General features: G+C 43.5%; 5 protein-coding genes across 6 annotated transcripts; 1 reads left to right on the forward strand and 4 right to left on the reverse strand.

Annotated features, from left to right (window-relative positions):
* Positions 1–16327: 16327 nt before the first annotated feature.
* Positions 16328–16867, reverse strand: LOC127317743 (uncharacterized). Its single transcript, XM_051348343.2, has one exon. It carries the CDS (start codon positions 16772–16774, stop codon positions 16484–16486), a length of 291 nt encoding a protein of 96 aa, XP_051204303.1. The 5' UTR covers positions 16775–16867; the 3' UTR covers positions 16328–16483.
* On the forward strand, positions 16792–25785 carry LOC127316101 (protein FAR1-RELATED SEQUENCE 5-like). The gene is made up of 2 exons (XM_051346519.2): positions 16792–16857; positions 23320–25785. Exons 1-2 carry the CDS (start codon positions 16792–16794, stop codon positions 25783–25785), a joined length of 2532 nt encoding a protein of 843 aa, XP_051202479.2.
* A 7143-nt stretch (positions 25786–32928) lies between these two features.
* On the reverse strand, positions 32929–33560 carry LOC127317742 (uncharacterized). The gene has a single exon (XM_051348342.2). It carries the CDS (start codon positions 33467–33469, stop codon positions 33179–33181), a length of 291 nt encoding a protein of 96 aa, XP_051204302.1. The 5' UTR covers positions 33470–33560; the 3' UTR covers positions 32929–33178.
* A 2676-nt stretch (positions 33561–36236) lies between these two features.
* Positions 36237–41504, reverse strand: LOC127317741 (uncharacterized). 2 transcript variants are annotated; one of them, XM_051348341.2, is made up of 7 exons: positions 41153–41504; positions 39854–39911; positions 38859–38939; positions 38696–38731; positions 37828–38067; positions 37606–37744; positions 36237–37044 (listed from the first exon to the last, which is right to left on the reverse strand). In XM_051348341.2, the coding sequence occupies exons 1-7, from the start codon at positions 41329–41331 to the stop codon at positions 36563–36565; spliced, it is 1215 nt and encodes a 404-aa protein (XP_051204301.1). In that variant the 5' UTR covers positions 41332–41504; the 3' UTR covers positions 36237–36562. The 2 variants fall into 2 exon arrangements, with proteins under 2 accessions (XP_051204301.1, XP_071680781.1); XM_071824680.1 differs by lacking the exons at positions 39854–39911; positions 41153–41504 and adding an exon at positions 39207–39227.
* Positions 41505–65353: 23849 nt separating this feature from the next.
* LOC127317740 (cyclin-dependent kinase inhibitor 1-like) lies at positions 65354–67012 on the reverse strand. Its single transcript, XM_051348340.2, has 4 exons — positions 66539–67012; positions 66361–66443; positions 65986–66228; positions 65354–65863 (listed from the first exon to the last, which is right to left on the reverse strand). The coding sequence occupies exons 1-4, from the start codon at positions 66932–66934 to the stop codon at positions 65788–65790; spliced, it is 798 nt and encodes a 265-aa protein (XP_051204300.1). The 5' UTR covers positions 66935–67012; the 3' UTR covers positions 65354–65787.
* Positions 67013–71632: the final 4620 nt, after the last annotated feature.

A 71632-nucleotide genomic window follows, 5' to 3' on the forward strand; every position in this document is an offset into this window, starting at 1 on the left:
GCAATTTGAGTAAGTTTGAGTTCTGTGAGCACTGCATTTTGGTAAGCATAAAAGAGTTAAATTCAATGCTTCCGTTCATACCACTAAAGGGATTCTAGATTATGTGCATGCTGATGTGTGGGGACATTCCCGCAAGACTTCTCTTGGTGGTGCAAATTACATGCTTACTATCTTAGATGATTACTCCAGAAAAGTGTGACATTTCTTTCTGAAACATAAATCTGATGTGTTTGATGCTTTTAGAAAGTGGAAAGTTATGGTAGAGAAGTAAACAGAAAAGAAAGTTAAATTGCTTTGTACTGACAATGGCATGGAGTTTTGTTCTACTATTTTCAATGATTATTGTAGCGACGAAGGCATTGTCAGGCGCCACAACATCCCATATACTCCTCAGCAGAATGGTGTGGCTGAGAGGATGAAAAGGACCATCATCTCCAAGGCTCGCTGCATGTTGTCCAATGCTGGTATGCATATACGTTTTTGGGCTGGGTAGCCTCCACCGCTTGTTACTTGATAAACAGGTAACCTTGCATTCCGCTTGATAAGAAAACTCCTATTGAGGTTATGGTCTGGTTCATCTGCTGATTATTCACAGTTGAGAGTTTTCGGTTGCACTGCTTATGCTCATGTTGATAATGGAAATCTAGAGCATAGGGTTGTTAAGTGTGTGTTTCTTGGTTATGGTTCAGGAGTTAAGACATACAAGTTATGGAATCCTGAAACTAAGAAAGTTTTGCATAGCATGAATGTAGTCTTTAATGAGGCTGTCATGTTTCATAAGATTTCATCTACATATGTTACTGATGCTGTTAATTTTTATGATAATTATGATGATGAACAAAAGAGGATTAGCATGCTGGTGGAGCACGTGGAGGAGAAAGAAAATGATGTTGCTGAAAATGATAACACTGTTGTTCAGCACTCACTACCTGTTTTGCAGCAAACAAATAGTTCCATTGCTACTGATAGACCAAGGCGTAACAAAGGTCCACGTCCTCATTTAATTGAAGAATGTAATCTTGTTCATCATGCTTTGAGTTGTGCTGAACAGGTGGAACATGATATTGAACCTGCTAAATATACTGAGGTCATTGCATCTGTTGACCGCGTGAAGTGGATTTCTGCTATGCACGAGGAGATGTAATCGCTTGACAAGAATGGCACATGGGATGTTGTGCCCTTGCCTAAATAAAAGAAGGTTGTCCGCTGTAAGTGGATATTTAAAAGAAAGAAAGGTTTGTCTCCTAATGAGTCTTCAAGGTTTAAGGCAAGGTTAGTAGCAAAAGGTTTCAGCCAAATTCCAGGTATTGATTATAATGATGTATTCTGTCCGGTTGTGAAGCATAGTTCTATTTGTGCATTCTTTGGTATTGTGGCTATGCATGATCTTGAACTTGAGCAGCTAGATGTAAAGACTGCTTTTCTGCATGGTGACCTTGATGAGGAGATATCTCTGTTTAAAATAGCCGACTAAAGCTGGGCTATAGCCTTTCGCGAGACATGCGGCTATAGCTAGAGGCTTTAGAGGCTAAAACAGAAATAGCCGCTAATATCCTGGCTAAGGCTATTTAGCCTTAATTTAGCCGCATAGCCGCTAACTTCCCGCTCAATGGCCCAAAATTTTGGACCAAAAATTTCAGTCGACCGGTCCATTTGCTTGGCGAAATAGCCACCAAGCCGAGCAGCAAGCATAACTATATCCTAAACTACGTAATGATCTTGTAATATTTGGATAAAACTATGTATTTAACTATGTGTGAACTATTATGTGTATCTCGTACGTGAAGATGTTATTATGTTATTAATTTGTGAATTATTGATATATATATATATGACTATATGCTGCCCAATTGTTTTCATTATTTAGCAAATCGGCTAGATGGTTATAGCTCGCAATAGCCCAGCTATAGCCTTTCATAGCTTCAAAAAGATTCGCGGCTATCGGCTATAGCTAGCCGGCTATTTTAACCAGAGGGAGATATACATGGACCAACCAGAAGGTTTTGTTGTGCCTGGTAAGGAGGATCTTGTTTGCAAGCTAAAGAGGTCTCTTTATGGTTTAAAACAGTCTCCAAGACAGTGGTATAAAAGGTTTGATTCGTTTATGATTGCAGATAAGTTTAAGAGATCTTAGTATGATAGTTGTATTTATATCAAGTTTGTTAATGGATCACCAATATACTTGATGTTATATGTTGATGATATGTTGATTGCTGCCAAGAGAAAGAAAAAGATCACTACTTTAAAGTCACAATTAAGTAGTGAGTTTGAGATGAAGGATCTTGGTGCTGCTAAGAAAATACTAGGTATGGAAATTACAAGAGACAGAAAATCTAGTGTGTTATTTCTTAGTCAGCAAAATTACATTCAGAAAGTTCTTCATCGTTTTAATATGCATGATGCAAAGTCTGTTAGTATACCTATTGCTCCTCACTTTAAATTGTCAGCATTGCAATGTCCTAGTACTGATGGAGATATTGAGTACATGTCACGAGTTCCATATTCTAGTGCTGTTGGTTCCTTGATGTATGCCATGGTCTGTTCTCGCCCTGATTTGTCATATGCTATGAGTTTGGTCAGTCGATACATGGCTAATCCTGGTAAAGAACATTGGAAAGTTGTTCAATGGATTTTCAGGTACCTTCGTAGCATATCCAAAGCTTGCTTGAAGTTTGGCAAGACCGGTGAGGGACTCGTAGGTTATGTGGATTCAGATTTTGTTGCCGATTTGGATAAGAGAAGATCCCTCACATGTTATGTGTTCACTATTGGTGGATGTGCTGTGAGTTGGAAGGCAACATTACAACCTTTTGTTGCCCAATCTACGACCGAAGCAGAATATATAGCAATTAATGAAGCTTGCAAAGAGTCTGTTTGGTTGAAAGGTTTGTATGCTGAGCTTTGTGGAGATGATTCTTGCATTAACTTGTTTTCTGACAGTCAAAGTGCAATATACCTTACTAAATATCAAATGTTCCATGAGAGGACAAAACACATTGATATAAAGTACCATTATGTGCGCGACATTGTTGCTCAAGGTGAACTGAAGGTATGCAAGATAAGTACTCATGATAATCCTGCTGATATGATGACAAAGTTAGTTCCTGTTTCCAAGTTTGAGCTTTGCTCGAGCTTGGTTGGTATAACTATTTAGCTCAAGTGACTGTTGGCATCAGCAAGTGTTTTTCTTTGTTGTTCAGGAGATTATTGAAGCTCATGCTACAAGATGGAATTTGTCTCAAGGTGGAGTTTGTTATATTGTGATCCAAATTCATATACTAAAGGGAGGCTAACTTCTGACGAGCGGAGCGAGACTTGCCGCCGGTACGGTACGGATCGTTGGCACTGCCTATATATACATCTTGTAAGCGGCCGGCTAGGGTTGATCAGATTATTAGATAACCCACTACATTTGTAAACACTCCCCGATACAGTGAAGTTTTGCTGGCTAGCGCCCGTGGTTTTTTCCCCTTCTGTGTTGGAAGGGGTTTTCCACGTTAAATCTTGTGTCTCCACTGCGTTTACATTTATCATTCTTCGTTATTTGCTTGTGGCTTTTATAACAATTTGTGTGACTATGTTTTATTTTTAAAAAAATAAAACAGTGTCTAGGAGGAACTACAACATTATTGATATTGTAGAAGAGGAACTTGGCGTGAAATTTCCAATAATTCGTCCCTGACATAGTGACATGGACCGAACTCTAATCGCTAGGGTGCACCACTGCGACTCCAACCACTAGGCTAAGCCCACATCATCCTATGTTTTATTTAAGGTTTAATTGTTTTCTATCACGTGCGGTCGGATTTTTTTTGGCTATCAAAGAGCTTTACATTACTCCAATTATTCTGAAGACCGTGTGCTTTATAATTTACCCACATGCATATTCTTCTTTTGGAAGTAGCCCTACTAGCACACCGATGAGCTGCTACATTAGCATCTCTAGCTATGTAACTAATGCTAAAACTAGTGAAGAAAACACTAAGCTCTTTTACTTTTTGAGTTATACTGGCAATTTCAAATCTTCTAATCCTAGGTTCCTTCATTAGCTTAACCACCTCTTGAGCATTAGATTGAACTTCAACTATGTGCTAAAGCCTCTCCACCGCCAATTAGATGGCATCACGGATAGCCAAAGATTCCATTACCATCGGAATGAGGATACCAAAGAGCTTGTGCCACAATTAGCTCCCCTCGGTCCATCTCCACCTCTCTAAAGCTCGCATCAACGTTGAGCTTAAGGACATTCTGACCATGCTTCTTCCAATGTGCTTTCACACGAGGAGGTTTAGGCACCTTACTCTTGCCCGTACGACCAAGATTTATTGTGGTATCCAAGGTCCATTTAACCGATTCAGTAACCGGTCTTCCTCCATCACCATGGCACACCTCCTCACGTTCGGTCCAAATCGCCCAACACCCACATAAAAAGGTGGGATTGGAAATGCATTTTATATGATAGCTTTCACAAAGACAAAGGTATCATCGTGCCATCTTTCCAGTACATCATAATTAGTCTCTACGGATAGGAAATTATGCACTTCTACATAAAAAATAATTCAGGTATTCTCTCAACGTGCAGTTGGGTGCCTGGGTTGGTTCGAGAGGCTCAAGACATCCATTAAAACACTACACAAAGATACATACCATCTCTCTTGCCTCCTGTGTTGCTCTCCTTAGGGAGACACCGAAGGCCCCCAAACCTAGCCCACCGCCGGCCTGTCCATCCACCATCCCCATCTCTCGCCACTAGAGACAGCCGCCCGGAAATCCCATCAAGTCGTCGGGGACAGTGGCGGAGGCGACATCGGCTCGGCGGCGATCGGTGCTTGCCGCTGGGGGATGGCGTCATGGCAGTGCGGGCGGCGCGGAGCTGGCGGGTGTGGGTCATGGTCTTGTAGTCCTCGTGGCCACCGGGATCAGATTTTTAATGCTAGCCCCTACCACTCCCAGATGCGTCCCACACCTTCAGATCTACGGCTGGTGCTTCCTGTTTTCGATGGCCTGGGTTTTGGTGATGGGATCGACAACCGGGAGAAATCCTAGACCGGCTGGACGATCTTGACGGTAGCGATGCCTTTGCGCGTCGTCTACCTCATTGGGGGCGCAATCGTAGTTTGTCCTCTCTCACTCCCTTCGCTCTACATCCACGCGTGAAAGCCCAGATCTCTTGATTTGGCCGCGTCGGCGCTAGTGGTGGTGTCGTTGTCCTTGTTGAAGGCGCGGCCTTAGGCAAGAAGGGGGTATGTGGGCGCTTGTGGTGATTGTGGTGGTTGTGGTCATGTGCAGATGGTCGGTGGGCAGTGATGCGAGCAGCGGATGGCACTGCCCCTACTTCTTCCCTGGCTTCACGTGCAGTTTCTTCTATGAGCTGAGCGATCTCTAGATAATGGTGCGGCTCTCTTCAAGATGTGTGCTAGCAGTGAATGGATGTGCACGGTGGTCCTCCTTGGGTTTCGGCATCAATTTGCATCCATGCTTAGGGTGAGTGCTAACATCGGCCAACGGTACGTCGTCCTTCCAGCAAGAACGAGGAGGCAAGGAGCCATCTTCGACGATGGACATGATGAGGCTGTGGTTTCCGTTACTCAGGTGCAATTCAAAACGTTAGTTTTGTTGGATCCTTCTTCAGTTGGCTTCTTTAGGCCACATTATGTTGTTTGCAGATGGGAGCTTCGACTTCCTCAAGCTGTTCTTGTTGTTGTATATGTTGCTTTGCTTGTTTGTTTGATGCTTTGTAAGTTGTTCTTCCGCACTATTGTGCTCACCACCGTAAAAGGCTTTATTAATTTAAAGCTATGTGCATGTGCCTTCTGTTAAAAAAAATTTACAACACTACACTACAAGAGACCCGTGACACGTTCACCAGTGTATACTTCCTCCATTCTTGTTTAGATTTAGGGCAGATTTAGATCGCCTGAGGATGGCCGTAAATCGTACTAGCACGAGTGTTTAGGCTGTAAGAGCTCCTTTTCGTTTTATGGGTACATTTGTGCCACATTTTATCATGTAACCGGGATTCCCGCCATCTAATAATGCAAAAGCAGTGCGCCTACTATTCATCATAAAAAATAAGAATTTTTCAAAAAATCAAGCCAAGTAAAGTTTAATAAAACTTTTATAAAAATTACAAATGTAATGTTTTATTGGTATCATACGAAACTATATTTTATGATGTATCTAACGATATTGAGTTTGTATTTTTCATGTTAATGATTTTTTTGCATCAACTTGATCACATTTCAAATGGTTTACCTTTTTAAAAGTAATATAAACCTTATTTATGGGAATGCTAGTGCTTAATTCTTACCAGTTAGATACTGAGCAGCTGTAATACAAACATGGCATAGAGTAAAGCTCTCTTCGTTGGGAAGTTTCAAGTTCGAAGTCAATGACAGTGGTGGCAGCGCCCGACAGTGCAGGCGGCGGGTGTGGTGTTGGAATTGTTGGTTGAAACGATAGCCCCTGTTGAGGGGATCGGTTGCATGTTATATGGAAAAGCCCCATCAGTAGCATTACAAGGAAAGTATTAACCTGTGGTTTATAGTATACCATAACCGGCTAATACAGAAAAGAAAGGTACACCTGTATTGTCTAACACATAAAAGGAAGTTACAACGGTATCGTCTAACACCCCCCCCCCCCCTTAATGTAAGCCTTGGAAGAAATGGAAAGATTGAGATTACGCTTGAATTATGCAATGTCGTTGATTGGTAATGCCTTAGTGAAGCCGTCAACGATTTGATCTTTGGTAGAGATGTGCCGAATGGCAAGTAGCTTCTTGGCAACCCGTTGGCGAACAAAATAAAAGTCAATTTCGATATGTTTTGTGCAAGGGTGAAACACCGGGTTGGCCGATAGGTAAGTGGCACCAAGGTTATCACACCACAAACATGGCTATTCTCTGAGAATAATACCAAGTTCTTTTATCAGTGCTTCGAGCCATATAAGTTCGGCTGTAGCATTGGCAAGAGCTTTGTATTCTGCTTCGGTGCTTGAGCGGGACACGGTGGTATGTTTGTGAGCACTCCAGGATATTAAATTTGGGCCAAAGAAGATGGCGAAACCTCCGGTAGAGCGCCTATCATCAAGACAACCGGCCCAGTCTGGATCTCAAAAGGCACTAAGAAGAGTGGAGTGAGATTTTTGAAAAGTAAGACCAAAATGAATGGTACCTTGCATGTATCGCAGAATTCGCTTTGCGGCTTTCCAGTGGGCCGTGGTAGGAGCATGAAGATATTGACAAATTTTGTTGACGGAGAAAGATAAGTCGGGACGTGTCAGAGTGAGATATTGCAGACCTCCTACAATGCTCATGTACCGAGAGCTATCGGCAGTGCCAAGAGGAGTGCCATCGGTTGAGGACAGTTTTTCCGAACTGGAGAGCGGAGTAGGACAAGATGTGCAATTCATTCCTACACGTTCAAGCAAGTCTTTGGCATACTTCTCTTGAGTCAATAGGAATCCATTTTGTGTCTTCTTGACTTCGATGCTCAAGAAAAAATTCAAGTCACCAAGATCCTTGAGGGTAAAAGTCGTGCCAAAATCATGGAGAAGAGCCAAAATAGCTTCATCTGAAGAGCTAGTCACAATAATATCATCGACACAAATCAACATAAATATGGTAATACCTGATTTGTGATATATGAAGAGAGAAGTGTCATCTTTGGAGGGGGTGAAACCCAGGGAGACGAGTTTGGAGGTTAATTTTGAGTACCATACACGTGGAGCTTGTTTGAGACCGTAGAGAGCTTCACCTAATTTGCAAAGATGATGCGGAGCATGAGGGATTTCAAACCCAGGTGGTTTTTCATATAGACTTCTTCTTCCAGAACGCCATGTAAGAATGTGTTCTTGACATCGAGTTGGTGGAGACTCCAACCAGGAGAGGCAGAAATAGCCAAGACGAGCCGAATGGTGGTGGCTTTAACAACCGGGCTGAAAGTGTCTTCATAATCAATGTCATAACGTTGTTTGAAACCTTTTGCAACTAATCTTGCCTTGTACATGTCAATAGTTCCATCAGAATTTTTTTATATGAAATACCCACTTACAGTCAATGACGTTCTTGGTGGATGTGGGGGGAACGAGATGCCAAGTTTTGTTTTGAATGAGGGCATTGTACTCTTCTTGCATAGCTCCTATCCTCTTCTCATCACCCAATGCTTCGGATAATTTGCTTGGTTCACCTATAGATGTCAACATGCCATAGCGAATAGTGTCGTCGGAGTAAATTTTTGGATAGCGTATACCTTTTTGGAGTCGTGTCCGGCCTTCGGGTGGAGGTGGTGGTGCAGGTAGTGAAGCGGATGGCACAAGTGCAGAAGATCTGGAGGATTCAGATTCATGTGCATGCGGATCCGGCGCAGCAGATCCTGTTGCTGATGGTGTGGCAGAATCAGCGGTAGTTGTGGCAGCAGGGGGCGTAGAACATCCGGAGGAGTGGTCCCCGGCTATCCCTATAGAGGATGATGTGGCTCCGCGGGATTGGGGCAACACTGGGTGGTCGACAGGGAACAGATGGCGCGGCGCGGGATGCGAGGCTGGTGGCAATGCAGTCGTGGACGTGGAGATGCGCGGTTGGCGCGGAGGTGTGGCCCGGCCCGGCACCAACTGGTGCGAGGCAGGACTTGCGGCAGGTGGTGAAGAGGGGGACCAGGTTGGTGGCGCAGATCCCGGAGAGGATTGGTCAGCGTGATCCGAAGCCGATCCGGTTGGCAGGGCGGGAGAATCAGCCCCAAAAGTTGTGCCGCTGTTGTCGTTTTCGGCAGGATCCATATGGAGACCGTTTGAGGTGATTTCTACTGCATCATTTTGGCTGATTTCTTCAGCGTCAAATTACTGGCTCGTGCTAGGGTCTGCTCCAGTGTTTGCTGGTACCTGAGTATGGTTAGTGGCAGGTACAAAATGCATGTGATCATGATTATACATACCCCCAATATAAGATGTGGTAGGAGAAGGTTTTTGAGGAAGGATAAGAATTTCCTGACGTAGGCAAGATCCAGCATTAGGATTTAATGAGGCAAAGGAAAAAAAAACATTTTCATCGAAAACGACATCACGAGAAATATAGACTCTCCCGGTGGTGACATCAAGGCACTTGACCCCTTTGTGTATGGGAATGTATCCGATGAAAACACATTGTTTAGATCGAAAAGGTAGTTTTCGCTTGTTGTATGGGCGGAGATTTGGCCAACACGCGCAGCCAAAAATACGTAGAGACTCATAATTGGGTGTGATGTTGAGGAGTTTCTCCGTAGGGGTCTGAAATTTGAGAGATTTGCTTGGTAGCATGTTAATGAGATAGGTAGCAGTTAAGAAGGCTTCATCCCAAAATTTGAGAGGCATAGATGCATTTGCAAGAAGGGAGAGGCCTACTTCAACTATATGATGATGTTTTCTTTCGGCAGAGTCATTTTTTTGATGAGTGTGTGGGCATGACACATGGTGTGTTATACCAGCTTTTTGGAAGAAAGAGTGTAGTTTCTCATATTCACCGCCCCAATCTGTTTGCATGGTGATTATTTTGCGACCAAATTTTCGCTCAACAAATTGTTGGAAATTTAGAAAGGCTTGATAAACATCGGAACGTTTCTGAAGCAAGGTGATCCAAGATAATTTGCTATAATCATCGGTGAAACTTACATAATATGATTGCTTTCCAACAGAAAGAGGGGCAGGGCCTCAAGCATCCAAAAAAATTTGTTCTAGGGGTACAGTAGAAACACTAGTGGAAATAGGATAAGGCAATTGTTTGCTTTTTGCTTGTTGACATGGATCACACACATAAGATTTATTTCACTTGAATGACATTATTTTTGCGAAGAAATTTTGTACGATGAAGGAGGATGGATGTCCTAGACGATGATGCCATGTTTTCCACATAAGGATTTATTTCACTTGAATGAGAAAGATTATTTTTGCGAAGAACTTGCTGTACGATGAAGGAGGATGGATGTCCTAGACGACGATGCCATGTGGATGATGAGGGCGTGAGGCTGCTGAAGGCGTGCTTGGTGGAGTCCGTGGATGTGGGCACAAGAGGATATAGACCACCATGACAGGGACCTCTAAACATGATTTCATTCATGGTTCGATCCTTAATCAAAAAGAAAAAAAGGATTAATTTCAATGAAGGCATTATTATCTGGACCAATTTTTTGAGCGGATAATAAACTTTTGGAGGCATTAGGGATATGAAGAATATTTTTAAGATGAATGGAATTATGGGGGGTATGTATAATCGAATGACCAATATTTTTAATTTCCATACCTTAACCACTCGTAGTGTGGATTTGATCATGTCCCTTGTATTGCTCATGGGTGGATAGCTTGCTCAATTCGCTCGTGAGATGATTGGTAGCACCTGAATCATTATACCAGTTTGTGTCCACTCCATAGGAAGCGATATGAGCATTCTTTTCTTCATGATGAGAGTCATCATCATGGTCATCATCACCGTACCACCACCAGCACTCATTGGATGGATGCCCATGTATGGTGCAGATTTGGCACGTGAAATCTTGGTGAGGAGAGGGAACACGGTTTCCGCGTCCACGCCCACGACCTCCTTTGGCGGGGGAGCGCCGGTTTGTGTCATGATGGGGTGGACGGCCTTGGTGTTGTTGATGATGGTAGCGACGACCACCACCTCCACCGCCACCATAACCTCCACGGCCTCCTCCTTGGTGTGGACGATAGCCACCACCCCCACCATGGGTGGGACGGTAGCCACCACCCCCACCGTGGGCAAGGCGGTAGCCACCGCCAACACCGCCATGGCGAGCAGCAACATTGGCCGAGGAGGAGAAGGGGCAGCCGTTTCTTCAGATTCTTTCAGCATTGCTTGACGATGATCATAGGCCAGCAGCTGGTTGCATACATCTGCGGAGGTTCTACCAAACCATTGTACTCACCAGATAGTCCAGCGAGGAGATATCCTTGAGTTCTTCATCGAGAACAGGTCGCCCCACAAAAGTTAATTCTGAGGCAAACCCTTTCTTCTTGTTGATGTAGTCGGTGGCAGAGAGATCGCTTTTTTTGGTGTTGATGAGGGCAGCAGTGAGCGTGCCGACCCGAACCTTGACCTGGGCCACGAATTTTGCAGCAATGGCAGCCAAGATGTCGGCAACATGCTCCAGGCCAAGGACCTCGCAAAACAGATCAAGCGAGAGGACTTGACGAGGTAGCTGACGAGTTGTTGATCCCGCACATTCCAGGCCCCGTAGGCCGGATTGGGGATCATGATCTTCTTCTTCTCCGATTCCTCAGCCTCCAGGGTTTTCTCGAGCGCGGGGTTGGTGCCATCCAGCAGCCCCATGGCTTGTGCGCCGCGCACGGCCAGCAGAACCTAAGCCTTCCACTACAGGTAATTGGCCATTGTGAGTTTGTCTGGGGAAGGGGCACCAAGGGCAACTTCCATGGAGGTTGTCATCGTGGTAGGAAGGAGGGAGAAAACGATCAAATGACCGGTTTTGTTTTTCTGGTTTTCGACGTCAGGGAAGAGAATGGTCTGATACCATGTTGGTTGAAACGATAGCCCCTGTTGAGGGGATTGGTTGCATGTTATAAGGGATGAAAAAGCCCCATCAGTGGCATTGCAAGGAAAGTATTAACCGGTGGTTTATAGTATACCACAACGGCTAATACAAAAATAAAAGGAAGGTACAACGGTATTGTCTAACACATAAAAAAAGTTACAACGGTATTGTCTAACATGAATGACTGCGCCCAGCGGCGGAGTGTAGCGAAGCGATGGGACTCGTGGAAGGAGAAGGTGGTGTGGTGGTGGTGCCTCCTACAAGCAGCGGTGCGGCTGGCCATGGTGTGGCGTGGAGGAGCTCGACTAGGAGAAGTTTTGCATGGTGTGTAGGCGGCAGCAAGCAACACTTCCATCTCCCTCCAGCGCCAATGCATCTGTTGGAGGTGGTGGCACGGGACGGATGGGCTCGATCTGGGTCTCAGGGCCACCCCATGGTTTCCTACCTGGAGATGGCCTAGCGGCTACGGAAAATTTGAATTTTATTAAATTTTGAAGCTTTTTTATAAGAACTTTCTTTCAATCTGAAAAAACTTTGATAGAAAAAACATTTTTCACAATCTGCATATTTTTAAAATCTAAACATTTCTAAAATCTGAACACTTTCTAAAAATTTGTACATTTTTAAAATTTTGGACCAAATATTAACTTTTCAACCCTGAAACATGTTAAAAAATCTGAATCTTTTTCAAATATGAAAATTTTCAGAGACAAATTGAATAAAAGAGTAAAGTGCAAGAAACGAAAAAAAAACTAGAAAAAAGTGAAAAGTAGGAAAAGGAAAACTGAAAACCGATCATACACAGAACCAACCAAACCCAAAAAAAATAATAAGAAACTAGGGCGACGGGAATAGGCCGGGCCCAACTTACGATAGGTGGTGTGCGGCGCAAGGAAATCACGCAACACTAGGCGGGAGGTGCTATACACCACCCTAGTCCGTGTGGACCAGGTGCCCAACACCCGAGGATGGGTGTTGGGTGATACGTCCAAAACGTATCTACTTTCCCGAACACTTTTGTTATTGTTTTGCCTCTAATTGCCCTAGTGTCTTATTTTTGTGCAGAAAATCAACTTTCAGGAAAATTCCCGGAAATAATTGCAATGGGCCTATTTTCACAGAAGATTGACGAAGCTAGAAGACGAGACGGAGGGGGCCACGAGGCGCCCACACCACCAGGCGGCGCGGTGGGCCCCTGGGCCGCGCCGCCCTATGGTGGCGACGCCTCGGCCAGCCCCCGACGCTCCCCTCTGGACTACTTAAAGCCTCTGACCTAAAAACGCACGGGAGTTCGACCAATTTGCCAGAAGACATCCAGAACTCCGCCGCCATCGCGAAACTCCGTCTCGGGACCAGAAACTCCGTTCTGGCACCCTGCCGGGACGGGGAATTGGAGGAGATCATCGCCATCATCACCACCGACGCCTCTCCATCGACCATCCATGTTTCCCCCATCCATGTGTGAGTAATTCCCCCGCTGTAGGCTGAAGGGATGGTAGGGATTGGATGAGATTGTTCATGTAATGGCATAAGATTGTTAGGGCATAGTGCCTAGTATCCGTAGTTGGTACTTTTATGATATTGTTGCAACTTGTTATGCTTAATGCTTGTCACTAGGGCCCGAGTGCCATGATTTCAGATCTGAACATGTTATTGATTGATGATGATATTCATTGTTTTATGATCTTACCTGCAAGTTGTATACACATATTGCTGTCCGGAACCCGAGGCCCCAAAGTGACAGAAATTGGGACAACCGGAGGGGAAGGCTGTGATATGAGGATCACATGTGTTCACGGAGTGTTAATGCTTTGCTCCGGTACTCTATTAAAAGGAGTACCTTAATTACCAGTAGTTTCCCTAGAGGCCGGGCTGCCACCGGCTGGTAGGACAATAGATGTTGTGCAAGTTTCTCATTGCGAGCACGTACGACTATATACGGAACACATGCCTATGGTTATTTAGTACCTGGATACTATTTTATTACTATCTGCAAATGTCCTGCCTTGATTGTTACATGAGTTCTCTTATCCATGCAGCGCCCGTTCATCCATTCCTGTGCCTACAGTATTTTAATCCTGTTGTTTACTATAATCACTACTGCTGTCTTTATTACACTGCTGCTTATATTTCACTACTGCTACTGCTATAAAACTGTTGCTACTGATAAACTATTGCGAGCAAGTCTGTTTCCAGGTGCAGCTGAATTGACAACTCCACTGTTAAGGCTTACAAATATTCTTTGGCTCCCCTTGTGTCGAATCAATAAATTGGGTTTTACTTCCCTCGAAGACTGTTGCGATCCACTATACTTGTGGGTCATCATTGGGCCGGCTCGGTGACGTTTTTTCTTTAGTTTTTCTCCTATCTTGTTGTTTCTTTTCTTCTTTTTTGCGTCTTAAAAAAATTCAAAAAAATAATCTAAATGTTTTCCGAAAAACTTAACTTTTCAAAATGTGAAATTTTTAAAAAATTTGAAGATTTTCCAAATAAGAGCATATTATAAATTTTTATATTTTCCAAAATTTGAAAAAAATATTTTTAGGGAAGTTTATATATGAACATTTTCTGAATTTCTCGAATTGGAATAATTTCTAAATTTTAACATTTTTCAAATTTTAACATTTTCAAAATTTAAACCATTTTTAAATGTGAACAATTTTCAAATTTGAAAGAAAAGGAAAAGGAAACAAAAAATATAACAAAATAAAAAACGAAAAAACAAACAAAAAACAAACAAAAAGAAAGAAAGAAAAAACAAAAACAGAAACAGAAAACAAAAACGAAAGCGAAAACGAAAACGAAAACGAAAAACGAAAAAAAGCAAAAATGGGCCAGACCCAATACCCGACCAATGCCTACCAGGCACCAACCTGATCGGTGTATCAGACTGGCCAGGCTAGGTGGAGTATAGGATTGCGCGTTCTCAGTCGTGGAGGTTTGGGGAAAACCGTTTGTGTGTTCTTGCCCATGCGGATCTCTGGTAGGCCAGATGTGCTCAATCTGGGTTGAAATACTGCTACATGGTCGTCAGCCTAGAGTTGGCCTGACACTCCTGAGTGCGCTCACGGGGACCCTTGGTTGGGCATGGAGGAAGGTCTGGGAGTTCTCACTCGTGGAGGTGGGGGGAGACGAGTTGTGTGCTCTTGCCGACGACTGATGGCAACGTGATGCGGGGGCAGCGGAGTAGACAACCTCGACGATGTGGTTACAGTCCAGACAGCATATATGGAGGTGTGCGGCGATATGAACGGCGATCTGCCCTCCTTCTGTAGGTGTTCGTGGCGCAAAACATGTGGGTGTCGGTTTCCTCCTTGGAGGTATCGTTGGGCAGTGTTGGCATATCTCTCGCCCGCACTTTGGATTGGAAGTTTACTCCGAGCAAAAGCCTAGGTTATTGGTCGGAGTTGAATCGTGTGTGATGGTGGCGTCCTTGTTGTTGTTCCTGTATTAGGAGCACCTTTTTTGGAGACACGGCTTGGAGTGTCCAGGTTGCACCCCTTTTAGTGCTCACTTGTTATCCAAGGTTGATCTTCAGAGGTGCAATGTACACCGTAGCTAGTGAGTCCAATCCAAAGACTTTCTCGGGACCGGCCATATTGCTCAATTCAGAGCATGCTCTTTTGCTTTGTGGTTGTGCTGTTTGTGGTGGATATCTTCGAACTAGCCTTGGTCTGAAATCCATGCCACTTGTTGCTCGCTCTGGGTTCATTGTATACTTAATTTTTTATTTTTAATAAAAATATTGCACATCTTAGCGTGCTTTTAGAAAAAAATTGAATATAAAACTAGGACGAGAGCCTTTTCTCAAAAAGAATCTTCATAGTGTCACCGGTGCTGAAATTATTACTCACTCCTCCGTGAAACATGTTTGTATATATCCAAACTTACATAAAAATTTAGAAAACTTAAACATGCTTGGTCGGACGGGGAGTAGTAAAAAACCTTAGGTCTTCCGCGTCTCCCAGGCGGCAGCGGCGAAAAAGCTTTTCCTGCTCCAATCTCCGGCGTCTGTGACGGGCCCCTCTCCTTCCGCTTGCCGCTCTGGCGGTAGGAGGGAGGGGGCCCCGTTTTTTGCATGGTACTTAGGGCTAGGAGTTCTCTGGCATGGCGCGTCGTTGGGGTGGTGGGAGCGGCGCCCGGGCAAATAAATCTGCCTCAACTTTTCTCCCACACCAGCGCTGTCCTTCATGGCGGCGTCTCGGAATTGGTGGCACTATGTGCTTGCCGATCTTTCAAATCGGTGGCTTTAGGGTTCATGGATGGTGTCAGAGAGGTGGCGGCGATGACTCCATCAGATGGGTTTTTCCTCCTGCTATGTCCCCGTTGCTGCGGCGTTGTCTCCGGCGCCAAGGTGGAGCAGAGAGGATTCGTCCAGGAGTACGTGCACACGGTGGTCTGCACTGGTGACAGCTGGAAAATGGTGCTCCTTGTGGTGGGTTCGTGGTTGAAGGCTGATGGTTCTGGTTCCCTACTCCGACATCGTCGTGCGTGGGTGCCAGTGCTGAAGTTCGATGGCGTGTCCAGGGACATGCTGCCCTGCTCTGATTCTTTCAACGGTAATGGTTTGTCCTATGGCAAACTACATTGGAGGTCCGAAAAGCTGATGATCAGCGATGGAGCCGCGTCGAGCTCAGGTGAAGAGGTGATCTGTCCATTTTTTTCTTGCTGACAGCTACGGTGGTGCCGAAGAAGATGGATATGCGTTGGTTTTTCGCATAGATTTATCCTATCTTTCCAGATCTGTAAGATCGGTGTATACGTAATCAATGAGAATCGTATTACCATGCAAAAAAAAAACCTCCGCAAAGGTTTACCAAAAGGGATTTCAAAAGTACAAACGTTCATCTCATACTCCACACTTCCACATTCTGGGACCGATCTCAATACACCTACTCGACCATAGGTACAGCGGCAAATCAACTCACGTCGAGCTGATCAAATCAGTAGGAGCCGAGCTGGGTGATCTTGATCCCGAGCTGCCTCTGCGCGAAGGTGAAGAGCCGGCCGACCTCCGCCCCGCCGACGGCGCCGTCGCAGTCGGCGTCGGCGGCGCGCAGCCCTTCCCGCGCCTTCCAGGACGCGAACCACAGGTTCAGGCTCTGCAGCGCCCGCTGAAGCTCCTCACGGCTGATCCTCCCGTCGTGGTCCGCGTCGAACTGCCCCAGCCACGCCCAGAACTCCTCCGCGGTAAGCTCCCCCTGCGGCAGACCACGGTACCGCATGAACGCCATCGATCCTCCTCCCGGCGATGGAGAACGAGCTCTGCTTTGGTCGATTAGCTCTGACTCTGGGTAAGTCTAGTGAGCGTCAGCTGGTAAGTCTAGTACTCCTGGATGGCTGGATTTTGAGCAGAGACGCACGGCCTTATATACGGTGGAGCAAGAGGGTTTACGGCGCTGCACAGTAACCACACGTTTTTCACGACTCTACGTACGGACGTGTGTTGTGCTCTTCAGCGTTAGGTTTTCCGGTGTGTTTCACTTGGGCGATTTCAGGTTAAAGAATAGGTGGATCACTAGTGGGGATTTAGCTAGGGAATAATCAGCGGTGTAGCTTGAAAGTGCATTCTTTGGGAAAAGGTTAGGCGAGTGGCACATAATCAAATCTAGAAATGTAGGGAGCAAAGAGGTTGTATGATCAAATGTGGAGAATCATCATAACACTTGCCAAAAATATAGCTAGTACACTTGGAGATTGGCTATACACTTTTGCAATTCCTAATCGACGGGTACAACCGTACAAACATCTTCCAAACAAAAGAGTTAAGTAAATATATTTGTTTGTCTATGTGCTTACGTGTAAGAAATTACAATGCAGGTAAAAAATCTGTCCGGAGACCTGGAGGGCTATTTTTTTCGCCCAAGGATGCATCCATCTTTTTGTGATCCCCAATGGATGGAAATTTTGACACATAAGGCTACCTGTTCCAGTGAAATGCTAGAAAGGATCACCTCTCGGTCAAATGCCAAAATTAACGCGGCGGCACGTTAGCCAAGCAACACGTGGCGCATGCCGCCACCGGCTATGGAGGCGGGCTCTTGCCACCACCGGGAACGGCGGCACATTTGGTAGGTGGGCTGCCGTTAGACGCTCCGTCGGTGGGTAGGCCCTGCCACCACTTCCGGCGGAGGCACGTCGACGTGGCAACGTGCCACCATGGGCTGTGGCACTGACTCCGATTGAGTGAGGTGATGGGTCTGACAACTCTAATTGATTCCCAAACTGACTCCTCTTATTTCCATGCTCTCGGTACTTGCTAATTTGGTAGTGTTTTTTGCACTTTCAGCTTCGGTAGACATTGTGTTTGTACGAAAATTGATTGCATGATTCCCAGACATTAAACGATGTCCGCCGCTGATAGAGGAACGTAACCACCGAAAGTGTGCACCTTTGCATGCTTTAAAAGCAGCAACTCCTTGCTGCATTGTTCCCATTCACGTGCAGCTACTCTCCTCCTCTCGCTTCTCTCATATGAGTAGACAGAAAATTAGCATAGATAGTGATTAAGTGCATGAAGCAGTAGAAGGAAAAATATATCAAGCTGAGATATGTTAGATCTTTGATTTTATTCATATATGGACAATCCGTGTTGCCATTTGTTGTTTAGTGTAGTGTATCTCACTTTACTAATTAGACATGTAACATTTGATTAGCGTAGAATGTAGAGCATAATGAGATTTTATGAAGGGCGTAATTAGAGTTTAGAATGCAACAAGGCGTAGTCTAATGTAGTATTATTGTATGTATGAGTGAAATTTTAACATATGAGCAAATGGACTAATTTATTTAACAAGTGACTGCATAAGTTAGATGGATTTTATAAGTCATGACCTTGTAGGTTTCGTGAATTATCGTAATGAAATTTTAACTATATTTTTTAATGTATATTTTAGGTGGATTTGAGCATACAGCTACTCTCTGATTGTTGGTATAGAAGTTTCTCCATTTGCACGACTTTTTTCAGCACGCTCCTCCTCAAAGAAGTTTCTCCATGCAGTGATGCCTTTCCTCAATATCAGGACGCGTCCAATCTGACTGCTCCGTGTCAATCCAATGGTACCACTTGCACATCGTTGGGGGAGACTGTGACGCAAATAAGACAATAAATAAAAGAATAATTATTAAGTAAAAACATGTCTAATCATAATGCTTTCATAACATACCGGAGGCCTCGTGGAAGACAAACTAGCATTTCGGGGTGGATCATGATCATAGTTGGCACACATGAAAAATTTCATGCCAAACTTCTCTGAAAAATCCTCCACCTGCTTCACCTTCGCAAGGCGCCCACACAAACACCGCTCCGGTCTCACCCTGAGCGGCAAGCTTGCATCCTTCATCTTCGCCGGCCTGAATCTTTTATCCAAGCAAGGCACACTCATAGTCACTAAGTTTTTTGAAAAGGGAGGAAATAAGCGGACAAGGCAAACTTCGCATTGGTGTTCTTAATTCCAGCCGGATAAGTACCCCCTTATGTAGCCTTCCAAAAAGTACCAATAAATAATTGCAGGAACATTAGCATGGAGTGTCGGTTGTCTATTTATTGTATCAGCACAAAAATTCTATACGAAATGTTGGTTTTGGTGGTTTGTTTACAGCACTCAACACTCACGTCACATCCCCTCGAAATCAGTGCAATCAGTGGCAGCAGCAGTCAGCCTTAGAGTCAGTGCAGTCAGTAGAAGGCAAGGTAGGCATCGCAACATGCCGTCACAGCTGGTGCTGGCACCCTGCCACATCAGCTTGTCGCCACCGGCTACGGCTGTTGGGCCCACCACCCGACGTCACGGGCTGTCCAACATGCCACCACGGCTGACGATGGCAAGGCCTGCCACCACGGGCTATGGTGGCAACCTTCACGCGTCGCCTGGCCAGCGTGCCGCCACGGTACCTTTGCTATTTGCACTAAGAGGTGATCTTTTTTAGCATTTCACTGGGCTGGGGCTGGTGGTCTGATCTGATCTGTCAAAATTTTCAGTGGATCAACAAGGTGAAAACTGTACAAGCCTCTAGCATCTTAGACATCTCTAGCCAATCTCTTAAAAGTCGATAGAGGAGTAGAATTTTCTTTTTAAGGGCCTAACCCACACCTAGCCAATCTCTTGGCCGTGGCCCCTCCAGAGAAAAACTTCGACCTTCCACCTGGTACCGACAGTCTCATCCGCCCGCAACGCATCATCGCCGGCGTAAGGTTTTCCCGTGTGTTTCACTTGGGCGATTTTAGTGTAAGGAATGGGAGGGATTTAGCTAGGGAATAATCTATGGTGTAGCTCAAAAGTGCATTGTTTGGGGAACGATTAAGGGAGTGGAACATAAATTAATTTAGAATTGTAGGGAGAAAAGAGAGGTTCTGTGATCAAATGTGAAGAATCAACATAACAGTTGCCAAAATTATAGCAGGTACACTTGGAGATTGGTTTTACACGCTTTTTGTCCACTCGACGAGGTGCAACGGTACAAACATCTTCAAATTAAAGAGTAAAGCAATTATATTAGTTTGTCAAAGTGTTTGTGTGCAAAGAAATTGTAATGATGGAGCGATGAAGTTTTTTTTAAGAAACATGTCAGGGAGACTAGGAGGGCTAACTGGGCAAGGGTGCATACATATTTTTGTGATGCCCAATTGATCAAAAAGGCAAAAAACTTCCAAGCCTCTAGCATCTTGGGCAATCCACTGATCAGTGAAATTAGTATTGTTGATTGGGTATCACTGGCCTAATTTGCTGACAGTACGTGGTTGGATGAAATTTCTTGTATTTAAACCACTTACAATTTCAGAAAATAAAAAATCTCTTTATTTTCTTATAGGCCATCTGATTCTAGTCTAAAAGTAATCTGTGGTCCATAGTTTTCCAACAGGTTGCCCCTGGGAACAATGTTACATGCCCATCATGATCTACACTTTGTTCTCCTATGAATCTATATATGCCTTTCCTTTAAGCCACCATATAAAGTCTAGTTGGTTGTAGCCTTGTAGGTCAATATCTTACTGTATTAAGGAAAATGATGAGACTAGTTTAAGAAAAGCGATCGTTCTAGTCCAACAGACGTCTCAAAACTGCAAGATTCTCGGTTTAAAAGAGGCAGATAATTCATTGATTAATGAAGAATCGTATTCTTTTGGGTAGGCTTTATAAGGCATTCGTGGATCAGCGATGGAGGTGAAAAGTGTCAGTTGTATATGCTGGTAGGTTGTGATTGGTGTCTAGCTAGACTGTACCACCAGAATGATAAACACGTTCAGTAATTTACATATTCGTCGCTGTGAAGATAGGGATTTGTCTATGTTCCTAGCTAACGCACAATGGTAAACACTTAAACATAGATTTTTACTTAGATTTGACCACTTCCTTATCTACTAGGATTCATATATGTTATTCGTCAAACGACGAAACGAAATGGACCAAATGGCATGCTTTCGCAACGTATAAAACTTCATTAAACAACACAACAGGCAGCTTACTGAAGTACGTAAATGAAGTACCAGGAGTCAGTGAGTTGCATGGCATGAAAGAAACTCTACTTAAGGAAGTATGTGCTACATGAAATTGAGTACCGAGCACCGATGTGCTGCCATCGCTAAGTTCATATTCAATCTGGAATGTTTTGGAACAGGTATAGAGGTCAAATGTCTGTTTCAGTCTTTCCATCAAGAAACATGAAACAAGAATGCTCGATGTGGCTGAGCAAAAAAGGCTCGGCCCCAACTCTGCAAAGCCTAATCTCCATGCTGAATGTTACTGGAGAATTTGTTAAAGTAGATATTTCCTAGCATGCTCTACGCCACTACTGGGAATTTGTTTGAAAGAGCTGTTTTACGGTGCAATTTAGTGAATTTACTAGTCATTGTATTCTAGGAAACTAATAATTTTGGTATTTTTGTTTTATTCCCCAAATTCTGGAAGAGATTTTATTACAACTATGGTAATCACAAGCTAGCTCGCAGACCTACTATCTTATAGTCCATCGAATGGAAGTTAAAATCGTGACAAAGGGTGAATATTCCCGTGCAAAAAAAAATTGCGAATAAGACACTGGCATTAAAAGAAACATTGAACGGTACAAAGTAGTCAAAACTTATCAAGTTTAATCAAATAAAAAATTATATAACATGATACAAGTATACTATAAAAATATATTAACGGTTAATGTACTACGAGTAATATTAATTTGGTATCGTATTTTTGTCTACACCATTATTCACATTACGAGGAAGTTGAATTTTGGACTAAATTTATAGGTCTTGTTCATTTTGTAGGGAGTTTTTTATAGGTCTTATCCATTTTAATGGAGAGAGTACTGATGTATCTACATATTGACATCTATTGACAAAATCAACGATACAATGATCTAGCTAACCGATATGAAGGAATATTAATTTGTAGGTATAATAAGTCTACTAGAGATGTGTTGATACTTGATCCGCTAGGTTCTGACTTGAAAAATATAATTACCTAAAAAAATTCCACACTTTCCACCTAGATAATGCAAACCATAGATGTTTTTTCTTTTCCCTACGAATTTGTATGGCCGTTGAACAGATTTCCTGGCTATGCATGCACCCATTTATTTTTGTAACGTGTAAGGAAAGTTGCAAAAGGGAAATTTATTATGAGAAAAATTAAAGAAACTAGTATATGGAAGGTCCATATATTAGGGAAGCTAGCAAATCCGGTTGGCCGGATTTTGTTGTCAATGTGCCGACTTTGACCTTTTGTGAGAAAATACTACTGCTTTGATCAATAAGTATTAGTAAATCTGAACCGTTCGATCAGTTTGTTTGGACGGTCTGTATGTATCCGTCCCTACCGTAAAAAGGCTCGTTTGAAAATACGGTATAAAAAAAGGGGCTGACTACACAGTGGTCAACCACTATTGGGCCTACCCCGGTGGTCAGTTCAGACAGCCCATTAGGGGCAAAACGCGTTTTTCCTTCTTTCCCCAAAAGGAAAGTGACGGGACCACACAGCCCACGTAAAAAGACAACGAAGAAAGCAACACAGGTTACTTTTGCCTCGACGGGAAGCATCTACAGAAACGCAGAAAAAAGGATCCTACCTAACCAGATCTGGGTTCTTCTTCCTCCCCTGTTTCTCCACAGCCGCCAGCAGCAAGAGGAGGCAGCAGGAAGGGGAGGCAAACCCTAGAACCTCCATGAATTGATCCCCAGATCTTCAGGAAGTAACACAACAGGAGCTGCTCATCTGGACGACGCCCAGAGAAGTAAGAAAGGTAAACAAAGACAAAAACATGATTCAAATTCATCCAAGTTCCATCTAGTACTACCAGTATTCATCTACCAGTTCCATCCAGTTGTAGCAGTTCCATCCAGATCCACCACAACCAAAAAAGTTACATACTGGATGGAACTCACATGTTACTCACATGTTACTCACAGTTCCTGCTGAGTTGTCTGTACCAAAGTCAGTAGAAGTAATCTAGCCTTCAGGAAGTAATCTAGATGATGACCTTTGAATTCTGTAGAAGCCATCAGGGAGTTGCAAGCTGAGAACCTGGTTGTGTTGATCTTGTAGACAGCAGGAAGTATTCAACCAGTAAAACAAACATGGCGCTCTTGGAACACTGATGTAGGCATGAATGATATCTGCATGAAAAAAGAAAGAAAAACAGGGTGTAAGAACCATAAAACAGTACTTGTAGCTGATGCTTGTTAATCAAACAATGTGAAGAAGTAATTTGCCCTTTGCTGTTTTGATTTGATGCCAAACATGGGTGAAGTAACAAAAAAATGTTTTAACTTGTTTCTTCTTTGCAGGCAATGGATTGGTTTAACCTGCACGGTATTGACCTGAACCATCCGCCTAGCTATGATGACTTCATCGAACCAGATGGAACTGAAGCACCAGTCCAAGGCGCATCAGTAGATGGTACTGGTGCTAATTCTGGATTCATGTCAGTAGATGATACTACTGATGGTGCTCCGACTGGTCAAACGCTGTCTAGTGAAGAAAGTGGCAGTGATGGCGAGGTGCAGTCAACGCCAGAAGGATTTGCACCACGTAAACCATACCTAGGGATGAAATTTGATACGTGGGAGGCTGCTAAAGTGCACTACAACAGGTATGCCGAACATGTTGGTTTCTCTATGAAGATGAGTTCTTCCAGAAATTCAGTATTGGACAAGCAGAAGGACAAGTACTTGTTTGTGTGCAACAAGTCTGGAACTAATTCAGAGAAGGAAGAGACTGAGGCAGTGAAGTTGAGGAACAGAGCAATCACGATACGGACTAACTGTCAAGCAAAAATGCGTGTAAAAAGGAAGGGTTCAATATGGGAAGTAACACAGTTCATTGAAGAGCACACTCATGAAACTATCAAGAAGCTTGGTTTGAAGAAGTATTTACGATCACACAAGAAGATACCAAAAGAAGAAAAGAAGTTCATTGATCTGTTAGACAGTGTGAACCTCTCAGCAGGAAGAATAATGGACATCATGTCTGAGCTTTATGGAACAGGAAAAGCAGTTCCTTATGACACGAAGACAATAAGCAACTACATGGCAAGTATAGATGAGAAGCAAAATGTGAAAGACATACCAGAGCTTCTTAGTTACTTTGAGGAACTGAAGAAAGAAGATCCAAATTTCTTCTACAAATACAAACTTGATAGTGAGGACAGGATTGAAAATATATTTTGGGTCGATGGACCCACTAGAGAAGTTTACAAGAATTACAATGACTGCATATCCTTTGACACTACATACATGACAAACGCTTATAAGATGCCGTGTGCACCCATTATTGGAATTAACAGATATGGGCAGACAATCCAGTTGGGATGTGGCTTCTTGAGGAATGAGAAGATAAGTAACTTTGTCTGGTTGTTTGAGCAGTTCCTGGATGCTATGGATGGTTTACACCCTCTGAATATCATCACTGACCAGGATGCTGCTATTACTACTGCCATCCAGGAAATGTTTCCTAACTCGTGCCATAGGAACTGTCGGTGGCATATAATGCAAAATGCACAAGGATCCCCTCTCGGCCCTTTCATGGCGAAGCATGAGGAACTACGAAGGGAGTTCAATGAAATTGTTGACTATAGCCTGACACCTGTCGAGTTTGAGAACCGATGGGGAGAGATGATTGAGAGGCATGGTGTATCGGACAACACAGACCTTGCTTACCTATATGAAATTAGAGCTAAATTTGTCCCAGCTTACTTTATGGATAGGTTCTTCCCTTTCCTACAAACTACTGCTCGCAGTGAAGGATTCAATGCAGTTCTGAAGAGATATGTTGACCCAAATGCAAGCCTGCTACGTTTCTTCAAACAATACATGAAGTTACAAGAGAGGATAGATATTACTGAAGATTCACATGAATTTATGGGTGAGGACAAAACTCTAAAAACTTGGTGTGACTTTCCAATGGAGGAGCAAGTACTATCCATATACACACTACCCATATTCAGGCGATTTCAACTTGAGTTGAAGAAATTTACATCCTACAACATACAGCAAATTAATCCTTCATTGTTTGAGGTTTCTCCAATCAGAAATGCAGTGTTTGGTTATGGAGCAAGGAATTACAGGATCACTGCAAATCTGGAGCAAGATGAATACAGTTGTGAATGCTGCAAATTTACTAGAGATGGGTTGATTTGTTGCCATATAATAAAGGTTATGTCTGCTGTTGGTAAAGTAGAAGTAATGCCACAACGTTACATTCTACCTAGGTGGTCAATTCCCCCTCCCGACATACATATTCCTCAGACTGAACCCCAGCAAATGCCAGCGGGCAAATTGTCTAGGAAGGAAATGAGGTTACTTCGCTATGGTAACCTCACTAAAGATTTCGCGAAACTAGCAGTTAATGCATGTGCTTCAGAAAAAACAGATGAAGTGGCTAGGAAACATATGCGTGCAATGGAAGCTGAATTTGCAGCAATGAAGAAACAAGCGGCAGATGCATTGAAGAGAAAAAAGAAGCAGAAGGAAACAGTTCCTCCATGTGCAGAACATGCTGAAACTACAGAAAATCCTAGCAGCTCAACTGTTGGTGCTGAACATAATATGCATGTAAACAAGAAAGCTAGGGATCCACCTTTGACAGTAACAAAAGGGAGGCCAGAGGAGAAGAGGAAGAAGAGTGGACTACATCTTAAACCTGCAAAACCAACAAAATGTACAATTTGTGGGTCAAGCTTGCATAATCCAAAAGATTGTCCATCTAAGATTGCAATGAAAGAGAAGACACCAATTATTCAGCTTTTCCAATGATGAGGAAGTAAAAAATTGTGTCAGCACATGAGAAGTAGAAGAAAAATTTCTTGTACTGCTTGAGACATATTTATTGAAGATGCAGGGTGTTTAGATTAGTGGTGTTTACTTCTGTTTCATTTTCTAGTATTGAGATTACTGAAAACTACTTTGTGTTTCCCAAGTGAAAGATATATATGTTGATTTGCAATGTATGACCAGAAGCATAACACTCGGTTAACCGTGTTGTCTTGCATAAATAGAAGACACAAAAATGATTTGGGAAAAAACATAAGCAGGAAGTATTACCATTTTGTAAAACTTGTCATTTTTTGGCTTTGAACTTGTTTCGCCATGAAATCTTGTTCTCCCACCAGTCAAGCCACTTGAAGCTGTATAGCATCCTGTATAGTGGCATTTCCTTTTGGTCGAAATGACCCAACTTTCTTCCATCCCATAACTCAATGCATTTCAACATTGAGTATCCACAATCACAACTACCGTGTGTTACAACAACAAGGAAATGCAAAAACAGTGTTAGTTTTTGAAGTTTTGCTAGAATGCAAATGTCTGAAAAAATGTAAACAAAAAAGAGAGAAAATATGAGGTAACTTACGTTGTAAGTTGTTTAGGAGATGGGATGTAAATCGTTTCGTAGTTTTGAATTGATACATTTGACTGCTTGTAGTTTCTGGCCCAGAGAGTCTTAACAGAATCAATTATGATTGCACTATCTTTCTTGAGCTTCTTGTCCCCAAGATTCCTCAAGGAATCAAAAATTTCGAACCTCTCAGCCTTGAGATTGAGGTTGATTAGGTAGTAGTGTCCACAAAAGTACTTTGGATCGTCGATAGTAGATAAGTTCTGTAGTACAGGAAACATGACCAGCATATGTAACTCTGTCAACACAGTTGGAAGTTAAAAAAGCAAACAGCTCTGTGGAGGGGAAAAAAGTAGTTTATGTAACCTGCTCTTTGTGGTCAAGACGGTTATTCTCTGTGAATGAAAACACCCTCTTAATGTCCTTGCCGGTGAAGGCATGGTCTCGCAATTTGTTCTAGTCAGCAAGAATAGCAAGAAAATAGATCAGGGATTTGAAGTAGCCTAAAATGATATTATTATGATCTTTTAAAAAAGGTTAACATGTTATCATGTACATAATAAAATTCAACAGAGTTACTTCTCAAAATGTAAAACAGATGTTTAACTTTGGAAAACATATGTACTTGTTAGTTACATTTAACAGAGTTACTTCTCAAAAATTTAATAGAGTTACATTTGATGAGAGGTATACAGGTTAGCTACAGACAACACCTAGTTACAAATGGCTTTGAGTTACTAAACATGGATATTAAAAAGGTGAGGGGGTTCTAATATGTAACACTTACAGCTATGATGAGAGGCATCACACATTTTTTCTGTGGTTCCAATTCTTTAGAGAGAACATGTAATCCAACCTCCATAGTTGAATTACTTATCCAACCTTCAGGTTGGACTGAATCAGCAAAATCTGGGACATGTGCAAAATATGTTCCATAATCAACTATCAGGTGACCCTTCAGATGTGTCTTCTGTTTCGATCCATGCATACATATTCGGTTGTACATGTCAATTGATTCCTTTGTAATAGTTTCTTCAGTTTTTTTGCCCTGCTGAACATATGGAGATAACTGCGTCTTTGCTGGCTTTATTACTCTTTTCTTGTGAGCCTGAGGAATAGGAGTTTTACTGGATGTTCCCTCTGAAGTTACATGTTCAGAAGTTACTTTCTGCTTTGCAGTGTCCTCAACTGAAGTAACATTCAAAGTGCAGCTGCTTGTTGGGAAATACTTCTCACCAACCATGGCTGCAAGCATTTCATAATCTTCAGCTGGTCCATAGAACTCATCCTCATTGCTTGAAGTAATCACAGGAAGCCCAATGACAACCTCTTCTTTACCTTTATCATTTTCTTTGTTTGGACTATCAAACCCCAGATCAAATGATCCTGCTTCCCCGGGCAGCCATAAACTTTGTCTGTCCTTGTATGCAGTGATGTGTAAATCAGGCTTCTTTGTTGTCGTGTCATCGAGTAGGCCGAATGTTTTCTTCCCTTGTATGCTAGTCGCCACTTCAAAGTTTCCATGGCTACCAGGAGTAGTAGTGTCGTTGTTGTTATTTCCAGTGTGAGGACTATATCTTCTTCTACATTGGCGTTTTCTCTCGAAATAAACATTGGGTTCAGACATGACTTTGATCTGGTAACTGGAATGACATCAGTATTGGTAGAACTTGCTGCCTTCAATAGAGACATTGATCTGGTTACAGGCCTTCTAGCAATGGTGGTTGGGCTTCCCTTCTGCAGAATAGGTGTAATCAAAGGTAATGTTGTAGTTTCATTTTCTTGGGCAGTATGCAAGTCCTTGATAGGATGAACAGGTGGTATGCACTGTTGATTAAGATTGACCACTGCGTCGGCTGCCCAAGACACTGATTTCTTTGTAAGAGATGCCTCTTCAGGATGAACAGCAGATGCAACAGATCCTTCGAGAGGGGCATCAGTCAACTTGGCGTGAATGGTTCTCGCATCAGACATGTCTATAGCTGGACAGTAACTTGTTACTTTTCTGATGGCATGCACAGATGACCAGTCCTCGGTTTGCTTCAAGCATCCTCTTCCTGGTAATGCAAGTGTTCGTGACTCAGCTGTAGTTGGATGTGCACTCACTTCACATCCAATAAGATCATTACTTGACTGTGAATCAGAAGCATACAATCTCAAGTTTTCCAGAGCAGATATGGCAACCTTTTCTTCCACTTGCATCTCATTGCCGTGAGATTCTTGTGCGCAATCCCCAACTGGTGTCCCTCTGGTTTCCTCAGGAAGAATCACATATCTTGCCGCCTTGTTAGACGGTTCTGCATTGGAGTTCACATCGGCAGACTTCCTCTTCTTGTTTCCATTGGGTTCGCTTGGCCTTGGCATCTTCGTAGTTGTGACATTAGTTGCACCAACACTGTCTTGATGCTGTTGTGGAACACAAACTACTTCTGGTGCTATCATCTGTTCGGGTACTGCATCGGAGTTCACATTGGCAGCCTTGATCTTCTTCTTTTGTTTGAGTTTGCTTGGCCTTGGCAGCTTACAAGTTGTGTCATTCGCTGTTCGAGCTATGTTGTCATCCAGTAGTTGTGGTGCAGGCAAAACCACTTCTGGTGCTTTTGTCAGTTCTTTGAGTACATGTGACTGAACCACCTTGCAAGGAAACTCATCATTTCTTCCTAATTCATCTGATTGACGCTTCTGCTGCACAACTCGATTGCAATTCTTCCTCTTCCTGGGAACACAGACAAAATCATCATAATCACTGCCATATGCATTCTCCTTGCTTCCTTCGCCTTCACTTTCGCTTTCAAACCCAGACAAGTTGACTTGGTGATCAGAATCTGAACCATCAGTTTCCTCTCCTGAAAATTGCTGTCGAGTCTTGTTCTCAGTTGGACCTCTTGAAGATGGTGTAGATCTGGTTGAAGATTTCTTCTGTTTTTTAGCAGTATTAATGGTTGAAACTTTCATCGAGAACTTTGCAATTGCTGCATCAATTTCGCTATACATCTCTTGTGCAGCTTCCCTATACCTTGAGATTTCCTATTTTCAGAAGACAATATACATAGTTAGAATACAAGGATGTAGGGAAACATGGTAAGAAACAGTTTAAAAAGTTGGAAAAATGCTTGTGATGTGGTTGAGCTTACTTCTTCTCCGCAATCTGAGGGCGCATTTGCCTTAACGAAGTTCTCAATCATAATGGGTGTGCTTAGCATCAACACACCAGTGGTCCTGAAACATTTCTTCAGCTGAGGAAGGAAACATGGAAAATTAGTTAAAAATGAACAGGATAAAAAAAGAAGTAAAAATGCATGAAATCTTCGAAGTAACTTACAGGTAATCTTCCAAAAGACCCGTCATCATTCAAGTCTTGTTCGATAGCTTGAGTTGCCGATTTGTTATCCCAGGCACATATTCTTGGACCATCCTGACTGACATTGATATCTTCAGTATACAGTGAGTCAATGTAAAGAATCTGCATGTCAAAAAGAAGCAGATGAAAAAATAGAAAGAGATGTAACATATAATACAAGTTGATAGTACAGAAGTTAAATATGCTCACCTCCAAAAATGCCATGCAAGCTTTGAATGGATTTTTAACTCCCTTTGCCTTCGCTGTCTCAATGAGGACAGTGATCACAAATCGACACCAGTTGAGGTCTTTTATCTTCGATGGATCCATTATAGCTGGATAGCACTTGGGACAAACTCTAATACCAGTAGTTGGAGCTAGCACAGAGCAGACAACATACATCACCCATGTCATAAAGTACAAATCATCGCCTTTTACCATCGCCTTCAGCTTAGTCTCGACATCTGTCAACTTTGGTTGCTTTCCATTGCCAAAACCAAGGGTATTCATAACAAATGAAGTAGCTTCAGAATCCACTGTGTATAGAGCAGGATATTTTCCCAATGGTAAACCAAGAACCTTTTTGACAACTTCATCTGTTATTGGAATGCTTCCTCTGCCAGGAAAATCAAGAGAGCATGACTCATGGTTGAAGCTGCCCATCAAGTAGTTGGAGAGATCTGGGTGCAACTTTGAACATTTTATGCCCAGGAAACTGCCAAACCCATTATCTGAAATAAATTGACGATGACTTGCATTTTGACTCTTGTATAGTTTAACAACTTTCATTGGGGATGCTCTGTTAAAAAACATTTGCTGCATAAAAGCACCAGCATGTCAAACACCAGTACATACAAAACAAGCCTGCAGACAGGAAGAAAGTTACATCAAACCAGCATGTTTACCTTTTTTTTCCTTTTTCCTGGAAGTTGTTTTTCAACATCTTTGGGTACACTATGAACCTCTGAAGGTAATTGTTTCTCAACATCTGGAACATCTCTGGAGTCCTCTTTTTTGTGCTTGTACTGCAACCTTTTCCTTAGATTCTTAAATTTTGGGTGACCAGACCTTGGTGTTTTAACATTCTTCTGCATGACATGAACAGAATTTGGATTACTGGATGAAAACCTTAAACACAAAACAGTACCTAATAAAAAGAAGCACAAGAATAACTAAACTTACAGAAGGCGTCATAATGATCCCGATTGTTAGCACAGTAATGGAGCGAAAAAAAGCAACCACCTGACAAAAGGCAAAGTAACATTCAGCAAAAATAACATTCATGTAGTGAATCTGTAACAAAGAAAAATAAGTTCACTGAATTATCAAATTCTCAAATCAAATTTAGTTTACTTTTCATTCAACTTCATAAAAACACACAGAGTTACTTCAAAAAAAGGAGTAGGCAACATAGTTACTTCTAGACAAAAATCCTAACAACACCACCTAATGCTGAATCTACAAAAGTAACTTATAATGTTATGTACATCTACTGAAACACACATGCCTATGATACAGTTCTACTTCTCCCACAATGAAAAACATTGAGTTACTTGCCAGAAGCACAAAATAACAATGAGTTACTTCTACAAAATCAAAACATCTTTATGTTACTTGAATCAATTAAAAAACAGTTAGTTACTTCTAACTAAGTTTACAAAAGCATGTATAGAACATAAGTTAACCCTGCAGCGACACCAAATACTTCTTCATTGCATAATTACTTCTACAATTTCATAGTTCAAGTCAGATGGATTACTAAACATTGCTGAGTACAATGCGGCAGGTTAAAACATGGATGCTGAAAACACACCAAAACTTGAACTCAACCATGGATTACCTTGTGAACCTGAACACACTTCCTGGACGAACTTGGAAGGAAGTCAAATCATAGGTTGGAGGTGAACTTGGAGGTAAACTTGACCACCACGAGGACTGCAGTGCGAGGTTGATCGAAGATGAAATCCCTACAAAAACGATGAAGATGGCCAGGGTCAGAAATTCGTGAGCACAAAAGCGAGAGGGGTCGTCCCGGATGAACATAGGTTGCGCCTCACTAATCTACGCCCGAAAAATACGAGCGAATCATGGCCGGCGACGACTACTGCAGTTCGAGAAATGAAATCAAGTCGATAATATGGCAGGAAAATGGCAAATCGAAACTCACCCGCTTCGATACGGAGGGTCGAAGTTGCAGAGGAACCTCCGCCTCTTCACGCTTCACCGGAACCCGCAGCGAAATCGTCGCCGGCGACGAGGTTGGTGCGAGGAAGACGGCCACGAAATTCCTCACCCTTCAAGCCACCAGAACTACCAAATCCACCCAATCCCGCTTCGATATGTAGATTCGCAGATGCAGAGAACCACCTCTCAGCCGGAAACCACGGCGAATCGCCCACCGGCGACGAGGTTGGTGCGAGGAAGACGAGGCCGGAAACCACCTCTCCCTTCAAGCCGCCGGAACTACCAAATCCACCCACCCCTCTTCGATACGTCGATTGGAGATGCAGAGACCACCTCTCAGCCGCCGGCGACGAGGTTCACCGAGCGAATCGGCCGCCGGCGACGACGTTGCTGCGAGCTTGCAGGGGAGCGACTGGGATTTGGTTTCTCTCTCTTCGGGGCGGCGATTTTGAATCGACGCGTGTACCGGAAACGACGCGCGTCTGTCTGCGTGGCCGTGGGTCCCCACCACGTGAGAGGGAGGAAGATGGGAGCCGTCCGATCGGAATCGCGCGGCCGCGGCGCGTGAGCACGCTGTAAGTCACACAGTGGTCAGCCAAGAGTTAGATTTCTCGATAAAAAAAGGTATTTGACCTCACATTCAGATTCAGGACTATATCTAAAGATAAAATAGAGCAAGCCATCCCGAGAAAGTTGCTCGTGAGTCCCGGCAGCTTTGAAAAGTTGAGAAAATGGCACAGAACAATCAGTTCCATAACACAATCTCAAGGTCAACATTGTTGGGAGAAATGCTCGATACAGATCCATTAGTTTGGAGCTTTCAAACGAAAACAAGAGTGAGGAAGGAGCGAATAAGCTTCGACAGATATGCAAGTGCCATCGCTGGACACAAATCCTCAGATTTTAACCATCAAGTTTTACCTATATATGATACTACAAGGTGATCAAACATCATAAACACATATAATAGCCAAAGGGTCGGAGAAAAAATTTAATATAAACTGGGACGCAAATCCTTTTCTTGAAAAGAATCTCCATATAGTCAATGGTGTTGTAATTACTTACTCCCTCATCCGTGAAACAGACACACCTAAATTTAAACAAAGTAAGACGAGTTTGACGGAGGGAGTAGTAAAAAACCTTCGAAACCTCCACAAAGGTTTGCCAAATGGGATTTCAAAAGTACAACGTTCATCTCACACTCCACACTTCCACATCAAGGGACCGATCTCAATACACCTACTTGATCATAGGTACAGCGGCAAATCAACTCACGTCGAGCTGATCAATCAGTAGGAGCCGAGCTGGGTGATCTTGATCCCAAGCTGCCTCTGCGCGAAGGCGAAGAGCCGGCCGACCTCCGCCCCGCCGACGGCGCCGTCACGGTCGGCGTCGGCGGCGCGCAGCCCTTCCCGCGCCTTCCAGGACGCGAACCACAGGTTCAGGCTCTGCAGCGCCCGCTGAAGCTCCTCGCGGCTGATCCTCCCGTCGTGGTCAGCGTCGAATTGACCTAGCCACGCCCAGAACTCCTCCGCCGTTAGCTCCCCCTGCGGCAGCCCACGGTACCGCATGAACGCCATTGATCCTCCTCCCGGCGATTGAGAACGACGAGCACTGCTTTGTTCGACTAGTTCTCTACTGAGTGTGAGGGTGAGATGATGAGTGCAAATTGCTGGGTACTGAGGCCCTATATATACGGTGGAGCAGGGGACGATTACATCGCAGTTACCGCACGTTTTTCACGACTCCATGGACGCGTGTGAGGTGTCTCGGTGTGTTTCGCTTGGGTGATTTCGGGTTAGAAAAGTGTGCGGATCACTCACTAGTGGAGAATCAGCTGGGGAATAATCAACGGTGTAGCTTAAAAGTGCAGTCTCCAGCGAAAGATTAGGCGAGTGGCACAGAATTAAATCTTGCAGTGTAGGGAGCAAAGGGGTTGCATGATCAAATGTTGAGAATCATCTTAACACTTGTCAAAAATATTGCAAGTACACTTGGAGGTTGTTTATCGGTTTGCTGCAAATTTGGTTGGCAAAATGGGTGGCTACAAGGCGACACTTTATTGTTAGAGTCAATCCTTGTTTTTACCCTGTAGTTATGCATTTGTGACATATGCTACCCCATTTAGTGGAACTTCTACCGAAACATCTCATATAAACACAATTTTACCAAGTTTAGTGTTCATGATGTGTCGATGCGGTGCGAAAAATATGTTAAGATCAGAGAACGTTATCGACAATTATGCCTAGAATTCCCTTCCATTTGTTCCATTCCTTATTGTCGTTATGATATTTTTGAACCCCGTACATCAACTCACACCTTGCCCAACGGACATGAACGAGGATCCTAAGCTTCTAAAAGTGGTAATCTAGATGGATTTATCATTCGATGGAGTAAATTAGTATCACAAATACATAACTAGGAATAAAAAGTGGAATTCACTATTATTTTATAGATCTGCCCAGCACTTTTGTGATGCCAAATAGACGGGTAGAAACTGGCTACGACGATGAAAGAGTACAATGTTCATAGGAGTATTTCTTTAGCAGAATGCGTGTGTGATGTGGGTACAGTTTCCTGAAGCTCGAACTACAAGGTAAAATAAATTCACTGGACTACTCCCTCTCTCACAATTTATTAGGCGTGCTCGGTCGCAAATTTGATCAAGTTAGCGTTAGTTATATGTTATAAAATTTATATCATTAGAAAGTTTAGATGTTCTATTTTCTAGTGATATAGTTAGGTTAAATTGACGATCTAGAGGTACGGGGAAGACTAGTAAACTGAGACGGATGGAGTAAGAAGGTCAGATGTGCCTACCTTTCTTCGTGAGCCCTGCAGATATATTTGATGCTCAAATTGAAAAGATGAAAGCCATAAAAGTTTTTTTTAACAAAGCCATAAAAGTTAATCGTATGATTCGGCCGTGTGGCAGGAGAGCAACCTTTCAAATTATAAAATTTTGCAGCCCAATAGGCATGCATCTCTGGGCAATCCACTGACCAGCCAAACTCTTGTTCAGCGCCTATTTTCCCAACATTTTCATCATGATCGATCTGCACTTTGTTCTTCGATGAATCTAGATCTGCGTGTTCTTTCAAGCCGTCCTATAAAATATTCACTGGTCTAGTGGTTGTAGGACAATATCTTGATGTATTAGGGAGAATGACGAGAGTTGTTTTAGGAAAGTGATTGTACTAGTCCAACAGAAGCCTCAGTACTCCAAGATTCTTTGTCTGGAAGTTGCAGATAACTTATTCATTAACGAAGAATCGTATTCTTTTGGGTAGGCTTTCAGAGGTATTCGTGGATCAGCGATCCCTGTGCAAAGTGTCAGGTTGTTTATGCTGGTAGGGTGTGATTAGTGTCTAGCTAGACTTTATCGCCAGAACGATATAAACACATGCAGCAATTTTTCGTTTCTGTAAATATAGGGATTTGTTCTTGTTCCAACTGGGCAAGAAAATTGTGGTGGTCGATTGATGTTATTTGAGATTTAACTAGTACGTGGGGTCCTCTGTTATTCGACACAGCAGGAACTTACTGATGTAGCGAATACCCTGGTCCCTGGGTTGTATTGACATGAAATTAACTTGGAAAGTATGAAATTATTATACTCATCAAAGTAGAGCTACTTCATCTGTCCGGAAAAAAGTAACTCGGATTTTTATAGATTCACATTTATCTACAGAATGAAACACGCAGATACATACAAATCTTCACAAATTTGAGTATTTAGCACCGTTGTGCTGCCAGCGCTAGTTATGCAAAAGTTCATACCCGATCTGGACAACTGTCTTCTTTCCGTTTTTCCAACAAGGAACATGGAACAAAAAAATGCTCGATGTGGCTATGTCAAAAAGACTCGGCAGTAGCTCTGCAAAACCTTCCAGGCTGATTGTTCCTGAAGAATACAATTTTCTAAAGTAGATACGATACCTGACATACTCCGCTGGAAAGTCATCAGAAAACACCGTATTCAAAAAGATGTACAGAAACAAAGCTAGAAGGTGTCCACTAGCTTTGGAAAATGACTACCCTCGCGCTAATGCTATCAGTAATCGATCATTTCAACATGTAAGGTTGGTTGTTTTCACTTGATGCAGACCCAGTAGTTTAGTGCTTTCAAAAGAAAACAGGAGTGAGGAAGAACCGATGAAGTTTCAACAGATATGTAAATGCGCCATTCGCGGGACAAATAATACTCATATTTTAACCAGCAAGCTTTATCTATGACAGTACTGGGTTACAGAACCACATCATAAACACAAATCTCCGAGCCAAAGATATGAGATGCAAGTCCCAGGTACGCAAGTTCTTACTTAAGAGTGGTAGTAAGAGCATCAATGAAATGCTAAACTGCAGCAACTGTTGGCAAGAAAAATGTTTTGTCCCGATATAGTTAGCTTACATAATATTAGACGAAGAATAAAAAGATTACAAGGTAATAATAATGCAGTTCATTCCCTATACTGTTAGTATGCGCCTTAACGGCTTCGCTATTACCTATACCAATCCTTTTCTAATATACACCCTCATAATATACACAGGGTATGCACATTCTCTCGCCAAAAGGCATATAAGAAGAAACAGCAAATAAGTCAAATCTTAAGGGAACTTACATAATCTTTGCCTCCATTATGTACACAAAATTCTCATTTGCTGCAAACAAACTATAGTCTTGAACGACGGAGGTACTTGATGGGATTGAAAGGACCCAGTTGCCGTGCAGAAGACAATGCTGGTCGTCCATTCGGAGACACTGTTGGCTTGATATCCCATCCTTCAACATTTTTCGGAACGCAAACATCAAACATAATTTGGCCAAGGACTCCTTGGGGCTCCATCCTGGGTGGATAAGTTAGTTGCCGTCTCTGCTCCTCAATCAAAGAATCAGGTTCCCTGGATTCATTATGGTCCTTCGAACTTGGCAAGAAGAAGTGGTCACTGGGACTGTTGGCTACCCTTCTCAAGCTCTCATTTGAATTGGCAGCCACATTGTGTAGATTGCACACACAGTGCGCTATCTTGTACTCCTGATCACCTGCAACACTTGTGCGATTCAGCTGGCTTCTGTGGCAGAAGGTGACAAGAGCTTTCTTCAGTATATCATCTACAGCAGTTCTGTATTCCGCTTCATGTAACTTGTAATGGCCTGCGGGATATGAAAGTTATTTGGTTGTGAATTTAATCTACAATCATGACTCCCAGCAGAGAAGAAAATATCAAGGACTTTGGTTGATGAAACTGAAATAAATAGCCAAATATCTACAACAAGCTATAGGCTCTATGTAGCCTACTGCTTATAGTACTAAATCCTGAGATTATATTGTGATTGCCCTCATGACTAAGTATAAGCATCCAAACAGTCGTATCAAACACTTGAGCTCAGTATTGTGTCGATAAAATAAAAATTCTGAAATGCATGGAAAATCCTGTTAGCCAAGATAATGGAAATAATTACTTCATTATCCTTCTACTGTGATCTAGGTCTCTAGGACTTGAACTTATGGCCATGAAAGTTTGCATACCTATCGGGCAATCTTACTGCAATTAACAAATCCAAATATGATATAAATGCAAGGTCTTGGAATGCACACTGCCACAATTGTAAGCATGCAGAACCACATTTCTGATATTATATGTCACATTTTATGTTAGTAATCAATTGTCCTATGAAAGAAGACTAGACACTGAAGATAAAATAAAGTCGTACCAGTATGGGGGGAATCACTCCACTTGATTATTTTAACATCTGTGCCTAATTCAACCAAACGCCTGGCAAAACCACAGATAACATGGCATGGAGCAAGATCATCATCTTCCGAGCAGAATATAAGAACCGAACCCAACCCCTGCATTAACAATAATAAATTAAAATATTTGGTGTGGCCACTGAGGATGATTTGCAAAATCACGAAGGCAAAACCAGACTTACTGCTGATGAGTACAGTGTGTGCCAATATTCTGCACGCTGAGCTTCAATTCTGCTTGGGAAGAGAGTATCCATTCCAGATGCCAGAGCCTTTGCCATCAAGGAGCGTATCATGGATGGTTGAGACGAAGTGCCAATCACAGGATTTTGGAGAAACTGGGTGCCAACATCACTCATAAAATCCACTGGACCAGAGTCATAGATTTGCCCAGAGATACAGTTTCTCACCAGCCGATAGTCCTTCTGCAAAATGGGAAATTTGCGTCAACAAAGTTAAACATGTTCACCAACTAAAATTCAGTTGAACATGATGACAATGACAACTAAACTGAGACTTAAACATACAATGATGATGAGACACTTCAAGTATGTTCGGGCGATCAGACATATGCAGCTTAAAATATGCCAAGTCACAACATAATTAGAATGACAAATAAAGCGATGACTTCAACATACACTAAAATATGCCAAGTCACAACATAATTAAAATGACAAAGAAAGCGAGGACTTCAACATACACTAAGGATGAGAGACTTCAAAAACTATCCACACTAATGTGTTCCACAAAGAAAATAATAGGAACATACAAACTGAAGATGAAAACCTAGTAAACACTTTACTGTTCACATGTTGGTGAGGACTGTCTCTTGAGCAAGGAATCAATAAATGCAATAAAAAAAATCGTAGACTAAATCAAATAAATACTGAATTTTCATCACATGTACCCCATAGTAGTAATCCAATCTTGCATCCACATGTCATTTGGCAGAACAGTTAAATGAGGTTTTTTAATCTGTTCACATTATCCTAGATATGGAGAGAAATAAATATGCCAACTTCAGGACAAGAGGAAATAATGGAAATATCATACCATTGTTGCATCTCCTTCGCATTTTCCATCTAGTAACTGGAAAAAAAAAAAGCAACACCAGTCAATTAAATGTGAAAGGGCAGGGGATGGGTTAACTGCTACAATTACAAATAGATGATAGTCACAATCAGATACCAACAGAAAGAACTAAACAAACACACACCTGAATAACCTTGTACATGCATCCCTTTGAACCACCAGAAAAAGAAGCAAGCACAGTTGGTAATGGATTTACTTTCAATTCCTGAAACACAGGCATTCATCATAGCTTAGAACAAAAGTTATGTCAAAAGAAGTGCAACCCAGTAGAAAAAAGGGTAAAACTAGTCCCATTCCAGGATAGTTTGTACATTCTTCTAACAATACAGAAAGTTTATCACGCCAACATGTGAATGACTCAGATTCTAATCAGCAAGAAGATCATGTAGACATTGTTGCTTGTACAGAGTGCACAAAAGAAATGAAAAGGATTGAGATCCGAAATGTAAATATGTTTTCATAGGGTTCTCACTTTCATCTATACATTTTCTGCGTATACAGCATTTGAGTAAATAAGGATTCATAGGCGAAGTCCCATATCATAATAGTACCAGTGGACAATAGGCTAAATACTGTAGGAGTGATGCTACTAGCTCACACCCATGACTCCCTCTCTCTCCTAAAGAGACGTGCTTCACACACAACTCTATTCTGATGTACTTCACACGCACAGGGCTTATACTACCAGGAAGCTTGTGCTACTAGGAAGGTTTGTTAGATATCTCAAGTGTACCAAGCTTGGTTACATGGGAGGGGTGGTACCCTATATATATGCTTGTATATGACCCTTTAGATTGTTGCCATGTCGCACAATTCAAAACGTACACTATACTTCTAAAATACTCTATAAACTCTAGATATTTCATACTACTCCTAAATATCTCACTCTAGAACATTCCTTATTCTAGAGTTCTCTCTACATACCCTGGATACTTCACGACTAAACTAGCTCCTTCTACTAGCCAACTACATTGACAAGATTACTCCTAACAAATACAATAAGATCATTGGCCAAAACATCAAGGAACATGCAATTTTATTTATTATGTTCTTCATTTGAAGAACAGAGATACTAGTGCTTACTATGCAATGTGGTAATGACCAAGAAAAGAAACTAACCTTCGCCAGCGCACTAATAACACCACATGCTAGTGTTGCTGCTTTCTCAGAGAGATACCTGGAAGAAGAAAAGAATCAGCATAGTACCATCGGATGTACATAGGGATCTAAAGAGTGCAGAGTGCAGAGGAACCCATATGCCAGTTTACACCATAACCCATAAAGTAAAAGATAGTATTACAATGGAACCCACTCAAATGTCATTTCAAGTGAAATGCCTAGCTGAATTAGGTTTATGAAGCAACACCATAACCCATAGCGATAAATGATTTTTATGAAGGCACTGTACCTTTAGCAACATCTAATTTTGACACACTAAATCTAGTAACATATTCCATAGTAATTACTCTGATGTGTCCAGACAAAAATAGGAATGACTACAAAACTCTGTGTGGACCTCACCTCATAGATGTGCCAAACATTGTTAACAGATTGATGAAATCCATATAAATATTTTAGCTACTTTTGCTAGTTCAACAAACAACTGGAATAGTAGTTGTACACTTGTATTGGTGGTCATAGGGAATGTAATGCATTGAAATCCCCACTATGATAATAATAACAATCAAAAGAAACAGGTACGGAAGTAAAATAAACTTGGATCAGGGGGAATCCATAGCAAGTACTGACTGAAATTAAATCCAAAACCTAAAAACTGACGGTAGAAGGCATCAAGTTTTCAGGACATTCGAGCTTTACGCAGTTTTGATTACAATTCCAAAACCGATTCCTTCACGAAATTCGCAACCCCGATTACGCGCCAAAATCCTAGAACGACAACACAACACCTTCGACCAGCCCCCAATCAATATAGCTTAGCCAAACCTCCAAGCCTAGCCAAACTCCAAAGCAAGCATGCTCGCTAAGACGCTAAACACTCGCTTGCTGCAGTTAGGCAGATATTTTGACCTAAAAGCGTGCAAAGCGACAATATAAACCATGCAGAAGAGTTTAAATTACACAGCTACATCAATTCTCGAACTAAGAGGACCGACACCGCAGTGATGAAATACTCGGCGAATGGAGTTGACCGATGCAACACTACTAATCCACTCGAAAATGTCCTAGACAGCTAAACCTGAAGGCCGATGCCTAGTTACTTCTATAATTGGCATCGATAGACACAAAATTAGTGATGAATCTCTAAAATTGAACCTAACCGCAGCTATAATTACACTCGAGGGTGAAAGCATACGCTGCAGAGCTTGAAGCACCGCTTCAACTAGCCCGGACAAGTAATAGATCTCCCCGAATCAAACAGCTACAGGAGCAACAAGTAGGAGCGGGCGAGAGACTCACAGCGATACGAGGTCCGGGTGGCAGACGAGGCAGCGCCAGCCGAGCGAGGCGTAGAGGTCGACGAAGGGCCGCAGCTGCGCCTCGTCGCTCCACACCCAGGCGAAGACCACGACGACGCCCCTCGCCCCCGCCGGCGGCGCGGGCCCCCAGTAGAATCTGCCGCCGCAGCCGGGCCACATGGCCAGCGCCGCTCCTCCGGCAGAACCTAGGCGAAGCAGGCGGAGGGGGAGCGAGGGTTTGCGGTGCTGTCTCGGTCGTCCGGCTGGGAAGGGGACAAAGCTCGCGCAGGTGGGCTGGGATTGGGATTGGGATTGGGATTGGGATGGGAAGATGAGAAGAGGGGGAGTAGTAGGTCGCTTTGGCGTCTGGTTCGTCGCGCGCGGATTGATTTCTCTATTTATTGTTTTTTGTTTGTTTTGCTGGATGGATTTCTTCGCATCTTTTTTGCGGTTTCTGCACGAGTACGCCATTGGGTTTCTCCTCCGGCGCATTTATATTTATTGGATGATTTTAGTGGTGAGGGGTGGAAGGTATCCTACTCGGCTCGTTGGATAAAGACGAGGAGAGAGTATAGTCCGAGCACGTAAAAAATGTAACAATTCAATAATGTTTCAGTCAAACATGTGACATCATACTAGTAGCTCCATAGAAAAGCTAAATATCTTTTTTTTTTTAATAATGGTTAGCATCTGCAAGGACCATTTGGCACTTTTGTAATAAGTTGAAATTTTAAGTTAGTACAAACGGCTCTCACCTAACAACTCGTTTTTCATTTTCATATTTCGTCATTCCAATACCTTTCGATGTTTCGTCATTCCAATACTAACAAGAGGCCAATATTGTTTTCAAGCTTATAAAGCTCTATTATTCACATGTGGAACACTATTCGGATCGATAGAAGGATTGCACATTACCGAAATAGGGCCAAAAGTAGGGCTAGGCAAACACCTTCAAGTTGAGGGAATCAACAATGTTTTCATTAACCAAATAAACCTCGCAAGGATCGGGTGTGGACACTTTAAGTTTAATAAAAAAAACACATTTGTAGAAAAAACATACAAAATTGATTTATCCAGCAAATGCATCTCCTTGCCATTTTAATGACCGTATTAGTATTAACGTCACTAAAGGGGATAAGCAGCCATCTATTTTTTTCTCAAAAAAAAAAAACAGCCATCTAATTGTCTAAAAAATGGAGAGGCAAACCTCGCTCGCCCATTTTCCTCATGTTTTGGACACGGAGCTCTTTCTAACATGCCCAATAAAATCGCTCATAGTGTAGGTAACATATTGCAGCTATCATATAGCCAATATTATATATCTTCTAGAGTAAGACTGGTGTGGAAGCATTAGAAGAGAACAACAATTGGAATCAGTGCGTCTTACAGAAATATACGGGGCATGCATAAAGTTAAAGTTATCTATAATTAAGTTTGATTATTTTAAAAATATTTTAGCCCTATGTGTATTGTATTTTTGGGTGGTTGCTCCATTTGTAGAGAAGGCCCCAGGTTAGTTAGCCAACTCAAAATGCATGGGTGTGCTACTCCATGCTCCACCGTCAATGACGACCTGTGCAATGTCAGAACATGCTTAATTTTTCTTTGGATCATTAATCAACGACACCCTCAGATGCCACAAGGTTTAAGCATACATTGCAGGCACGCCTAAGCAAGTTTTACACTAGTTTGTTATTGCATCCACCTTCCGCTAGACCATGTTCAATCTTGTTTGCCTCTCGTCGCACGCGTTGGACTTCAAAGTCATCAAACTCGATCAGTTTATACACAGTTCTCTTAATAATAATAATCGATTTAGGTCGGTTGCAAGTTGCAACAACTCCCGTATAAGCAATTCACACCAACCTTGGTCTCTATCTTGCTGGCGTATCTTGGCTCTCTGAACTTGCCATCTCTTTAAGCATTTTTTTTGTATGTATGCACCGGCATGATGGGAGGCACTTGGTCATTCAACATTTTAGGAAACATTTTCTACAAGTACTTGAAAAGTAAAATCATATTTGAATACCTTAGTGGTATTGTGGTCGGGTGTAGCCGACCTGATTGCTAAAGTTTCTACAACTCGCAATCTATATTGACATATTAGCTTTGGTGAGAGTGATGTTTTGGCTCTTAGGTACATATGCTCCCTTTTTTGAAATGAAGAAATATCATAAATTTCAAACAAAAAATTCACGTGTACATCACCACATGCTACATGCGTACAAAATATTTCCATAGAAAATCGATTTGTCATTTGGGCTGCGAAAAAAAGGAGTGCTAAAAATAAGGCTTTTTGTGAAAAAATTATCATTTTTACATCCACCACAAGAAATATCATTTTTTCGTGAAACTGTAAGAACACGCATGGATTGTCGGGATTTACATGCCAATTTTTTTATTGAATTATCTGGCAGTTAGAAATATATTATTTTTTGGGTGGAGGGAGCATATCCGCTCGGTAGCTGAATTGAATTTTCGGAGATACTAATGAAACTATGCACATGTCTCACTCAATTGCTCATAAATGTTTAAATACCTTGGATAACGGCTGATATCAAATTGCCGCAGTTTTCAAGGAACCTTTAGAATTTTTCATTTTCTTGTATTCGTGTGCGCTTGTCATTGTTCCGTTGCTTTTTCCAAATTTTTGGGATGAAATCTAAAACTGAGCCTTTGGAATCATTTTATTGTTTAGGTAGGAAGAAAGCTCGATTAAGATTTGTGGTAAACTACATTCACCACTCTTTCCGAATATTTGAAATAAACCTCTCTCTAAATACGTGTGGACATTTTCGAGCGGTTTGAATACTTGTGTTTCTCTTTTATGGAGCTTTAAATAGTACATAATATTGGGCCCGCTTGTTGTCAGCGACTGGGCCTGAATATTCACTGTAGTAGGCCAGGTAGCTGAGCGAAGACTGCCTGGCGTTGCTCCTTAGTGGGCTTCATTGCAAAAAAAAATGTTAGACCAACCTAACAGCCCAAAAAATCCCCTAAATAACGACAAAATGTCAGCTTTTTTTATCCCTTTGCTTGCCGGCATAAAGTTGGATTACAATTTCTTTTGGCTCTATGTCAAGCAAGGCAATTTGCCTAATATGAGTGCCACCGTGCGTGAATTCGGTATATATATCACTCTGTTTCTATAATATAAGTCTTTTGACATATTAGATCTTGTTTGATTTAAGAAATTTGTAAAGAAACTAGGGAAAATATAACCAGAAGCGCCGCATAAGCCTCTCTTCTGTGCGGCGCTATAAGATTCGGGAAAATTAATCGTGCGTCGCTCAGCCATCCAGCCACCGGTGGTGCCAACCTTATCTCTTATCCTTTCACGACTATTTCCCACCACACAATCTCTTTCTGTCACCGTCGCGACGAGGGGAAGCAGAGGTCGCTAGTGCAGGGAGGGTCGACGAGCGCGAGGGCCATCGCCGCCGAGCACGCCTCGGGCGAGGCCACCGCAGCCGGCGATCACACTGAGTGGGGGGGCACCACCGCCGAACACACCTCGAGCGAGGCCGCCACTGCCGAGCACGCGGAGTGGGAGGCCGCCCCGCCAAGCACACTTTGACGAGTCCGCCGCCGCCAAGCAACCGTTGGGCGAGTCCACCGCCGACAAGCACGTGTCGGGCGTGTCCGCCACCGCCGAGCATGCGTCGTGGGAGGCCTCCCCGGCAAGCACGCTTCAAGGAGTCCGCCGCAGACAAGCACGCTTCGGGCGAGTCCACCGCTGACGAGCTCGTGTCGGGGGAAGCCGGTGCCGCCGAGAACGCCTCAGCGAGGTGAGTGCCATGATAACCCACAAGTATAGGGGATCGCAGCAGTCTTCGAGGGTAGTATAACCCAATTTATTGATTCGACACAAGGGGAGACAAAGAACACTTGGAAGCCTTAACAGCGGAGTTGTCAATTCAGCTGCACCTGGAAACAGACTTGCTCGCAAGAGTTTATCAGTAGTAACAGTTTTATAGCGAGCGTAGTGAAATAACAGCAGCAGAGTAACAAAGACAGCAGTAGTGATTTTAGTAAACAGCAGGATTAAAATACTGTAGGCACGGGGACGGATGATGGGCGTTGCATGGATGAGAGAAACTCATGTAACAATCATAGCAGGGCATTTGCAGATAATAATAAAACGGTGTCCAAGTACAAAGCAATCAATAGGCATGTGTTCCAATTATAGTCGTACGTGCTCGCAATGAGAAACTTGCACAACATCTTTTGTCCTACCAGCCGGTGGCAGCCGGGCCTCAAGGGAAACTACTGGATATTAAGGTACTCCTTTTAATAGAGTACCGGAGCAAAGCATTAACACTCCGTGAACACATGTGATCCTCACATCACTACCATTCCCTCCGGTTGTCCCGATTTCTGTCACTTCGGGGCCAACGGTTCCGGACAGCGACATGTGTATACAACTTGCAGGTAAGATCAATAAACAATGATGAAACAATAACATGTTCAGATCTGAGATCATGGCACTCGGGCCCTAGTGACAAGCATTAAGCATAACAAGTTGCAACAATATCATCAAAGTACCAATTACGGACACTAGGCACTATGCCCTAACAATCTTATGCTATTACATGACCAATCTCATCCAATCCCTACCATCCCCTTCGGCCTACAGCGGGGGAATTACTCACACATGGATGGGGGAAGCATGGCTGGTTGATGAAGAGGCATCGGTGGTGATGATGGCGATGATCTCCTCCAATTCCCCGTCCCGGCGGAGTGCCAGAACGGAGACTTCTGGCTCCCGAGACGGAGTTTCGCGATGTGGCGGCGTTCTGGAGGCTTTCTGGCGACTTCGACTTCTCCCCGTGCGTTTTTAGGTCGAAGGCATTATATAGTCCGAAGGAGGGCGTCGGAGGCCAGCCGAGGGGGCCACACCATAGGGCCGCGCGGGCCCCCCCTAGGCCGCGCCGCCTTATGGTGTGGGGCCCTCGGGCCTCCACCTTACTTGTCCTTCTGGCTCCGTCAGTATTCTGGGAAAATAGGGCCTTCTGCATAAATTTCGAGGATTTTCCCGAAAGTTGGATTTCTGCACAAAAACGAGACACTGAAACGATTCTGCTGAAAACAGCGTTAGTCCGTGTTAGTTGTATCCAAAATACACAAATTAGAGGCAAAACAATAGCAAAAGTGTTCGGGAAAGTAGATACGTTTTGGACGTATCAACTCCCCCCAAGCTTAGCTTATTGCTTGTCCTCAAGCAATTCAGTTAACAACTGAGCGATAAAAGAACTTTCACGAACACATTTGCTCATATGATGTATATATTCTCATGCTATGGCTAATACTTAAGCAGTTCATAATGAGATACATGCAAATAAGATCATCTAACAGCTATGTCAACCATGGAGAGGTACCAACAATTAATAATAAGCATCATGAATCATGTATATAAGCAGGATTGCAATGTTCATAAGAGAGTATGATAAAGTGGTATCTCGCTTGCCCGTATTTGATCGGAAAAACATAAATGCCTAGGCACCTCTGAAGTTCATAGAAAGACTAGAAGTAGTGATTGTCAAAGATAAAAGCATCAAAGTTATACCACAATCAATCATATTTTGAGACAAGCATATTATACTAAGAATGATAGTTGTGCTCTCAAGATAGTGCTCAAAGAAATAATGGAGACACAACACAAAAGTAAAAGATTGACCCTTCGCAGAGGGAAGCAGGGATTAACATGCGCTAGAGCTTTTCATTTTTGAAATCAGGAGTAAAATTATTTTGAGAGGTGCTTGTTGTTGTCAACGAATGGTAATGGGTACACTAACTACCTTGCTAACCGGACTCCCAAGAGCGGCTCCCATGAATTATTTGCATGTTTATGTGGCACTCCTTCCAACCTTTCTTACACAAACCATGGCTAACCGAATCCTCGGGTGCCTGCCAACAATCTCATACCATGAAGGAGTGCCTTTTTATTTTAGTTTTATTATGATGATGGCACTCCCCCCAACCTTTGCTTACACAAGCCATGGCTAACCGAATCCTTCGGGTGCCGTCCAACAATCACAAACCATGGAGGAGTGTCTATTTAGGTTAATTAATTTGGGACTGGGAATCCCGTTGCCAGCTCTTTTTGCAAAATTATTGGATAAGCGGATGTGCCACTAGTCCATATGAGAGTCCGTCAAGAGTAAATGACGAGGTTGAAAGCTAAACACCACATACTTCCTCATGAGCTATGAAACATAAACACAAATTGAGAAGCATTTTGAAGGTTTTAAAGGTAGCGCATGAGAATTTACTTGGAATGGTTTGAAATGCCATGCATAGGTATTTATAGTGGACACTTTGGAACAACTTGGTTTTCAGGTGTTTGGAAGCACGAGCAGCGTTCCCGCTCAGTACAAGTGAAGGCTAGCAAAAGGCTAGGGAGCGACAAATCAAGAGAGCAGTAACTGTCATAATCATGCTTGCGGCAAAATAAATTAACGGAGGCATAAAAGTGATACAAGAACTCTGAAGCAATATAGATAATCGAGGCTTAATTGACTTTTGTTCAGTCATATGCATGCGTGAGCATGTGCCAAGTCGATATAAATGATATAAATGAATTATTCAGAGGAGGATACCACAATGCCATACACACTTATGAATAAAACAATGCAAGCAAACATCCATGACATGCTACTCATATTAATAAATTGGAGCTAAACATGAGAGATCACGAACTACTAGACTTTCTCAAATAACATATACCTCACATGAACCAACTAAGCATGCTCACATGGATGAGTATATGTACAAAAATGAAAACAAATAGAGTTCATACCAGCCTCTCACCACAATCCAATTGTCGTAGATCGTCATTATTGCCTTTCACTTGTGCAACTTGGATAATATAAAATGAAAACCACGCTCCAGCCACCGAAGACCATTGAACTCAAGATGAACTTTACAAACCAAAGAAGAACAGCAAATATTTTTGGTATTTTCGAATTGGAAACAAGAACAAAAGAAACAAGCAAACAAAGCAAAATCTTTTTGGGTTTTCTTATGGCAAACTAGCAATAGCAAATAAAGCGAAACAAATGCAAGAAACCAAAGCAAACAAATGGTGAAGAGAAACAACAGAAATATTTTTGGTCTTTTTGTGTTTTGGGAAGGAAACAAAGCAAAAACAAGAAATGGCAAACTAGAAAACTCACATAAACACAAAGCAGCAGAAATTCGTCAAACTTGACAGCAGTACAGTACTCAATTTTTTAATAAATTCTTCCACTGCTCAAATCGAAAAGTGTTCAACTAATGAAAGTTAGATAACAACCTGGGGAACATGCACAAAAATTGGCTTCGCAAAATACTGTTCTGGATATTTTTGAGAATTTTTACGGTAACAGTCCAGAATCTGTTTTCAGGCAGCACTTCCCCAAATATCATCTCCCTCTCATTAGAAAACCACTCAAACAAACAAAACAAGTATATACAAGTATCCAGCAATCATAATATGCAAAGAATGAGTGATGCCGGTATACCTCCCCCCAAGCTTAGGCTTTTGGCCTAAGTGGAGTTCAACCCCAACGAGGGTCGCTGTTCCTCGCCGGTGGATAATGCATGGCGTAGTCATAGTAAGGTTTCTGTGCAGAAGAAAAGCGTGGAGGCTCCACATGTCCAACATGTTGATGCGAGGAACTTGCTGCATCGGATGATGAGTCGAGGTGTTCCTCGACCTCCTCCGTGTCGTCTCTTGCATGATGGCCTCCTCCCTCTATGTGTGCATTCAGTGCACCTTCCGTGACCGACCAATCTTCCCTGGAATCAAGGTTAAACAGAACAGGCGTAGGCAATCTTACTAGTTTCTCAGTTTTCTTAGTTATTCTCCAGACTTTCTTATAAAATGTCATCTTGTAAAGCAGGTTACCCAAGTTAGATGAAGCAGAAACAAATTCATGTTTAATCATAGAGACTATGTCAAGCTTTTCTATGGAAAGTGGAATATCAAGATGATGAGGTTCTACATTATGCAAAGCTAGTAAACGAGAGGCGATGAGACCTCCACAAATTCCACCTTTCTCACGGTTAGTAGCAAGTCTATAAGCTATCAATGCCCCCAAATTATAAGTTCTACTACCTTGCAGTGCCGCAGCTAGAAAAGCTAAATCCGGGATAGATAGTTTACCACCAATCTTTCTAGCAAGAACCCATTTAGTAATGAAATAAGCAAAATAGCGGATAGCTGGGAGCTGAATGCTAGTGATTTTACCACTATCCTCTGAGTAACTCCTTCCATAGCAAATCGTCTCGAAGAGGCTTAAGAGTTCTCGCGGCGATCCCCTTATCTTCTCGCATGATCCCCATTGCGGTACTCTAATTGCTGCACAAAAATCACTGAATGGCAAGTTGACAGCTTTATTATAAATTTTATACTAAACCGTGGGATTAGATCGCGACCAATTGAACTTAAAGTCCTGCACAACAGACATAGTTAATTTTGCATATTGGCTTGGCTCTCCTTCAACAAAATCACTCAGCCCTGCACGAGAAATTAGACTCCGAACATCTTCCAATATTCCTGCGCTTCTCATGAAATCCGCGCACGGGTAGTAAGAGGGGTATACTCCCTCTTCACGGTTCACTCTCATGACTTGTTGGACCTCCAATTCTTGTTGGTTAAGTTGATATCTATTCCACTCCATTTTCTGAAATTTTCAACAAACAATATAAAATTTGATTTGGTGACATATAATCAAGGGGAACTACTATAGGAACTTGCTAGAGTACTAATCATGCATCAAAACTAGTTTATACAACTTAGAACAAGCATGCAAGCTCACTAAACATGTTACCTACAACAGCAAAATATTCAAGATATACTCAACCAAACAAAATTCTACTTGGATAATCGGAGGAGTCACATACCGGAGAGCAAATGTGCCAAATTTCAGACAGAAATCTGGGCTGAGCAAAGAGATCGAAAAATCCTGAGCTCTCGAGCAAAAACGCGAGTGAGAGAAAGCTGGTTCGAGTTTTTTCGGGAGAGAGAAGATTCTGGGAGAAAGAGATGAAGTAGTGGGGCAAGGAGGGGCCCACACCACAGGGTGGCGCGCCCCCCTCCTTGGCCGCGCCAGTAGGTGGTGTGGCACCCTGGGGTGCCCCACAGGTCATCCTCTGGTGCTCCCAGGTGCCTCTTCGAAAAATAGGACCAACGGTATAATTTTTGTGAATTTTTGAAAACTTTGAAAAATGCACATTTCTGGGTATTAAGTTTATTATTACTGGCCAGGAAATTTTTTGAAAACTCTAATTAAGTAAGGAACTTTGCAAATCAAAAGTGCTACAGCAAGTAAGACAAGTGGAGTGAGAAAGAGATGTTGTTTACCGCCTCTATGCATATAAAAAGTATTCGTTAACAAGGTTGATCAAGTCTTGCCACCGAATAATTTTTACATAGCATAAGAAGAAATAAACCTCAAATCAATCATGTTACCTTGAATTGTATTGATATGGATCCAATCATAAGATTTTGATAACCTTCCTTAGGCTCATATATAGGACAATCAATAGTTCCAACTTTGATAGTTCTCACATTAGAAATAGTATTGACTCCACATACTTTATCAATCTTCTTGGGGAAATAGACGGTATGCTCCTTATGATCAACATTGAAAGTAACCTTCCCTTTATTGCAATCAATAACAGCCCCTGCGGTGTTAAGAAAAGGTCTCCCAAGAATAATAGACATATTATCATCTTCAGGCATTTCCAGCACAACAAAATCAGTTAATATCAAGCAGTTAGTAGTAACTTGAACAGGAACATCCTCACATATACCAACAGGAATAGCAGTAGATTTATCAGCCATTTGCAAAGATATATCAGTAGGTATCAACTTATCTAAATAAAGTCTCTTATAAAGAGAAAAAGGCATAACACTAACACCGGCTCCCAAGTCACATAGAGCAGTTTTAACATAATTATTCTTAATAGAACAAGGAATAGTAGGTATACCTGGGTCGCCCAACTTCTTTGGCACTTTGCCATTGAAAGAGTAATTAGCAAGCATAGTGGAAATCTCCTCATTGGGGATTTTACTTTTGTTAGTAACAATATCTTTCATATACTTTGAATAAGGAGGCAATTTAATAGCATCAGTCAAAGGGATTTGCAAGAATAAAGGTTTCATCCAATCGCAAAATTTATTATAGTGTTCTTCTTCCTTTGATTTTAGTTTCTTAGCAGGAAAAGGCATTTGCTTTTGCACCCAAGGTTCTCTTTCATTACCATGTTTCTTAGCAATAAAATCTTCTTTAGTATACTTTTTATTTTTAGCATGCTTTTCAGGTTCATCTTCTACCTCTTCTTTATCAGAAGCATCATTCTTATCATTATCATTATCATTATCATTTTCATGTTCATTACCACTTTCAGTTTCAGCATCGGAAATATAAATACTATTAGGATCATTAACAGGTTCAGAGGATTCTACTACATTTTTATGTTTCTTCTTCTTTTTCTTCTTAGAAGGAGCACTAGGTTCAATGCGTTGAGAATCTTGTTCGATTCTTTTGGGGTGCCCTTCAGGATATAGAGGATCCTGGGTAGAGACACCACCTCTAGTTGTTACTTCATAAGCATGTTTCTCTTTAGAATTATTATTTAGCAAGTCATTTTGCACTTTAGTGAGTTGATCAATTTGAGTTTGAATCATTTGAAAATGTTTAACAAGCACCTTAACATCATTGGAGGTTCTCTCCACAATATCATGCAAATTGCTAATAGCTTGAGAATTTTCCATTAGATGATTTTCTACTCTCATATTAAAATTTTCTTGCTTAACAATATAATTATCAAACTCATCTAAACATTGCGCAGGAGGTTTTGAATACGGAATATCTTCCCTAGTAAAGCGTTGAAGGGAGTTTACCTCAATCATTGGTGAAGGGGGAATTATCTCACATATATCTTCTATGTGAGGTAGATTCTTCACATCTTCGGATTTAATACCTTTCTCCTTGAGAGACTTCTTAGCTTCCCGCATATCATCATCATTCAATTCAATTAAACCCCTCTTCTTCAATATTGGTGTTGGAGTTGGTTCAGGTGTTTCCCAATCATCATGATTCCGGCTTATTCTAGCCAATAAATCTTCAGCTTCGTCTGGAGTCCTTTTCCTGAAAACACAACCAGCACAACTATCCAAATATGCTCTAGATTCAATGGTTAGTCCACTATAAAATATATCAAGTAGATCATTCTTTTCTAAATCATGTCCAGGTCTAGCTCTGATAAGAGAACAAAATCTTGCCCATGCCGCAGGCAATTTCTCTTCATCTCCCTGATCAAATCTGTAAATTCTCTGTAAAGCAGCATGTTGAGCACTAGCAGGAAAGTATTTTCGAAAGAAAACATCACGCAAATCAGTTGGACTTTTAATAGAACCAGGAGGCAAATTATTATACCAAGTTTTAGCATCATCCTTTAATGAGAAAGAAAAAATTTTAATGACAAAGTAAGTACGCATCTTGATATCATCAGAAAACAAGCTACTCATAGAAGAAAGTTCATTCATGTGTTCTACAGCACTTTCTTTTTCAGTACCACAAAAGGGTGCTTTCTCTACAATAGCTATATGAGATAGATCAAGAGAAAAATCATAATCTTTATCCTTAATGCATATAGGAGATGTGGCAAATTTAGGATCAGGAGATAGCTTATGTTTAACAGTATATTGTGCGAGAAACTTTTTAATGTTTCTTGCATCAGTAATAGAATTGCATTTATCAATAAAATCATCATTAAGCTCCACATAATCTTCATCAGGATCATCACTAGAATAATCAAGTTCAGGTGAACTAACAGGTGTAGTGGCATTTTCATTAGGAGTTTCAGCATTTTCAATTTGTCTAGACCTAGCAATTGTAGCATCTAGAAAGGATCCCAATGAACCACTATCATCAAGCACAGCAGAAACATTATCAATATTATGAGAGTTTTCAGATTCAGCAGACGTACCAGCTTGTGGCGGTGAAACAAGTTGACTTATCACAGATGGTGAATCAAGAGTAGCAGAGGTACTCAGAGTTGTACCTTTTCTTGTAGTGGATGGTAATATGGCGACTTTAGAATCGCGAGCTTTACCCATGATGGAGAATTTGCAGCGAACAATATCAATCCAAGTGAACTTCCAAATAAAGCTATGCTCCCCGGCAACGGCGCCAGAAAACGGTCTTGATAACCCACAAGTATAGGGGATCGCAGCAGTCTTCGAGGGTAGTATAACCCAATTTATTGATTCGACACAAGGGGAGACAAAGAACACTTGGAAGCCTTAACAGCGGAGTTGTCAATTCAGCTGCACCTGGAAACAGACTTGCTCGCAAGAGTTTATCAGTAACAGCTTTTATAGCAAGATAGAGTGAAATAACAGCAGAGTAACAAAGACAGCAGTAGTGATTTTAGTAAACAGCAGGATTAAAATACTGTAGGCACGGGGACGGATGACGGACGTTGCATGGATGAGAGAAACTCATGTAACAATCATAGCAGGGCATTTGCAGATAATAATAAAACGGTGTCCAAGTACAAAGCAATCAATAGGCATGTGTTCCAATTATAGTCGTACGTGCTCGCAATGAGAAACTTGCACAACATCTTTTGTCCTACCAGCCGGTGGCAGCCGGGCCTCAAGGGAAACTACTGGATATTAAGGTACTCCTTTTAATAGAGTACCGGAGCAAAGCATTAACACTCCGTGAACACATGTGATCCTCACATCACTACCATTCCCTCCGGTTGTCCCGATTTCTGTCACTTCGGGGCCATCGGTTCCGGACAGCGACATGTGTATACAACTTGCAGGTAAGATCAATAAACAATGATGAAACAATAACATGTTCAGATCTGAGATCATGGCACTCGGGCCCTAGTGACAAGCATTAAGCATAACAAGTTGCAACAATATCATCAAAGTACCAATTACGGACACTAGGCACTATGCCCTAACAATCTTATGCTATTACATGACCAATCTCATCCAATCCCTACCATCCCCTTCGGCCTACAGCGGGGGAATTACTCACACATGGATGGGGGAAGCATGGTTGGTTGATGAAGAGGCGTCGGTGGTGATGATGGCGATGATCTCCTCCAATTCCCCGTCCCGGCGGAGTGCCAGAACGGAGACTTCTGGCTCCCGAGACGGAGTTTCGCGATGTGGCGGCGTTCTGGAGGCTTTCTGGCGATTTCGACTTCTCCCCGTGCATTTTTAGGTCGAAGGCATTATATAGTCCGAAGGAGGGCGTCGGAGGCCGGCCGAGGGGGCCACACCATAGGGCCGCGCGGGCCCCCCTAGGCCGCGCCGCCTTATGGTGTGGGGCCCTCGGGCCTCCACCTTACTTGTCCTTCTGGCTCCGTCAGTATTCTGGGAAAATAGGGCCTTCTGCATAAATTCCGAGGATTTTCCCGAAAGTTGGATTTCTGCACAAAAACGAGACACCAGAACAGTTCTGCTGAAAACAGCGTTAGTCCGTGTTAGTTGTATCCAAAATACACAAATTAGAGGCAAAACAATAGCAAAAGTGTTCGGGAAAGTAGATACGTTTTGGACGTATCATGCCACCAAACACGGAGCGCAGAAGCAACCATCGATGGGCACGAGGAGGAGGCCACTGCTGCCAAGTGTGTGGGAGGCTGCCACTAGTGGCGGACGCGGGAAAGAATTGGAGGGGGCACACCTCCAAAAATAAATTTGCGCCCCTTAAATGTGAAAAACTTTTGCGCCATTCTTCATACTAACGGTGTTGAAGAAGATGCAATCTTCTTTGATACGTGTTTCTCAAATGTAGCACAATTTCGCTCTTCCTCTTCATTTCTACACAAGTGAAACATTAGCAATTTACAAATCAGTCATATACACACTTACGATTTAACATAGATACAGAGAGAAATGAGAATTCAGGCTCACCGCGCTCACTGTTGAACGTCGGCGGGAAGAGCAATGAGAGCAGGGGTCCAGGGGAGAGAGGCGGCTGGCATGAAGAGGGGGGCCGAGGCCGAGCCGGCGAGCCAGCGGGAAGAGGGACTGAGGGAGTCCGGTGACGCGCAGACGCGGTGAAGCCCAGAGAGTGACGCCGGCGGGTCGGGCGCTGGGCCGCCAGGCGAAGTTGAGGTGGCGGACGGAGGAAGCGCAGGGGCAGCGGCAGCCAGGCCGGCGGCGGGGGCGGGCGGGGAATCGTGTCAGTCCATGGGCTTTTTTCCGATGGGGTACTGGGTGGGCCACCCCCCCCCCCCCCGCGGGTCCGCCCATGGCTGTCGCCAATGACAAGATGGACGCGTGCGCGGGATGCTTGCCTAAATTTTTACTCCCCTGGCAATTAGGCACTTCAAATTCGGCAGTCAGGAAATAGGAATTTGGAAACTAGGCATTAACAATTTCGAAAGCTGTCAAATAACCTGGTAAATTTGGTTAATAACCTAGTAGTTGCTCAACCCAAAAGCCTGCATTTGCATGTTGCACTTGAAAAAGCTAGTGCAAAATAGTTGGTAATCTAGTGCTAATATTTGGCTACTACAAAAAAAAATTGTAGGTCTAGCTGGCAGAATAGCGGGGCCGGGGAATCTACCGGATGTCAGCCGCATGGAAGGGGTTCACAGGGTCGCGACTGCATGCGTATTCACTCTGGCTAGCGGGACCCACTCAATTGCCGCCCCACGGATGTGCAAATATGCGGCGCCACCCGGTAGCATAGCCCAAGAAAGTATGTAGGATTTCGACGCATTGGAATTTTTCCTAAAAAGACTGTTTGATTCGAAGGAATTCTTATGGATTACTCTTTCTATACTAAAATTTCATAGCATTTCTAACAAGAGGTTAGATCTTTTGAAAAAAAAAATTATGTTTCTATTACAACTATGACATGTGCCCAATCTTTATAGAAATTTCCTACGTTTTTCCTGTTGTGCAATCAAACGACTTCTGCAACTAATTTATCCGTTTTTTACTCCTGTGGGATTACACATGCCATGACATGTTGTCCTTGTGTTATTCCTATTCATGCGCATCTAAAATCATTTTAATTTAATAGGATATAGTTTGCTAAAACAACTTATATTATAAAATGGAGGTAGCACACTATAAGAACCCATAAATTTCGGTTCATAGTCGGATCACCGCCATAAATCGGTGATGGCACATATACTCTTCCTCCGCGCCTCCAGGGACATGTGGATCGCGTGCCCCAAGCGAATTACTATATGTGATTCCTCATGGATCTCGGTTTGGTAATACTCCATCATGCCATTAATCAAGGAGCATGTGCGCTGCAACAACCACCGATTAGGATTACGGGGAATCTGCAACTAGGCTTGGTTCTGGTGGTTAGGTTCCTTGTGGTGGAACCAACCCACCCACGTCAAGTCCTAGACTTGACATGGGTGTTTGCATTACCTAAATTAATTCTAAGATTTAACCAGCGCTTTACTTTCAATGGTAGGTCACATGTTATGGTCTTAAGATAATTACCACAGTCGTACTACAAAGATAATTACCATAGTGGGTTACAACTACTTCATATATGTCATCTAGACATTTGTTAACATGTTTTATTTCTTTTTCTTGGGCAATGGCTTCTTTCTCTTCAATTAAAGTGTTGCAGTAGTTGGTCGACGAGGTGGCAGATCATCTATGCATCTTGCAATGAATTGGCTCTCAGGGAGAGGACCTGGCAGTGGAGTATGATTTTGTTGTGTTGCTAGTGCCTGCATATTATAGCATTTGCAATGTTAAGTAGCTTCTCAACTTTGTCGAGATACGGAGGTATATAGAAAAAACGACTCAACTTTATCGAGATACGGAGGTATATAGAAAAAACGACTCAACTTTATTGAGATACGGATAGAATCTAACATGCTCTTGTAGAATATTGATCACACTTGTAGGCTCTGACTAGTTTTCTGACTGGTAGTGTCTTTTTCTAGGAGAGAATTACACTAATGCGAGCAATTACATACTAGTACATGTAGACACAGGCGGACCTTAATGGGGGCGAATTGGGCTCTCGCCCTCCAGCAAGATTGAATTTTACTACTACCTAGTAGTAGTACAACCCATAAGGCCTTAGGCCTTTTCCTCTTCTCATAATTGATGCACGCTACGCTAACACAACTTCACGCTAAGGAAAAAAAAGACCCAATTCGCTGCTGGAGAGCACATCAACGGGACGGGCGGACGGGAGCCGACCGCCGCGACCGCCGCTCGATGCTTGCCCTCTCCCCGTCTCCCGCGACTCTGCTGGCCGAGCTCCTCCTCCAGCGCCCCTCCTCGCCGGTTCCTCCGTCGGTCCTCCTCCAACGCCCCCGCTCTGCCGCTCAGCCGCTGGCACCGAGCTCCTCGGCTCCGCCTCCAGCCACCGCCCAACCGGCCACCGCTTGGGCCGGAGACTGATCTCCATGTCTCTGATTCAGCTTCTGGTAACTTCTCTTTCCCTATTAGAGTTCCAACTCTACTCAATTTCGTTCTGATTTTTGCAACATAAATTTGGGAAGATTTTAGGTAGGTCATGGAGTGTTGGAGAAATTGAAATTGATGATTTACATGTTGTTGTTTCTCTATTTAGGTAGCAAGTAGTGATGGGCAAAGGAAAATCTATTGATTCGTTTTTTGGAAAAAAAGAGAGATGAATGTGAAGCAAATGAACTAGTTGTTCCTGAACAACCCAATGTTCATGTCCAGACCTCTCTTTTGTTGCTCGAATTTGAACAACAAAATCATGAAGAAGGCTGCATCAAACTCAAACAAATGGTGCTATATTCCGTGGTATTGAAACTTTGGAGCGGGATCCAACCTTGCGTCCACAGATTTCGCAATATCATGTTAACCAAAGAGATGACGTGCGACGGGCATATTTGAAACTAGGACCTATGCAGCCACTTCTAAAGAATTACAAAGTATATGGTACAGGAAATCAGAAACGCCGCTTTCAATACAACTGGTTCAATCTTTTCCCAGCATGGTTGGAGTACTCGGAAAGTAGTCACCGCGCATATTGTTTATTTTGCTTTCTATTCAGCACAAACAAAAGAAAGCGAGGTGGTTCCGATGTCTTCACAGTACATGGATTTGTAAAGTGGAAGAAAATCAATGATGGAAGAAAGTGTGCATTTCTAAACCACATTGGTTCTGAACCTTGCTCTGAACATAACAATGCAACCAATGCATGTCAAGATTTGTTGAATCACCGAGGACATATAGAACATGCTGCGACAGTGGGCAACAAGAGGGAAATAGAAAGGAACCAATTAAGGGTGAAAGTCTCAATTGCAACTGTTAAGTGGCTCACATCACAAGCTTGTGCTTTTAGAGGCCATGATGAGACAGCCGAGTCGAAAAACAGAGGGAACTTTCTTGAGTTAAGAAAGCTTCTTGCAGACTTCAATCCTAAGATTGCGGAAGTTATTGGAGATGCTAAATACAATGAACAATAGATAGCACCGAAGATCCAACTTGAAATTTTGAGAATTTATGCATTCAAAATTAGGAAGCATATCCGTGAAGAGATTGGGCATTCTAAGTTTTCTATCCTAGTGGATGAGACTTGTGATGTAGCAAAAAGGGAACATATGGCATTGGTTTTCAGATTTGTGGATAAAGATGGCATTTTGCAAGAGCGATTATTGGACTTAATACATGTGACAAGCACCAAAGCCGCAACACTTAAAGAGGTATTGAGCTCTGTGTTATCCCAAAATGCTTTTTATGTTCAAAACCTTCGTGGTGGCCAGGGGCATGATGGGGCTAGTAATATGAGAGGAGAGTTCAATGGATTGCAGGCTCTTTTTCTCCGAGAATGCCCATATGCATATTATGTCCATTGCTATGCTCATCGTTTGCAACTAGAGTTGATGCATCCAAGGAAGTGATCCATGTGGCTCAGTTTTTTCAAAACCTTATGTTTATTGTTAACACTGTTGACTCCTCCGCGAAGTGCCATGACGAGATTCATGATGCTCAGTTGGATGAACTAGCTCGGTTACTAGCTATTGATGAGATTGAAACTGGGCAAGGTGCAAACCAAATACGTGCACTAAAACGACCCGGCGACACACGATGGGGTTCACACTTGGGGTCGATATCTAGCCTAAAGACCATGTTTAATGTAGTAAGTATAGTGCTTCAAAAATAGCTTAAGATGGATCAGCTGGCTCAATTCGTGCAGATGGAGATACCGCTTTCATCTATTTGTCCTCCCTTGAGTTCATACTTGTCTTATGTTTTATGCAAGAGATACTAGAGATTACTGAGGATCTTGGCCAAGCTTTGCAAAAGAAGTCACAAGACATTGTAAATGCCATGCGCCTAGTTTTCTCAACAAAGGTTCGCCTAGATGAGATGAGATCAGATGATGGTTAGGAAGCCTTTTTTCCGAGTTGTTGAGTTTTGTGCAAACCATTCCATTGAAATTCCAGATTTGGAGGAAACTTATATTCTACGCGGTGGTCGTGCTCGTCGCCAACCTAACTGTTTCACTAAGGAGCATTATTTTCGATTGGAAGTATTCCGTGCAACAATTGATACTCAACTCCATGAACTAGAATTCCGGTTCAATGAGAAGGTAATGGATCTTCTGTCAACTAGTGCTACTTTGATCCCTGCAAATAAATTTAGATCTTTCAAGACTAATGATATTTGTGAGATGGTAAAGAAATATTATCCAGCTGATTTCACTCAACAAGAAATTTATGACCTGGAGCAACAACTCAAACACTTCGTTGTGGATGCTTCTAATGACAATGAGTTGAAAAATGGATCAACACTAACAAAGCTATGTCGCTGCCTCGTTGAGACTGGGCGACATTCTATCTACAATTTGATTGATAGATTGTTGCGATTGCTTGTGACTCTCCCGGTTTCTACAGCAAGTGCTGAACGTGCATTTTCCGTTTTGAAGATTGTTAAGACAAGGTTGCGCAATAAGATGGAGGACGAGTTTCTTGCCAACAGTTTGCTAGTCAACATAGAGAGGGAAATTGCTGAAAAGTACAACTACGAGGATATTCTTGAGCATTTCACGGGCGCAAAGAAACGAAGATCTGACCTGTAGCTTGTACTAATGCATATATTGCTGCTAGAAATGTATTTTGTGGACAAGTCAATCTAGTTATATAAGTTTTTGAAAATACTACTAATCCTATCTTGTTGTTGGCTGTTCAAAGAAAAAAAATTATGTTAATTTGCAGCTTCGCCCCCCCCCCCCCCCCAAAGATTTTCTGCAAGGTCCGCCACTGCATGTAGACACAAGTAAAATGATAGGAATTTACCTTGGTTCTTACCCAATCACACATGCGGATCGCTGGGTCAACGAAGCCATGGCCCATTGCACGCGGGCACCATCCACGTGGCCACCGCCACACGCACGTCTCCGCTCGCCTCGCGTAGGGACAGCTTCGCCGCCGCCAGTCGTTGCCCAAATCGCTAGAGAGAGAGTCTTGAGCTGGATAGGATCGGGAAATGGATTGGTATGTACGCAAGGGGCCTTTTCGCAAGTTTACAGCCCGATCGATTGCCTACCTGGGTCCCACTGGCCGATGTGGCACGGGTCAACGCGGGTCAGACTAGTTTAGGACCTCGCATGAGAAGAATTAGGACCTAATTATTCAATTTTAAAGAATAGGGACTAAACTGAAGACGCGGGGAAAGAATAGGGACCGCCAATGCAGTTTTCTCTTACCAATACATAAAGAACATTGCCTGAGGTTGACAACTTAGGCTGAAATTGCGGTTGTTCGGGTGTGTTATAAATTACTTATCGTGTAACTTGCTACCGGTAAATAACTATAAATACGAGACAACTTGGTCAGCCCAATAGAGAAACAAGTTCGAAAAGCTAGACTATCACAATCCACCTCAATATTGAACATACGACTCAACTCTAAGTTAGGTTACCAATAGAAAATCTATCGTGGGGCATTGGAATGAAAGAATCTTGAGAATATCACCCTACACCGGAACCCTAGCCACCACACAACTCTTGACCTCACCAGTTCTTTCTGTCACTCGCCCTTGGCTTCGGCCCTATAGTTTTTGGTGCAAGAGGCAGGTAGACCATAGATCCTCACTCCCTCATGCACGGGGAGACGTAGTCTATTTTGTTATTCTTTAATATCATGATGTTGTTCGCCTTGGTTGAAAGCGAAGACATGTTGATTGAGTACCTCCGGCCATGTCCCCGTCACGGGCCGCTTGTTTGAACGTCGTCACGGGGCATCTGAGGGTTTGCTTCGGAGAGTTGGTTTATCACGTTGCGGTGGGACAGTCATCAACCACGATGCTTCTGCCCAAATCTTGAGATGGTTCTTCTACCACTAGAGATGGAGGAGAGCGATGTGAAGCCACCGTGTTCGCCAAGGCTGTGAGCAACCGACTAGCCTTATATGTTGATATTATGTGTGAAATCATGTGTGATGAAGAAAACAATTTTGGTTTGATTCACTCCTGCAACGGAAACACAAAGCCTGACAAGAAACGAAGTTGGTGAAGTGAACAGTCCTCGTACACTAATGCTATGGACCATTGCCCATCCGTTGGCTCCATGCAATTAAAACCTAGAAGGCCAAACTGGAGTAGATCTTTTTTTTTTTTTTTTTTTTTTGCAGACAACTGGAGTAGATCCAAAGTACAGTAACTCGAGAGGCCAGAAGACTAAACAGTGTGTACTGTGGACATGGGGAAAAAATGGAAGCATCTTACACTGTGATGTCCTAGCATATGAAAGCTCGATCGGAAGTAGGGGTAGCATGTGCATCTATCTGTCAGCCCCCACCACATTCAGTAGAAACTCCCAGTTGTTACCGATTAACCACTTAGAGCATGTCTAGTAGAGCCTCTAAACCCCTAAATCTGTAAAAATAACCGCTTTTTTTACAGTTTTTGACGAAAAAATCGCAAAGACTAGAGCCCCTAAAACTGTAAAACTGTAAAAAAATTCCCAGGTCGGACCTGGGAATCCCTTCTTGGCCTGTAGAAACGAGGGTTGGGCAATCCAACCCGTCCCCGACCTGTAGTCGTCTCGGACACGCGCGGGAGGGAACATTCAGCTCGTTCCCCTCTTCCTCCCTCTTCCTCCCCCGATCCCGCCGCCGCCGCCCTCCAGCCTCGCCGCGCCGCCTCCGCCGCGCCCCGCCTCCGCCGCGCCCGCCTCCTCCGCTTCGCCTCCGCCGCGTCCGGCCTCCTCCGCTCCGCCGCGTCCCGGCCTCCTCCGCTCGGCCCTCCTCCGCTGCCCGCCGCGCGCCGCCCTCCTCCCGCTCGGCCCTCCTCCCGCTCGGCCCTCCTGCCGCCTTCGCCCTCCTCCCGCCCCGACCTCCTCCCGCTGCTCCCCTCTCGCCTCCCGCCGCCGCGTCCCGGCCTCCTCCGCCTGCCGCCGCGTCCCGGCCTCCTCCGCCTGCCGCCGCGTCCCGGCCTCCTCCCCCGTGGACATCATGAAGTGTTGTGTGATTCTACACAACATGATCCTAGAAGATGAGAGGGGGTTAAACTTGCCTTGTTTCTATGACAATGTTGGCACACGTGTGCAACCGGAAAGAAACCCTTCTCGTGTAGAAGCTTTTCTTCAAGCACATCGTGAGATTGAAGATGCAGCCACTCATGGTCGTCTCCGTGATGATCTAGTCGAGCACCAGTGGCAGTTGGATGGGCAGCGCCGTGGCGCATGATTTACCTTTGTTCTATTTGATTCGAACAATTATTGTTGTATGGTCCAACATTGTTGTAACAATTTGAATGATTATTGTTTTATGTGCTCAAATGTACTATTTGGTGTTGTAATAATAACTAGAATGATTATTGTTTTATGTGAAATGTGATGATATTTGTGATATGTGAAATGATGATATGTGATGAAAACTGTGATATGGCATATGACAGTTTTAGAGGTTGGGGTTGAGCCAAAGACTAGAACCCTCAAACTGCATTCTTTAGGGGTTTAGGGGTTCTACTCTTTACCCCTGTTTTTCAACCTGTAAAACTGCACAAAAATAGCTATTTCCAACCTGTAAAACTGCTATAGAGGTTTGAGGGTTTAGGGGCTCTACTAGACATGCTCTTACACATCCCAGATCCCAACGAAATACACCTACTGCGTTCATCGATCTCCACCACTTGTTGCTTGGCTTATCCCAGAACCATCATTGTGCAGTTGCATTCCCGAGCAGCAGATCGAAAAAATCATCTCCCCGTAGCAACAGCTGTTTAATCCTCAGCGCAGCGCCCACAGCAACCAAAGTTGAGCAACCTTCAGTTAACTTTGTTCTTTTATCAGCTGATGCCGAAACATGCAGACAAGGCAGCTCCAATCATGGGCGCTCGACAGGCCACGCCGCCCTCGGCCCAGCCAGTGGGACACCCGACTCACCTAACCTTCGGCCTCACTTTACTGCTGCACGCCATGGATAAACATAAGCTTAGAGACAGAGCCCGTAAATTATGTTAAAAACCGTATTTTTCTGACCGATTTACGGATTTGAGTCGAAAGTGGCACGTAACTCAGACTGAACTCGCTATCCGGCCCAAAAAAAACTTTCTCAGGGGCCTGAAAAATTTCACAACCGACACCTATTAATACAGAGTGAATGACAGTTTTTGTTTGAGATAACAACTGATGGAATTAACAATGGCGAAACCGATTACAAACGACTCCACAAAAAAAGGAAAATACAATATGGACCCAGAAGACCACACACCGTACTCCCAAATCGCAGTCAAGCCCATCGTCCTCATCGTCACCACCCAAGTACAGAGACCAAAACCGAAAGCCGCCCGTCTTCAGACACCATCGAGCCACCGCCGCCACCTTCGCCACATTGGGCTTTGAACACCGCAAGAGTGCCCACCCAGAGGGGTGAGAGCTAATAATATTTTCCCGACCATCGGGCAGGCGTGAGCTGGTGGAGACCAAGCAGAACCTCCAAACCACGGACCCCGAGCAGTAGATCCCAACCATCGATGCCACGTCAAGCAACCTCCTCCCCTCGCCACCATGGCCGGCCGGAGAAAGCTTCACGACGCGATAGTCGCATCTCAAGAAAAAGACCCTAAAAACCCTAACGAGGAAGGCGATTGTACCTTCCCCTTCCACTCCCTCGCCACCACGGCCGGCCGAGGGGAAGACATAAGAAACAACAGCCCTCTGACTCCCAAAGCTCCACGGCAGAGTCGACAGACGACCCTGCCCGGAGAGACCACCCTCCCCAGATCCACCGATCCGAGAGGAAACCAGGCTAGCAGCTCGCCGGCGCCGCCACACGTGGCCTTGCCGAGATGGGGACCGAGCTCCAGCACCTTTAATACAGACTGAATGACAGTTTACATACCCAAAACTGAACGGATTTCTCACCACTTCTCCAGCGCCACCATCTGTACAACCGCCTCCAGCCGCCGATTTCTGGCTGCTTTGCTAAAATTGTGTACCGCCGGTCAAACATCATGTCAGCCTGCTCCAATTTCAACCATGTCTATGTCAATTTCCGGTGAATCTTCTTGATATAGAATTAATTCCAGCGAGCGGCGCGGTGCACTCAAGCAGCAAAGGGAATGCGTACATTTGCAGATTCTGGCGAGCGATCGTGACGCACGCGAGCTAGTCTTACATGGGAGCTAGCTAGTTCTAATTATTTGGTGCTAATCATCTCCCGATTGATCCACAAATATCCAATCGATTCCATCGCTAGCTAGCTGAGTGGTGCTACTATTCCGATTAAGCTTGCTAGCTAGGTGGCGGCGGGTGCTAGGGCACGGGCGGTGGGCTCTTCGCGGGGAGGCCCAGGCAGGGGCGGGCGCCCGGCCGCGCGGAGATCTAGGCAACGGCGCGGACAATTTTCTTGTGAAGAAAATGATGACTTTCCGAATATTCCGTTTTTCAGTTTTAGTTTACAGGATCTGTTCCGCACCAGCCGTTTTGCAACCCATAAACACGTTTACGGAAGACTAAACTCGAGTTTTTTCAGTTTGCACTTTTACGAGCTCTGTTAGAGATGCTCTTAGCTGCATCTTTCTCCTTGCAGAAACATGGATTGCCTGCAAGATTACAGTTTACATGCATGCACACTAGCAGCTTCTTGGGCTATCAGGAAGATGGCATCACCATCAGAATTCAGAAGACAAGATCGAGCGAAGGGGAAGAACGCGGGAGCTTGAAACTGTGGTACGAAGAATAAAAGGACTGGAGTAGAAGGAAGGAGAAGCAGAAGCTGAAAAGATGGTGCCGGTTGTTAACTGTCGCAGGCTTTGCACAGCAGCGCAGAGCAGAGCCTGTCGGCCGCTTAGATGCGCATTGAATGCCGCCTCCACTCCAAGATACCAACCCAAAAACAGAAGACAGGAGTTACACAACGGCCGAACCTGTTTTCGATCGCGGTGGACTGAACAGAAGTGTAAACAATGGAGAACAGGGGTTCATGGCTGATGAGAGAGAGCTGAAGCTACTACGGCTAGCTAGGCTATGCATAATTATTCTCTCCTTTTCAATCTTTGATCACCCTCTTTTCTTTCTTTCTCTTTACTGTTACCGGCCCTTTGGGATGTGACGGGAGCATCTCCCATTCTTCCCATCAAGCCCTTCCTTTCCACGCGCGCCGCCGCTGTCCGGTCGTCCTTGTTGCAGGTTTGCACGGTTGCCTTTCTCAGACGGCGGCCACCGGCGTCCACTCGAACCGGCCGGCGTCGAGCGGCAGGCCGAGCGCGACGTCGAAGTTGTACCTTCATCAAGGTGAAGGAACAGTAACAAATTTTAGCCGCGGCAATGGTGACGACTTTCACTTGGACTGTGCAGCAGTGCAGGAGGTGATGTAATTACGCATGAACGGTGAGTTTTGACTTACTTGGCGGCGAAGCGTTCGGCCTCGGCCTTCTCGGCGGCAGCGAAGAACTGCTCGATCTCTGCCGCAGCCGGCATCCTCGCCCTCGATTGTAGGTGGAATGCCGTGGTGTTTGTGGTCGTCGTTGTTGCTGGAGTCCTCCTGCAGCGTTTGCTGTGCCTGTGCTCATCCGTCGCCTGACTCGACTCGAGGTCGCTGATGTAGTCGTCTACTGCTGGGGGCTGGCTGGACGGCGTCGTCTCCCTCCTGAAATTGATGGCGCGATTCAGTTCAAAATCAGAAGCAAAATCAACCAGCGCGGGGGACTCGAGTAGGAAACAATGCGCAGTTCAGGAGAAATCTGCTGATTCTTCGGAGGTTCGAGACAAACGCGCGCACCACACACTGGCGCCGCACTCGGAGTCGCTGGCGGAGGTCTCCACGTCGTCGCGGCTCTCGCACGCCTGTAGTCCAGGACACGACTACAGGAGAAGCAAATTTCGCAGTTGAGCATATATCAGGCAGAAGCGACAAAGGCATGCTCGATACAGGGGAGAAGCGAATTTCTAGGGCTCACCTCGGCCTCGCCGCCGCTCCTCTCTCTAGCTGCCGCCGACGACGCGGCGCTAGAGCAGCGCGAGATCCCGGCGGCGATCGCCTCCCCTGAAGGAGCAGATGAATTGGCCAGCCTCGACGTCGAAGCCTCCTCCACCCCCAGATCACCCCGCGCCGCCACCGCCACCGGCATGAACAGCCTTCTGCTCCGCAGATGGAGGTAGCACCCGGCCTCCTCCACCGGTCCCGTCGCCGTCGTGGCCTGCTTCCTCCTCTTGTCGGGGTTGGCTCCCGCGACGACGGCCGCAGAGCGGGACCGCGTGCGGACGCCGCCGCCGAGCACCACCGCGGCCGGCGCCGCCTCGGCATCCCCTAGAGCAGCACCCCTGCTGCGCCTCCTCCTCATGTACTTCCCCATGGGCCGGCGAACAGAAAGGAAGAACCCGTCGCTTTGGCCGTTTGGTTACCTTGCTCTCCTTCCCTTGGCCGTTCTGGTTTGGATCTCCGGCGCTGCGCTCGGGTGCGCGTACGAATAAATACCCTGGCGGCTAGCGCGATCGGATTGGGATCCGACGGCTCGCGCACGGGGGCTGACGGCGCCGTGACGGTGAGTGACGGCGCGTCAGCGCAAAACGGGACGTGATCTGCTTTCCTGAACGGCGTACGGGTGCCACGTGAGCGAGGGAGATCGGACGGCCGTGAGGGGTTTGGTTTGAATTTTGAATTTAAAACCTGGGCAGCAAGGATGTGATGGACGCTTAATTGCCGGGGAGTAAATGCTGCACCGTTGTAACGTGACGGGGCCGGGTTCACGTACGATTCGGAGCATCGCGGCCGCACGCACGCATGCATGCGTGGATCACATTATGCGGCCGGCATGTCCGCGTTCTGGCTAGCCTTTTTTTTTCTGGCCGTTGAGATCATGCACTTCCGGTGAACATTCTTACTACATGTACATTGAAGAATAAAGATGATATTCTTTTTTTAGAAATACCAACTACAAGCATTTGCCTTCACGTAGCATTGTGAGTATGTGGTACGAGAGACATTTCACGCTGTTGAAATATAAACACTTGCCGCTTTTTAGAAATGCAAACTACAATTAGTTGTCACTTTTCATCAGTTCAGGCTTTCGGGATGGTTGGCTAGTGCATCAATTTTATATGGCGTTAGAGCTAATCAGTGGCGAAGGACGAACACAATTTAAGGTCGGGCGAGCTTCAAAGCATATTCTTTTTAAGGTTGAATGCTGAAAATCGAGGAATTGTAGACACATTAATATACTTTCTATGATCCTAAATATAATCACTTAGTACAATGAAAATAGATCCACCGCTTTTTAAGATAGATGGCTCAGGTCTGCTTCAAGTACAAATGAATTGGACCACCGGTGCAAGAATACGTATACGTGAACTTTTGTATGGAATCAAGGTAGGGCGGCCGCCACACCTTGCCCTACCAGGAGCCTCGCCACTGGAGCTAATAGGTCTTAAATTCAAGACACTGCACACACAATATGTACAAACATGTGCGGCCTACACCGAACCCGTGCTAAAAACTAAAATAGCCTAGACCTCACGGGAGTGTTGAAATATAAATATATTGCCTAGCCGTTTTCATCGGTCTGGACTTTTGTACACATACAAATGTATGGTACCACTTTTCAAAACTATATGCCGCATAGGTACACACAACGTTAATGCTCTAAAACTTTGGCAATTAACATGTGCAAAAATAACAACAAATGAGCAAAATTATGTGGATGGGGCGTGTAAGAATGATGCCATATTTTTGTTCCAACAAAGTTTTGTGCACTGTATATATTTACAGCTTTAGTCATATCATAGTGTCTAGGTATAATATTCTTACTGGTTATTTCGAAATAGTTCTTTCTTCGGTCGCGTGAGAAATAGTGAAACCAATTCTTTTCTCAGCATCCTTGTGGTACATACACGGATGATCATTACTTTCTATTGAATGTGCTCATGCTCCCTGTTCAATAAATGTTTCCATATTTCGCCATAACCTTAGTTGGGATGGTTGACATATTCCATAGTTTAGCATTTTGTGCAACCAACCAACAGGTCTAAGGACATGATCCGGTAATGCCCACTGAAGTTAGCAAATCTATGAATCTAACCGACCCGTGGGACGAGAAAAAAATGCATTGTCCTACCGGCAGGCCATGTTTTTTCCAATATGAACCAATTACTTAGTTCGAAACTAGCTAAACTATGAGTCTAACTAACATGTGACCTCGAAACACAAAAGTACTGTTGTCCTTCAGACATGAGAAGATATCTAGTGCTACAGCACATTTGCATGCTAGCAGATTCTGGGATAATCTAGACCGTCAAATCTAGTTTAATGGACAAGATCAAATCCAATTTCAGAAGTTGCTACACCTCGTATATTTTTAATGAGACCACCAAATAACTTCTTCGTTGCAGAAGAATCGGCCGGCGTCCGTTTCCCTGAATGTACATAGTAGGCTACAGTCGCTCCTTCCCTAAATGTACAGAGCATTGTCATCTCCTTCTTGACCTATACTAGGCATTTTACTACGTTCTAGGTTACTAGGTTGTTAATCCCCCATCTCAATGTAGAGAGACGGTGCGCCTCCGAGCTGGACCGGCGCAGGTACTTGATATGCTTGCAGGTTCGTTTCTTCGGTTGCAGATCGAATGTTTTGAAGAAAAATCTCTTCGATTTTAGAATCGATGGCTTATATTTTTCTGAGATATCGTGGGCCCCTTTGCTTGCGGTGCTTTTCTAACTTAGTTTACGGTTCTCCTATTTTAGTTGCTTGGTGAACACATGATGCGGATCAGCGGATGATATCTGAAATCCACTGATCATATAAGTACAGATTCGAAAGAAAATGCGGTGAATGGCTCAAAGTATCTTTAATTCCAAAGGATTTTATGCATTGGCAATTTAAATACATATTTTAAGACTAATTATGGTGCAAGTGAATCGAAGCATGAAGCCTGAAAACATGCAATTTTGGGGAAATGAGCAAGGAGACAGATGGTTCGCATGCAATAGCATGCAACAGTATGAAAAAACAGATAGTCATATTTACATATATGCCATGTGTTCAAATCTAGTCTCCTGAACATGAACGGACAGTCCAGATGGCCTAGGAAACTGGTAACACACACGTAGCTACATTGTAGCATTAGATATCTTCTCTTCACTACATTTGGTAGTCGGCACCTCACGACGCTGGCATAGCTGATTTATCGTCGCGGTAGGCTAGCCCTGTCGGCGTAGAGGTTTGTTAGTCAGTTTTTTTTAGAAAAAAATGAATTGTTTGACAGTTTAATAGCTGAGGATGATTAATATCAGGTCGAATTACTTATTAACAGTCAAAATTCTTACTCGGTCACCCATCCTCGAACTACCTCCATCTTAGCACGGTTAACTTTTTCAACCTTACATACGGATGAGCTTTGGCAGAGAAGTTATACTTTGTTGAAAATAGTACCCTATTAATCCAGTTAACCCTTCGGCCATGACATCGGAAAACTTCAAACGGATGCCGAGCTACATGTAGCCCTTTATATGGAAAACACTTAGAATTCCGTTTCAAAGTTTCAAAAATTCAAATCAAAGTTTTGCAGATAGCTAATGATGTATACTACAATGATGTAAAATCTCAATACAAAGTACTTCATGTTCTAGGCTACACAAAAATAACAATTGCTAACATATTTTATAGTGAATAGTGTACATTTCAAGACTATAAAATTTGTAGGATTTTGTCAACTGTGTAGCTTGGAATAATCATTATTTTGCATTGATATTTTACAACATTGTAACATACACCATTTTCTACCTCTAGAATTTTGTTTCGGATTTTTTTAAAACTTCAAAATAAAAAATTTGAGTGCTCGAAAATAAAGAGATACGTGTAACTCGGACTCCAAAAGACATCACACTTCTTTATTATTTGAGTTCCAAAAATTATTTGACTAAGAAAGAATGAGTAAGTAATAATAATATTGATCTCAAATAATCATAAATTGAATTTAACTTTTTCTAAAAAAAATCACCAAAATCTAAAACATTGAAAATCTCCTATTTCCTTTTTTATTTTGAGGAATGTAAAAAATGGGTAAACGCCGTATGCCGTTGAAATTGGATGTAAAATCTTCCGTAGATAGGTTTTCACATGAACAAACGTTTTCATCGGAGGTCGTATGCAACCAGAAAAGCTATTTTACCGAAACATGATGTCATTTTGGGAAAAAAAGTCAAAATTCATGTTTGTTCATTTCCCTAAACTAGATGACATAACACACATGGACATCTCGAAGAATTTTATTTTTTGCCATTGTTATTATTATTATTTTTGAAAACTAGAAATGAGATCCACGGGGGGGGGGGGGGGGGGGGTGGTGGCTCGGGCAATAAAAAATCAGAACTAGGCCGTCGGCATATGATTTTAGAGTTGACGCCGTCATCACAATAAAGCCTTCCTGGGCCATGTGTCCCAGACTACGCCGACGGTGGCCGTCTGCCTTACACACCCCTACGCCGATGGCTTACCTGGGCCGACGACCCTCTTCTGGGGGGCTGCCCAGCTCGTGCCCTACACCGATGGTCCCGATAAAAAGCCGTTAGCGTAGGTTCAGGCCGTCGGCACCTTGACTGTTTCCTGTAGTGCCTTCAGACAGGCCGTTTATATGTCGGTCGTAACACGGCGTCACATGAGGGGTCCCTGAGGTGAAATCTAGGCTGAGATCAGCCGTTCCCGTTGTTGCCACGCGACAAAAACTCACGTTAGGAAAACTATCGCCACCAACCTGTCAGTTTGGAGTATGAACCAACAACTGCGTACATACATATATGTCTCGTTGCATAAATCCAGAACAAACGTGTACGCAATTGTATACCAGACTCCTGTCACATGATTGTACCTCTTCTTCGCGCTACATGCCGGCCCGGAAAATGCGATCGATTCGTGTACGTTAGTTAACCCCATGCCGTGGTCCAAGGTTTAGGCCTGGATGGATTCCAGAAATTAGTTTGAGCTGCCACACCAACCGGCCGGACAAGCGCAGTAATCATCCCGTCGCGCCGCGCGTCGAGCTGGGCGCCGGCGTGGCCT

This window comes from Lolium perenne, chromosome 7 (genome assembly GCF_019359855.2).
Source record: "Lolium perenne isolate Kyuss_39 chromosome 7, Kyuss_2.0, whole genome shotgun sequence".
Classification (NCBI taxonomy): Eukaryota; Viridiplantae; Streptophyta; class Magnoliopsida; order Poales; family Poaceae; genus Lolium; species Lolium perenne.

Excerpts from the sequence above, each read along its gene's own strand:
- LOC127317743 (XM_051348343.2), bottom strand. The coding sequence starts at position 16,774 with ATGGCGTTCATGCGGTACCGTGGTCTGCCGCAGGGGGAGCTTACCGCG.
- LOC127316101 (XM_051346519.2), top strand. The coding sequence starts at position 16,792 with ATGGAGAACGAGCTCTGCTTTGGTCGATTAGCTCTGACTCTGGGTAAG. Across the intron at positions 16,858-23,319 it reads AGTCTAGTGAGCGTCAGCTG|GCAATGGATTGGTTTAACCT; the intron begins GTAAGTCTAGTA and ends TCTTCTTTGCAG.
- LOC127317742 (XM_051348342.2), bottom strand. The coding sequence starts at position 33,469 with ATGGCGTTCATGCGGTACCGTGGGCTGCCGCAGGGGGAGCTAACGGCG.
- LOC127317741 (XM_051348341.2), bottom strand. The coding sequence starts at position 41,331 with ATGTGGCCCGGCTGCGGCGGCAGATTCTACTGGGGGCCCGCGCCGCCG. Across the intron at positions 39,912-41,152 it reads CACCCGGACCTCGTATCGCT|GTATCTCTCTGAGAAAGCAG; the intron begins GTGAGTCTCTCG and ends TTCTTCTTCCAG. Across the intron at positions 38,068-38,695 it reads GCGAAGGAGATGCAACAATG|AAGGACTATCGGCTGGTGAG; the intron begins GTATGATATTTC and ends CCCATTTTGCAG.
- LOC127317740 (XM_051348340.2), bottom strand. The coding sequence starts at position 66,934 with ATGGGGAAGTACATGAGGAGGAGGCGCAGCAGGGGTGCTGCTCTAGGG. Across the intron at positions 66,444-66,538 it reads GGAGCGGCGGCGAGGCCGAG|TCGTGTCCTGGACTACAGGC; the intron begins GTGAGCCCTAGA and ends CTTCTCCTGTAG. Across the intron at positions 65,864-65,985 it reads GCCGAACGCTTCGCCGCCAA|GTACAACTTCGACGTCGCGC; the intron begins GTAAGTCAAAAC and ends ACCTTGATGAAG.